This window comes from Galleria mellonella, unplaced genomic scaffold, assembly GCF_026898425.1.
Source record: "Galleria mellonella isolate WM207_F2 unplaced genomic scaffold, CSIRO_AGI_GalMel_v1 utg37, whole genome shotgun sequence".
Taxonomy (NCBI): Eukaryota; Metazoa; Arthropoda; class Insecta; order Lepidoptera; family Pyralidae; genus Galleria; species Galleria mellonella.
In genome coordinates, this window is record NW_026442087.1 from 2,567,778 (window position 1) to 2,639,866 (window position 72,089).

The 72,089-nt window shown below is 34.8% G+C and overlaps 2 protein-coding genes and 1 non-coding gene across 3 annotated transcripts in view; 1 reads left to right on the forward strand and 2 right to left on the reverse strand.

Moving 5' to 3' along the window:
- Positions 1 to 23,317: 23,317 nt before the first annotated feature.
- On the reverse strand, positions 23,318 to 24,463 carry LOC128201228 (uncharacterized). Its single transcript, XM_052897562.1, has one exon. The coding sequence runs from the start codon at positions 24,314 to 24,316 to the stop codon at positions 23,558 to 23,560; it is 759 nt and encodes a 252-aa protein (XP_052753522.1). The 5' UTR covers positions 24,317 to 24,463; the 3' UTR covers positions 23,318 to 23,557.
- A 21,503-nt stretch (positions 24,464 to 45,966) lies between these two features.
- Positions 45,967 to 46,038, reverse strand: Trnae-cuc (transfer RNA glutamic acid (anticodon CUC)). The gene has a single exon. It is a non-coding gene; the product is annotated as a tRNA-Glu (tRNA).
- A 24,505-nt stretch (positions 46,039 to 70,543) lies between these two features.
- Positions 70,544 to 72,089, forward strand: part of LOC113515554 (zinc finger protein Noc) — a 2,172-nt gene continuing 626 nt past the window's right edge. Inside the window, exons 1-2 of the mRNA XM_026899810.3 lie at positions 70,544 to 70,846; positions 71,146 to 72,089. The exon at positions 71,146 to 72,089 is cut by the window's right edge and continues 626 nt beyond it. Of these exons, the coding sequence (XP_026755611.1) occupies positions 70,760 to 70,846; positions 71,146 to 72,089 (1,031 nt within the window). The 5' untranslated portion in view covers positions 70,544 to 70,759. The remainder of the gene's footprint in view (positions 70,847 to 71,145) is intronic.

Sequence of the window (72,089 nt, forward strand, 5' to 3'; positions counted from 1 at the left end):
TTGTTCTCTTCTGTCAAACGCATTCCTCCCTCCATTACTCTTTTCTTGACACTTGGGTTAATCTTCTTTTGTGTCAGCATAAAAGGAATCCACACTGTATTGAATTTTTTGTTCACATTTAAAAAGCTTTATGTAATCACTGCTATGAATTGCATTTTTAGTGTTAAAGCAAGGTCGTCAAATACTTGGAAGCAAATTCACTTTGCTATTTAGCTTGAAATGGGATTATTGTGAAATTAAATCTTCGGTTCTCACTCATTGTTTGTTACACGTTAATGAAGTTATGAAATGTTTTGTATTTATAATGAAACGCAATTGATTACTGAACAATATTAAGTTACCTGTTAATTTTCATGATAATGTATAACCGTAATTTCCGAAGACGTTAAATCTTTCTAATTATCAGTGTTTATTGGGTGAATATGTTTAACTACGTATAAACTTTGTATAGAATTTTGTTTGGTTTGTTTATAAGTTTTTTTTATACAACTTAGAATGGCAAACAAGCTGACAGCCCACCTGATGGAAGGTGGTAACCGTCGCCTATAGACATGAGCAGTACCATGGACATAACAGAGTATACTGTTTCGCCCATGATACCCCCCATACGTTGCTATTCTTGAGGACTCAGGTGTTATTCCTCTGTACCCAGTAAATTCTGAAACACAACTGCTTCACGGCTAAAACACGAATGGGACAGAGGTACCCAAGCAATCGACTTTTGTACAAAGTCTCCCTCTGGTATATTTCTAACTATTAAAAATGTGTGTTTAGTCCATTCACCTTCACAAATCCGATGTCGTTAGTTCAATTAATACTCGTATCATGTAAAATAACTTCATCACTGTGAAAAATATAAGTAGATAATCGATTTAAGAAAACAAAAAAAAAACTTCATTAAAATCAGTAACAATTCTTACCGTCCATCTTATGTTTAATATTAGTGTTGACTGATTACCAACTTTAGTTCCTTGAACAAATACAACCGGCAATATTTCCTGATCACCTGACAGGAGATCCATCGCGTGGTATAAAAACGTCAGTCTATTGCCGCCGCTGACTATGATCAAGTGTGCTTCCATTCTCCTCTAGGGTTTCCACTTCAATATAAATATTATTATGGAGTTTTTCGTTTAAAAAAAAAATCTAATAATATTGGTTACAACTGCGAAATTTTTATAGTTAAAAATGTGACGTTATTTAAACTTAAGTATAGTAATATTTTATTATTAAACTGTTATACTGTTCGAACACTCAGGTTGTGAAATGAGCTCCCTGCCGAGGTTTTCCCAAGAGACTACAGCATGGGGTTCTTCAAAGGGGGATAAAGAGGTTTCTTCAGGGTCGGCAACGCACGCGTAATACCTCTGGTATTGCAGGCGTTCATAGGCTACGGCAACCGCTTACCATCAGGTGGGCCGTATGCTTGTTTGCCACCTCAGTGGTATAAAAAAAACTTTTATTTTTTATGAATTAAGAAAATAATTAATATAGGTTTTTTTTAATGGATGATATTGAAATGGTAGCGCCGTCTGCGCTAACGGTATACACCGGCAGGGCACCAGTGAGAGATGATAGATGAGAATGAAAGCAGGTCAGTTAGCACACCGTGAAGAATTCCACGAGAAGTAACCACGATGGTTTCCAGGGGGAACTGCGTAGTGTTCGACCTGATTAGTAACATTGCTAGCAATGGGGTAGACCCCATCGCTAACAGTCCGTTTCCCCTCGAAATAGTATAGATAGGGGGATGTATTGATATGACGAATTGATAATGACTTAGAATTCAACATACATATGAGAAAAAAGCGATAATCTATATTTAGAACTAACAAAATTTTTCATCGTGCCTCCCACCAAATTGTTTATAATTACTCCTCTCCATCCAAAGGTTGCCTGGAAGAGATCGCTCTTAGCGATAAGGTCGCCCATTGTTTTCTCATTGTGATTATTTTTTGTAATTGTTTGTATTTATAATAAGTTTACTATTGTAATCTTATGGAGGTAACAATAAAAAGTATCTATCTTCCCCATCGAATGCATGTACTAACGAGGAATCTTAATTCTTGAGATACGATTCCATACAGGCAAATGCAGTGCAGTGCGATCTTCTACTAGATGGAGCAATGACATCTTCTACTAGATGGAGGAAACAATAAAGAGTATCTATCTATCTATAATCTTCCTTATGGGGGAGGCTTATGTCCAGCAGTGGACAGCTGATGATTAATATGACGATGATGAGATAAATATCAAATTATATACTGAATGATCAACAAAGAAAATAAAGAAAAAATGTGCAGTGACACTCTACACCGAGTATGAGTTCTTCAAAAGGGGGGTAAAGAGGTTTCTTCAGGGTCGACGACGCGCGTGTAATAAACCTTTGGTATTGCAGGCGTTTATAGGCTACGGTAACCGCTTACCATCAGGTGGGCCGTATGCTTGTTTGCCACCTCAGTGATATAAAAAAAAGAGTAGTGCAAAATTGGAAATTCTTAAATATGTCAATAAAAATGTTATTACTGTACTGCGAACATTATAATAGATACGACTACATAATACATATCACCAGAGGGAGACTTTGTACAAAAGTCGATTGCTTGGGTACCTCTGTCCCATTCGTGTTTCAACCGTCAAGCAGCTGTGTTTGCAGGGCTGTGTTTCGGTTTGAAGGGTGGGATATGGCGTGAATTTACTGGGTACAGAGGAATAACACCTAAGTCCTCAGGAATGGCAACGCATGGGAGGTATCATGGACGAAACAGTATAGTCTGTTATGTCCATGGTACTGCTCATGTCTATAGGCGACGGTTACCACTTTCCATCAGGTGGGCCGTCAGCTTGTTTGCCATTCTAAGTTGTATAAAAAAAATACTTATAAAATATGAGTATAAATGTTTAAAACACTGATTATATATCTTCATATTTCTCACAATTATCGTGACAAAACTTAATTATCAACTCGGAATAAAACAAACGGCACCGTCATCAGCGGAGTACCTGTAAATAAATATCTTTAAAGGCGATTAACATTGTAAACGTGTAATTAATTAACAGTGTCGCTAACAAATTTTGTCTCCACTCGACAGTCACACAAAAACGGTATAATTTATGTGTGTGACAACCCTGCCTCTGCCCCCCCCCCCCCTCCACCCTCCCGCGCCTGCCCCGCCGCCGGCAGGTTGAAAGAGTCACGGTGCGTGATTGATGATGCCACCTTCCCGCCCACGCCTTAACAACCACCTAGAACTGACAAACTATTGCATTGTTGCCCGCAGGAAATCATAAGATGTTACTACTTGAAATTTATTACCTTGTTTTGTACTTGTTGGATAGTAAAGATTACCTTGACGATAATTGGTCTCGGATAACGATCACACGCATCTTGATATCACGATTAGAAGCGGAATCATAAAGATAAATAGAGAATGAAATTGAAAGTATCATTGATGTAATACAGAGATCAGTTGACGACTCTAAAGATTTACAAATCTATGACGACACCCTAATAGAAAACAGTGCCGTGACGCGCATGTTTTGTGTCAAATCATCGCATAATGAAAAATATGAATTTGTAGGGTCGCAGTCGCATTAATCTCGGCTTGTCCACATGATATACGTTTCTATACATTTAAATACAAAAGGTAGATAGAGTGATAAATTATGAATGAAATAACAATTTCAATTCAATAGCGACTCGTGTTTAGAGTTAACTAACAAAAAGCAGTTGTCTACAACAATAGACTTATAAATATGGGTTTCTGTAATATTCTTTTTAATGCCCATTGTGTTTTGTTCACCTTCCGCTTGATTCGCTTTTACGTCGCCCGCCTCATTTTATCTTCATTGTTATCAAGATGCTGTTCGAAATTATGCTTACAGCCAACTTTTATCATCGCATCGCTCGCTATCGACAGGGAATTCATACTCGCATGCTAGAACCAAAATAAGACGCATACAGAGCAGTTTCAGAGAAGTTTTCTCTCACGAACGATCAAGCTGTGAAATAAGATCCCTGTCGAGGTTTCCACTAGAGATTGTAATGTGGAGTTCTTCAAAAAAGGTTTCTTCAGGGTCAGCAACGCACGTGACACCCCAGTGCTGCTAGCATCCAAAGGCCAATGACCGTTCACCATCACACAGGATGTATGCATATTTGCCACCTTCCTGATATATAAAAAAGTATTGTAAACTGAGTACATAGTGAAAGAGCGATACTCAGTGAAATCACCCTGAGAAACATAATTTATGTGCTTGAAATCTATCCAATCGCGCCGTCTGTCAGCAATAGACTATTCAACCGTATCTTCAAATGTATCTGACAATACTAATCCATATGAAGTTATTATTGCCTTGGCTCATAACCAATATAATTGGTTTTACTAGTGTAAACTCGTGTGTTAACGATCAAGTGACTGAATAAATTTAGATTTTAAATACAGTTCACGCTCCGTGCACACAACGCAAATACGATTGCATTCTAGTTTGTTTTATTGCATCTGTATACGTTTAAACTATTTTTTGTTTTGCATCACTGCTCGTAAATATGAAAAGCGAAGGGCGCTCTCTTTTGGGTGCAATCTTGATAATATTGTTCACGACTATTGTATTCGTTGTGTTGAAATTTTAATTTGTCAGAAATTTGAAGCCAAGTTTAATCTTCTTACGCTGGGGTAGTCTGTCCGTAGTCCCGAATTAGCCCGACGAGGCGTGCAGGCCATAGATTAAGTGGGATCTCACTCTGAGACTGTTGCCAACGTCTCAATAAGCCGCTCCACATTTTTACGGCCCCTATATCCGTTTCGCTGCGTAAATACACTTAATGACCGACATTTCGTGAACGCTTTTATTGTGAAGTTTTTATTATCGAGAAAATCATTTGTTTAGTCTACGTACGGTTATTGCGAGGCGAGTCAGTGCGTTTCGGGGTTTATTAGGGGTATTTTATTACCCCTTTATACATCGTTTTTAATGTTGAAACACTGCCTTGAGCTTTTAAACGTATAAGCGACCGGATGGTGAATAATTAAATTTGATTGTAATCTGCAAATATGATTATATGTTCCGTTATAATGCTGTAACTCCGAAAGGTTTCGCAATTCGCTTTATATTACACATATAAAGGATATTAAATGGTAATCAGTAGTTATATTTTTATTATCGTTTAAATTATTTGACGTTATTATACTTTGAATTTAAACAGTAGGTTTAATGGTGTTGTCACTTAACAAAATAAATATACACATAATTGTCCATTCGTGCTGCAAAGCGATGTGTATTGGATTATCATTGGAATTTCCACACAAATATAAAATCAGATATTCAAGCTAGTAGTCAACACTGTAATCTTTTTCGGCAATAAAACAGTGTCAGACCACTATAATAATTTTGGAACAGTCTATTAAGTGAATCTTTATGATAATGGCGGAACAGAAGTCGCGGCCGCGAACGAGCTGGCTGTTATTTTGATACATTATCATATTTAAACAATTCAGATGATAATAGTCACGTCGGGCGAAACCCTTTGGTAATATAAATGGTTGTATTATTATTTATTTATGACTTTCCTTCCTCCGGGCCGAGGGCGATGTAGCATATTTCATTGAGCGAAAAAATGCTTTCGAAGTCGTGAGTTTATACCGAACGGGATCCGGTTGGTGTACCTGAAACGACTGCGCTATAAGCTTGTTGCGGCAATAATAAAGATTTATGCGACATTCAGCGGTAGCATGTTTTGTTCTCTGTTACGAGCCGATTCGCTTTCTGCAAGATCAATAGCGCTCTTTATTGTGCGCGGTGAGTTATCGTCATCGCTTGCTCTTTCAGCTCCGACTGTAAATCCTACCACTGCAGCGTTCAATTTCTTATTATCGCCTTTTACATCTTCACTCGTGTTGCGTCTGCTGTTTTAATTTTATGTTACCAGTTTGACGTCGTCGCTTTCCTCGGCAAGATCGTACACTGCGTTCACATTGTTAAAATGATAATTTTATGTCGTTTGTCAATCATTAGTTGTCGTAATTACAATTACAGTACGCAGTTGTCAACATTGTGTTTGTGTGTTGCGCGTCGCATTGTTCGTGTACACACATTAACTTGAAAATATAGTTGGTACGTAATTTTTTCAAGTAATCTCATTATTGCCGTACCACGGCACGGTGATTAAGTGCTTGATTTATGACATATGCAATTTGCATCGGAACGGCTGCCATAGCTTTTTGCGCCAACCGATGATTATCGTCCGTATCGTGTCGGTCTTAATGATAGTTATTTCATGACTCGCCGAGCTTGCTATCGGGGACGTTTCATTAAACTTCTTTACATACATTACTTCGACGAATGTGTCTGATTATGTTAATGCTACCCATACAAGGCGCTCGTTTACCATACCTTCTGCTTCGTTAATGGATTGTTTGCCAACTCGTATGGATTTTTATCTCTTCAATTTTATTCAACGTTAATCAGTCATGTTTATGCATAAGTCTTGGCTGTATTGTTATTGTCTTTTTTCTTGTGTGGGTTTAACTTTTTTTTTTTTTGACGTTCGACTTAGCACTATGGTAATATTAGTTGACACTTTGTGACACTGTAGAGTTATAAGTGTCAAAAGCCAGGGTTGGCGTGTGTTTGAGTCGACCGTGTGCGTGTTGGTAGATAACATCGTACATAAAACTAAACGGCGCGCCGGTGAATTTATGAATCGACCAGAGAGCTGCCTTCCACACAAAAGTTGTTTATTACAACCTCGCGTAGGGTTGCTAATGTATTATTGTTTTATTGCCGCAATAATAACATCATAATTCTCGTTCTTTATATTATTTAGAGCTAGAACATTAATATCACTATATCACATTAAAAAAGTCGCCCGCTGCGAGGATACTTAATTTATTTGCTATTAAATTTATATTGTATACTGCCATATCGAGATATTATCGGTGTTCTGTGGATATTTAAAATTGAAACATCGTTTCACGTCGACGCTTAATATATCGATACGGGCGGCGAGAGGAATGATTAATTAAATGAATTTCTTGTATGTCTAGTTCGTGTTACGTGAAAAAATTATAATCCATTCTATTGATCGTGACTGGGAATAATGATTATTAGGAATGATATATTAACATTTTGTCTAATAAAGAAGCGATCGATCATATGTAAATAGTATTAATGATACCGCTTTCCGTTCAGAGATACGAATCGTCGGTACATAGTGAGTCGTGTCTGTGTTCTTATATGGTATACCAATCAATAAGATCAACGATGCTTATTAATTATATGAATGATATTTAACTTTTGAAAGTTTCATGCATTACATGAGTAAGTACACACAAATATGTTATTAAATTCATGTAAAAGGAAAGAGGGTCCTTTTACATGAATGAAAGAGAATATCGACTGAGGAAAGAAATATTTTTATTATAGGAAATTTAAATTTAAGCATTTTTAAATAGTCATTTTAAGAAAATAAAAATGCTATTTAAAAATGCTTAAATTTAAATTTCCTATAATAAAAATATTTCTTTCTTCAATCGATATTCTGTCCTAATATTTAGAATATTAGGACAGAATTTCGATTGTCATTAAATATCATATAAATAAAAGATAAAATTAATACAAGACCAATACAGAAATAAACTTTAAGAATTTCAAAATCGTTTAAAATTGGCTCAAGATTGATCAAAATATCGCCTTACTTAAACATGACTACTGACCCGGAAAAAAAATTATCAAAATCGATTCAGTAATTTAGTTTCTAAATCAAAACAACTTGCCACAGTTAAAGTCGGTTTTTTTTGGAACATACTCTCATATGTTAGCTGTTCCTATTATGTGTATAATAAATATGGTATTGTATTGTAATATATTTGCATAAATTACCCACATATCTAAGTATATATCTGTCGTATCTTCAAGTTTTGTTATGAAACGATGAGTTTATATATTCATATGGTAATAAATTGAAGTTAATTACTTCCTTATTATAATTGTGAATGTTGATTGCTTTGAAACAGCGAACTAATCTTGTATTTATAATGATTTATGTTATTATTGTTTCATATAATGTATTCTCTGGGCAATGTTATTTATTGTAAAATATTTTTAGCGACTTCTAAAATGTATACATATATGTATATATATGTATATATATATATATGTATATATATGTATATATATATATATATATATATATATATATATATATATATATATATATATATATATATATATATATATATATATATATATATATATATATATATATATATATATATATATATATATATATATATATATATATATATATATATATATATATATATATATATAATGTTTGCTAAAATTTGTCGCTAATTTGACAATTAGCTGACATAAAGCTGACCCGTTTTTGAGGCTCGATGCTCTATCTATATCTCAAATGGAATAGAAATATACATTACATGCTAACATTTCGCCGAGTATGTTTGAATCCAACATGACAAGGGGCGAACCTATCAACAAGTCACTTGCCAGTTTGATTTGTTGTTGGTGTTTTACATCACCGTAGAGTTAATTGGATAATTAAATTGACACACACACACACACACACATACACGCACACACACATACGTACACATATTGGAAGTGACACACATGATGATGGTGGAATAAGGCAAGCGAAGCACGAACGCTATCTATGTGTCAGCGTGATTTCATATGAAAAATAAATATGAGCTAATTACCATTAGATTAGATATACAAATGTAAAAGAAGCACTAATAATATAAGCCTTAATACCTGACAAGCTGTTTTATAAATAAATAAATAAAAATATTAATCGACTCATTATATAGATACGTTAATTACAAAATATAAATTAAATTATAGTAATAAAATAAAACTGTCCACATACAAAACAATAATTAAGAATGTAAACGAACTTCATTCCAAATTCAAATTCAATTTAAATTAAGAAATTGATATAACGCGTCAACCCTACCGCTGCCGGCGGGGCATTAATACAACTTGAAATATAGCCCACTAAAGACTATATAACGTAAAATTTACAATTCATAAAACTGAATGATATATGCAGTGGTGGAGTGCTGCGAAGTCGCAACGGCTTATTGTGTATCGACAACTAAGTCTTGTATTTATTTTTAAACAGCATGTACAGGGTTAGAATACATTTATAATTTAACTAATGATCCGTATCTGGCCATAAATATTGTTCTTTTTTTCAACTTTTTAATTATTTTGAATTTGGAACACTTTTATTATTTTAAAAACTTCTTTCGATTTCACGCCATTTCACATATGTTTTCATGTTCATTATCAAATTACAATATGGGACGGGGTGTTAAAGAAAATAGAATTGCAGTGATCGCCTTGCACAAAGTGGGTATGGAGCCATCGGTCGTATTCCAGACATTTCAAAAGCTTGGTATCAGCCGTATGTTCGTATATCGTATTATCAACAGATACAACAACACTTCCTCTGTCAAAGACCAGAAAATATCGGGGCGGCTGCGTGCTTTTAGAACTACAAAAGCTATTAATGCTGTTAAAACCAGAACTCTATTTTCACGATTGAAGAACACTACAATAAGCAAAATGATAAAGTGTACGCTCACAGTTTTAAATAAGCTGCTCAAGTGGTCGGAAAGGTACGACGTGGTCATCACCCTGCGTCATCACTGATTGATTTGGTGGGGCGTGTCTTATCAAGGAGTCAAAAAACTGCATTTTTGTGAAAAAGGAGTGAAAACTTTAGCCAAAGTGTATCAAGATACAGTCTTGGATCGTGTTGTGAAACCTCTCAGCAATACACTTTTTAAAAATATACCGTGGACTTTTCAGCAGGACTCTGTACCTGGTCACAAGGCACGAACTACCGAAATTAACGTTTCGGACTTTATAAGAGTTTATGACTGGCCCTCATCTAGCCCAGACCTCAACCCTTTAGACTTCAAATTATGGTCAGTTTTAGAGGACATAGCCTGGTTTAAACGACACAGTATTATTGAGTCTCTTAAAAAATCTTTGCAAGCAAGCAGTGGCGAAATTTCCCTTGGAAACTGCGTAAATCCATAGATTCGTGGCCAGACAGATTAAAGGCCTGTATAAAAGCCAAAGGTGGCCATTTGGAATAGAATATTTTTTTTTTATTTTTTGCTGAAACTTTAATAAATATGTAAGTATAAATTTTAGTAATATTACATTACTTCATAAAAAAAAAAAATTTGTAACTAGAACTTATGGCTGGTGGTGACAAAAACCCGAGCTTTGCTACATTCTTGTTTCCTTTTCAAGTTTAATATATGACGCTCAAATTATAAGGTATGGAGTCATAAATCCACATTACTTAGAAGAAGTACTATCGCCTTTACAGTATATTTTTACAGTGTATATAGCTATATATATAGGTAATTATTGCTCTCCGTCAGGCCGTCACTTGTGCAATATTCAAAGTTGTATGAAAAAAAAAAGAAGAAAAATTCCAAGCCCAAAAATACGACAATGAGTTTGTTATGGTGCAATAAATCATAGCAGATTAAAAAAAAAACATTAGTATACCCCTTTCAAATCCTAAGCGCAGACTAAGGTCGCCGTATTGTAAAAAAATATTTTCGCGAAATGTTGGTTAAATGCCAATTTTTTTAAGGAAAGTGGGCTTGGAGGTATTTGAGTATTTTTTTTTTGAAGTTTTTGGTAATAGTTTTATTATTTGTAAACTCCGTACAGGTATATAGAAAGAAAGAAATAAAGAAATATTTATTTAATGCTTAATTTCGCAAATAATAATATAAACATTTAAGAATAACCAAAAAAATAATGAAAAAGAAAAGGCACTAAAATGGTCTCACTCAACTATATCCCATGTTCTATCGAACATGGCGCTGATTTCCAGTGGCACTAATTTATTATATATATATTAAACTGAGATAGTAATAACAAATCGTCATAGTCGTAGAATACTGATGGATCTTTATATGTAATCTTTGTCAGATCCGTCAGTATTGACGAAATAGTGCGTAAATAAAAACAAAAAGTACGTATGAATGTATGGCTAGATGTGAATGCAAGATATATTTATAAATAAATATCAATATAAATAAAATCCGATTAAATAAAATTATACCAAAAACAATATTATGAAATTAAATAAAAATTAACAAATTAAACGTGTGCATAAGCTTCAAGTTACTTAGTGGGCTATGGAGAGGGTTTTTTTTTTGATGGGTGAAAATAGTATGGTAGCCCCGCCCGCGCTAACGGTATACGCTGGCGGAGCACCAGTGAAGGGTGATAGATGAGAATGAAAACAGGCCAGTTAGCCCATCATGATGAATTCATCAGGAATTAACCATGATAGTTTCCAGGGAGAACCGCGAGGAGGTCGACCTGGTTGGGTATATTGCTAGCAATGGGATTCTCAGTCGCCATTACTAACAATCCCTTTCCCCCCTATCAGTTGTGTTTGCATGGTTAATTTCAGTTTGTAAACTAAGAAATGACATTACAACGTACATAGGCATAACACCTTAGTTCGGGGAAAAGGGAAGATTATCAATTGGGAGGTTAGTCCCCATTGATATCAATATAATCTATCGGGTCGACCTCCACGCGGTTCCCCCTGGAAACCACCGTGACTAATTTATCATTGAATTCATTACGACGAGCTAACTGACTTTTTTTTATCCTCACTGATGCCCCGCCAGTGTATACCGACAACGTAGGCGGGGTTATCATTCCATTATCATCCATTAAAAAACACCTTAGTCCTTAGGAATCGCAACGAATGAGGGGTATCATAGGCGACACAATATACTCTGTTATGTCTATGGTACTGTTCAAGTCCATAGACGACGGTTACCACTTTTCTTTAGAACGGCCTTCAGCCTGTTAGCCATTCTAAGTTGCATAAAAAAAAATATAGAGAGATTTATTGTTACTGACACTTCTATCTTGAGTTTCTTGCGAATCATTTTGTAAATAAAATTGCAACAAACACAATAATTGTTCATTCTTTTGTGTGCAAATAAAACGAGACATAGTCATCATGCCAGTACAATGCTTGTGGCATTGAATAGCAAAAAGATATGGCGAATGTTTTTAAATAATTTGAAGTAAGAGCGTCAGGCTCTACTGGGACCGATCCATCATCACGAACAGGACCGTTCTTGCGAACAAACCTGATATCGTGGTGATGGATCGGGCACTTTCGAGGGTGTTTTTGGTGGATGTCACCTTACCACATGACGAGAACCTCGTGAAAGCCGACACTGAGAAAAAGAGAAAATATCTCGACCTGGCTCACCAGATGAACGAAATGTGGGGGGCGTCCACCGAAATCATTCCAATCGTTTTGTCGGTGAACGGTGTTATCCCAACCAGTCTGGAACAACATCTCAGACGGTTGGGATTCCGAGGCGGCTCACTCCCAGGAAAGATGCAGAAAGCGGTGCTCTTAGATACTGCCCGCATTGTACGCCGGTTTCTCTCCCTGGGACCCTGAACCCCGGCCGACTGTGCTTCTGCCGGGGGCTAGTTGCCATCTCCTCTCCTTAAGAGGGGAGATGAGAATTTTTGTAAAATTTTAAGTAATTCCTAATTACTTATATAATAAAACGCAGTGTAGGACGACTCCCCCCCCTTGATGTAGTGACGACCTAAAATGCATTGCAGGGAGTCAGTGGATGCAGGTGGCTCGGGACCATTCTTTATGGCAGTCTACGGGGGAGGCTTGTGTCCAGCAGTGAACGGATAATGGCTAATGGATAATGGATAATGATAATGGTAAATATATCATCAGCGACATCCAATAATGGTTAAAGAATAAAAAAATCTAGACAAGTTCTAATTTTAATAGCTTTATGCTACGGTTGTATTGTAAGCTAGAATACAGGTGCGTCCATGGCTAGAGCGACGTACGCCACAAGGCACATACAAACAGGCACAAAATGTTAATGGGCATACGACACAGACTCTTAACACATTGTACTTACGTACACGTGTAGCGTCAGCAGTCATTTCTGGAATGATCTTTTTTATAAACCTTGAAATGGCGAACATTTTAACTAGACGTGGGTTTTTTTTTTGATGGGTGAAAATGGTATGGTAACCCTGCCTGCGCTAACGGGATACGCTGGCGGAGCACCAGTGAAGGGTGATAGATGAGAATGAAAACAGGCCAGTTAGCCCATCATGATGAATTCATCAGGAATTAACCATGATAGTTTCCTGGGGGAACCGCGAGGAGGTCGACCTAGTTGGGTATATTGCTAGCAATGGGATTCTCAGTCGCCATTACTAACAATCCCTTTCCCCCCACTAGACGTGGGTTATAACAGGACAAACATAACATATGTTATTACTGTTACTGTTACGCAATAATAACAGGTACCAATATCTGTTATTAAATAACAGGTGTTATTTTTTTTTAACCACGGCCCATTAGGAAGAAACTAATATACAAATATGAGTTTATGTATTATACTAGATGCATCTCGTTTTAGCAACAGTATTTTAAATGGGTGTAAGCGAGCTAGATTAATTAACGAAATAACAGATGACACGATATACGTCTTTTTTGAAGGAACCTGCCTGCAATTTCTACGAAAAAACTCGGTTTCTTCAAGATATATCCTAGCTATGTGATCACTAGACCCTTTTGTTAGCAATCCTCTCCCTTCTGAGGTGAATGAATTGTTAATTATGAGAAGGTTAGCCTTAACTGCCAGTAACAGATCCCTAGATTGCTAGCAGCGATCCTGTCAAGTTTATTTTCACGCGGTCTGTCTTGTTAACAGTTGTAGTGAATTCCTAGTTGCCTGACTTGATTTCATCCTCATTGCTTCATCCTTCATTGGTATCCCGCCATTGTTTATTATTAGCATAGCCGAGAGAACTTAAAATGGGAAACAAACTAACGGCACAGCTGATGGAAAGTGGTAACCGTCGCCTATAGACATGAGCAGTACCATGGACTTAACAGAGTATATTGTTACGTCCATGATACCCCCCATGCGTTGCCATTCCTGAGGACTAAGGTGTTATTCCTCTCTACCCTGTAAATTCACTGCTATATTCCACCCTTCTAACCGAAACATAGCCTTTCAAACACAACCGCTTTAAATGTGAATCAATTAGTGGCAGTAGAACATTTCTGTGGGAGTATTAGGGTTTACTGGGGGAAAGGGATTGTTAGTAATAAGGATTTACCAGCTACATTACTAGCACTATACCATTATAGTTAATTCTTGTTGAATTCATCACATCGAGCTAATTGACCTGTTTTTGTCTTCACCTGTCATCTCTCATTGGTGTCCCGCCAGCGTATACAAACTATGCAAGGGAGGGTAGTATTTCATTTTCACTCATTAGAAGAAGATCCTACCAACAATTCTCTCCTTCCGTCAATAACTTGTATAGTTTTTCAATGGACGATAATGAAATGGTAATCTCGCCTACATTACCGGTATACACTGGTGGGGCACCAGTAAGGGATTATTGATAAGAATAAAAAAGCAGTTAGCCCATCGTGACCAAATCAACGATAAATTAGTCACGACAGTATCTAGGGGTAATCGCGTGGAGGTCAACCTGATATTGATAGCAATGGGGACTAACCTCCTCATTACGAACAATCCCTTCCCCCTAACTGGTGTAGTAGTACATTTCCGTTCCAGATATCAAGTGATCGTGTCGTCGAGGGAGTTTTGCTGTCCGTACCGCGGGCCGGGGGAGGTGGGGGAAGCTCGGAAGTAATAAATCAGGTGCTAACGTCGACGCCGCACGCCATCACTCATACAGGCTGACAACCTGCGCTCATTCGCGTCACGCAACGGTACCCGCGCCAGGGCTGGGAAACGAGTGCGCCGCTGGAAATAGTATCACGTTCTCAGGGCTGCTGAACATTTGGAAACTGTCGATGTAGTTTGTTTCAATGGAACTTAGTAAAAATGTAAACAAATGAATATTTTTTTATGGGTGATAATGGAATGGTAACCCCACCTGCGCTCTCGGTATACATCGTTGGGGCACCAGTGAAGGATGATAGGTGAGGATGAAGCAGATCAGTTAGCCCATCGTGACAAATTCAATAACAATTGTTCACGATGGTTTCCAGGGAGAACCACGTGGAAGTCGACCTAATAGGGCATATTGCTAGCAATCGGGCTGTCAAACTCCATTGCTAACAATCCCTTTCCCCTCCAAATGAATAATTGACACGACCATGAATGAGACAGTGTGCTTATGCACAATAGTGGTATAAAAAAAAATTGTTTAATTTTTATAACACGGGGTAAACAAGCATGCGGCTCACCTGATGGTATGTGACTACCGCCGCCCATGGTCACCCTCAACACCAACGGCATTGCAGACGTGCTGCCGACCTTTTAAAAAGGAATATGCTCTTTTCTTGGAGGTTACGTATTAGTTTAAAAACATTTGTTGTCCCATAGTATTATTTATGAATACCATAACTATAGGGATTTCTATTTTAGTCTTTATGTATTCCACGTACACACGAAAATTATGTATTCAAATTTCACCACAAGTATGTACCGGTACCACCAACTTTCAATATTAATAACATAAAACTATGCCACGATAAAAGCGAGACATTATTTTTTTATAAAACTATTGTGTCAATAAAAACTAAAACTAACATAATAGATTTTGTTCCAGAAAATAAAAAAAAAGCATCGACATCAATTGTGGTAAAACTGCTATACCGATTTTGATGAAATTTCTATGGGACCAAGTATATTATTTTCAATAAAGAATGAATTTTACAATTCGGTTTATGGATAACAGAGATGCAAAGTAACAAACATAAAAAAAATACTAGCAAATTAGGAACTCATTCTGTTTGCATAGATAAGATATGGTAATGAATTTACAGGGTACAGAGGAATAACATCTGAGTCCTCAGGAATGGCAACGCATGGGGGGTATCATGGGCGAAACAGTATACTCTGTTATGTCCATGGTACTGCTCATGTCTATAGGCGACGGTTACCACTTTTCATCAGGTGGGCCGTTAACTTTTTGGCCATTCTAAGTTGCATGAAAAAGAAGTTGAGGTTTCTATTTTTTTTTTAAATAATATATAGCCTATGTATTTTTGTAGAGGCGAAAGAATTTTTAATATCTGCCAAGTATTTTTTGAATTTCATCATTATAAACATAAAATCAAATATTTTCTCTTCATTAATTCGTCAGATTGTTTGCCTTTCTAAGTTGCATAAAAAAAAAACAATAACTCAATGACGTGCAAAAGTGTAATTGGCGAGACAAACAAAGTATATATCGTGGTAAATTGTAACTAATTACTTACCTTTGGCGATATTAATATTATTCGTACTAATTTACACGGCGCTATAAAATTCTCGTGTCCGCTTTACATTAACCACGGGTAAAATATGTCGGCTAATTATAGTCCGTACATGCTTACATGGTGCCACGCTATTTTTTAATTTACAACTGGCAGACATAGTGCCGTTTACTATGTTGTATGTCGTTACTTTGTATTTTTTAGCGTCGATCTAGAGGAGGAAATCCATACCTCCGTACTTTCAACGGATTTCGAAAAAGGAACCTTTTTATGCCACTAAAGTGGCAAACTAGCATACAGCTCAACTGATGGTAAGCAGTTACCGTAGCATATGAACGCCCGACACTTAAGAAACCTTCATACTCCTTTTTAAAAAACCCCATGCTATAGTCTCTTCAGAAAAAAAATCAACTGGGAACTCATTTCATAACCTGAGTGTTCGTGGGAGGAAACATCTCTGAAGTTGCGCTGTACGCGACCATCTAGGCTCTAAGGTAAGAGAGTGAACTCCTTGTCGATAGCGAGTTCTATGATGGTTGAAAATAGAGGTGGGCATCATACTGAATAATTTCTCTGAGTACAGTCTTTGTACAAGCGATAGAACACGTAGAATGAGACAGAATCTCTCCTAAGACTTAAGATACTGTAGGTAGAAGACTTAAGACGAGTAAGTACCACTTATAAGCCTGAGATCATCAGGGTTTTCAATTCGGATGTATTTTTTATGTTTCTTACCTTATTGCTCCGTCATTTATAGTCCAATTTGGAAAATTCTTTTACTATCTAGAAGGTTGTATATTCAGATTAGTCTCTTATAAGTTATTAAATCAAAATAAATAGTTTTTCCATCCATCCATCATTCCATTCCATTCAGAAGGCTCATCTGATGGTAAGTGACTACCGCCGCACATGATCACCCACAACACCAAAGGCATTGCAGGTGTGCTGCCGGCCTTTTAAAAAGGAATATACTCTTTTCTTGAAGGTTTCGATGTCGTATCGGTTCGGAAATACTGCTACAATTCTGAAACAATTTTGATATGTTTTTCCTAATCGATTTATTAGCGTATTGGTCTCACATTAATATTATCACTATAAAAACCGCTATTCTCGCGAAGTGAAAGAAACTGTTACAAAACAGAATCTATGTAATTTGTATACCATCACTTCGCAATAGAACTTTAAAAGATGTGCATACTTATTTACTGTATGATAGACTCCGGAATAAAGGTATTCACAGATTAACTAAAATTACTAAGTGACTGGCAAAAGATAAACAACTAGAAAATGCGACTATTACTACTAATCATCATCATCATCATCATCATCATATTATCCGTTAATTGTCCACTGCTGAACACAGGCCTCCACCATACACTGCCATAAGGAACAGTCCCGAGTCACCTGCAGTCAGTGACTCCCTGCAATGAATTTGAGATTGTCATTTAGTGGGAGATCATCTTACATTGAGTTTTCCTGTACGAGGTCGCCACTCAAGAACCTTTGTCAAGGTTGCCTGGAAGAGATCGCTCTTAGTGATAAGGCCGCCCATTGTTTTCTCAGTGTAATGTTTTCTTATAATTGTTTGTATTTATAATAAGTTTACTATTGTAATCTTTTGGAGGTAACAATAAAAAATATCTATCTTCCCCATCGAATGTATGTATTAACGAGGAATCTTAATCCTTGAGATACGATTCCGTACAGGCAAATGCAGTGCAGTGCGATCTTCTACTAGATGGAGCAATGACCTCTAATGAGTTGCAGAGAGTCAGTGGATGCAGCTACTCAGAGCCATTGTTTATGGCAATCTATAAGGGTAGCCTATACACATGCAAACTGTAATCACTAATCACGCCTCTTTTCATTGTTATTGACGAGTTAATAAACCGAATGTATGCGAACGCCCTATCATGACGTGTTCCACTGACAGCTGCTGTCACATCCCGTTACGCGTCACGCACGTATTATGTCATTTTGACATATGCGTTGAGCCCACGAGGGACACCGGGCAATTGGCTTTTAAAAAGATAAATGTATGCAGAATAGATTATGGTATAGCCACTGTTCTTTTTGATCCTTTACTTCTAGATGGAGAGTTAAGTGTCATAATGTTCTAAAAAGATTGCTTCGTTTTTGTATTCAAGCAGATCTGCTCGCTGTGATATTGATTTGGCTGTATTTGGTTTAAAAACTAGGATATGGGAGTGAAATTACATTACACGTTGGTCATCAAGATCACTATACCACGGGAATTACAGTAATCTGCAATACTTGTAGTGCTTACAATAATAAAATTTTGTATCTACTAAAAACAGAAAATTTAGAAAAATAGGATGTTGTTTATAAATTGCTAGGGAGACACTCTATCTAGACGTATATGATCTTTAATATACAATTTATAGCATCTATAATTCTTATGATTAGTATAATATGTTATAAATGTAAAAGTAAGTTTGTTTGTTACTTTATAGCGCCTTAACAGCTTAAATAATCACTATGAAGTTTAGTATACACGTGTTATATGAGATGAAGAAGGATATAGGCTAATTTTTATCTCAGTCAGTAAATACATTCCGATCACGTGGATGAAGTCACAGGTAAAAGCTATAAAATATAAATCTAAATTACATAATATACATAGTAATAAAAGATCATCTTATGTAACTGAAAAAAAATAAACTGTTCTCTTGCAAGACTTAAAAATAAATTAATATTTGAGCTCCCACCAAATATTGTAACAGCATTATAAACGATTTCAATTAAAATTGATTGCATACGAAATGCAAATTCCATTACCTCTCACTTATGCACTTACAAAAGAGCGCGTAACTACAGCGGCTGTCAACTTGACAGTGACAATCGCGTGACAGTCACTTGACAGATTGCGGCCGCGTACGGCTTATGTCATATTATATCGTTTATTTATTTATTTATTTATTTATTTAACACTTTATTGCACCAACATAACATGATTTGTTAAAACAATTTTCAATACGTATAGTGTAGTACAAAAGGCGGTCTTATTGCTAAGCAATCTCTTCCAGACAACCTTTGGGTAGAAAGGATTAAAGCATAAGTAGGTAGGTGGCGCGTTAAAAAAGATAGACTTGTAAAAAATAATATTTATGACAGCATAGTCATATACATACATAAATAAACACATACAACCAAACATATACATATATATACAAACACATACACATATAAATATATATACATACACATACACATATAAATATATATACATACATATACATATATACGCATAAATACATACAAATATACCATATTAATACACATATATATAACACACACAAAACTGGAAATACGTAGGACTAAGTGATTATAAGGATAGGTAGTGGGCTTTAACTAAGTTTTTAAAAATGGGCAACGATTGAGCGCACCGTATAGAGGTAGGGAGTGAGTTCCACAAACGAACTGCTTGCACGGAAAAGGATTTGGAGTAAAAACAGGAAGAATGGGTAGGAATTATGAGTTGGAGGTTGTCAGTACTACGTAAAGAATAAGAATTAGAATTGCTCTCTCCAAGAAACATAAAACGTTCTTTTAAATAATGAGGTGTAACTGGATTAAAGAGAATTGAGTAAAGAAGGGAAAGGATGTGCCAGTTACGACGAAGACGGATAGAGAGCCACTTGAGCCGTGTACGATATTGGGATACATGGTCATATTTGCGAAGTCCAAATATGAACCGTATACATAAATTTTGAAGACGCTCAAGTTTATTTAACTGCTCTTCAGTGACATTTGAATAACAAGAATCGGCGTAGTCAAGGATGGGGAGGAGCAATGTATGAGCAAGCGCAATTTTGGTATCCATAGGAAGAACCTTACGCAACCTGTAAAGGGATCCAGTTGCCGCAAACATCCTCCTGCTAATCTCAGCAATCTGAGGTGACCAGGATAAAGTACTATCAAAACAAATGCCGAGATTTTTAACGCGGTCGCTGTAGTTTAACTTCATTCCATTAAAAACTACAGAAGGAAGGTCATTCAAAGCCATTCTGGAAATGTAACTAGGGCTACCTATGATTATAACCTGGGTCTTGGTCGGATTTACAGCAAGACCATAGGATTTGCTCCAGACAGATATACGTTCAAGGTCTTCGTTTATTGTATTTACTGCAACAGAAATATTAATAAGAGGAGCCCGGCAGTAAATTTGAAGGTCGTCTGCATAAAGATGGTAGGAAGACCGAAGCTGAGACGTGATATTGTTGATAAATAAGGCAAATAAAAGAGGAGATAAGACGCCACCCTGGGGCACGCCCGCAGATGTACTGCACCAAGATGACAAAGAGTCGTTGATACGAATACGCTGCCGACGTCCAACCAGGTAACTACGAAACCATTCAATTGCCGTTGGAGATATGTTGAGAGAAGTCATCAGTTGCAACAAAATGTCGAAATCGACGGTATTAAAAGCATTACTGAAATCTAATAATGTTAAAACTGTCAGCTCTGAGCTATCCATTCCGAAACGGATATCATCAGAGATCTTTACAAGAGCAGTAGTCGTGCTGTGACCTGCGCGGAAACCAGATTGCAGAGGATTAAGAAGGTTATTTTTGGACAGAAACAAGTTGAGTTGCTGATGTACTAACTTTTCCAGAGCTTTGGAAAGGAAGGGAAGAATGGATATAGGTCGATAATCGGAAAAAACTGTGGGGATATTTTTTTTAGGTAGGGGGATAATAAAGGCTTCTTTCCAGATATGAGGAAAAATACCTGAGGATAATGAATTATTAAAGAGAAAAGTAATAGTTGGCAACAGGATATCAAGGATAGGCATGATCATAGCACGACTGATGTTGTCAGTACCCAGAGCATTAGAAGATATTGACAGTAAGCTTCTCTCAACATCACAATCGGACAATTGTCCGAAAACAAAAGGAGTGTAATCAGGAGTTGGAAGCGAAGAAAGATAATACAGTGTTTTTAATTTGTCATTAGGAACAACAATAGAAGAGGAACAAAAATGTCTATTAAGGTTCTCAATATCAATACTAGTGGAACTCTCATTGTGTTTTTTTCCAACTCCTAAAGATTTAAGAAATTTCCAGACTTTTGCTGGATCTCCATTCTCAACAGATTTATGGATGTGGCGACGTTGGGCCTCCCTACACATCTTATTGCAGAGATTTCTGATGCGCACGTAGTTGTCACGATATCTGTCTGGGTCTTTTTTAAATTTAGTTTTAGCATTATTTTTCTTGTTTATGATAGCTCTAATATCCTCAGTGAGCCAGGGCGCAGGCAGATGTCTGACTCTGACGGGACGGATTGGGGCATGCCGATCATAAAGGTCAAGAACGAGTTGATTAAATTCTTGTATCTGTAAGTTTACACAACCTATATTTGCAATAGATGACCAGTCACACTCCGATGCATCTTTTCGCAAACGGTCCATGTCAATGGCCCCAAAATTGCGCTGCATGAGGATTCTACGCTTTAATTTAGGAGGACGGATTTTATAGGAAAGGTATAAGAGATTATGAAAGGAAAAAGCATCAGCGGTGTGCTGACCAAACTTGGAAACATGTTCGGGAGAAGATACAAGGATTAGGTCAAGTAAGGAAGGATTGCAATTCGGAAAAAAATGGGTTGCTTGGAGAGGCAAAATATTTAAATTACAAGCACTGGCAACAGACTTAAGACGGTAAGCTCGGCTATCATTTTTCAACAGACAGGTGTTAAAATCACCCATGATGATCGTGTGATTGAAAGATGGGGTAAGGTTTTCGAGAAGATATTCAAAAGAGGAAAAGTAATCTACAGAAGAGGAAGGGCTATAGAAAACACCTAGAAGGACTTTGAAGTGGGATAAGGTGATTTCAAGAAAAAGGAATTCCGCTTCATTAGAGGAGTTAGAGGAACTAACGATATTAAATGGTATATGAGTACGAAGATATATGGCAACACCACCACCACCTCTACCGGTGCGATCACAGCGAATAAGATGGAAACCAGGAAGGGAGTAAGCGATAGAAGGAAGACAAGGTTTCAGCCAAGACTCCGACACAAATATAGCATGAATGTTGTTATCAGTAAATGAGTCTAACATGTCAGAAAAATGGGCAGGAATACTTTGAGCATTAATATGTACTGCATTGAAATTTTTTACTACATCCGAAAATGTAGTATGCAAAGTTTCGTCAAGAGGAATGTTAATGCTATGAAAACTGTCATCACTAGAAGAGGAAGAGGAGGAAACTGATATAGAAATATCATTTATATCATTGTCCATAAAATGTGTGTGATATATAATTAATAAACAAATATATTATTTATATAATAATAAATATCGTATAAAATACGAGTATATAACGTTAAAACATCTACCCGCCAGTGGTTTGTCAAAATTGGTATACAATAAACAACAAATATTCATAAATAAAGCAAATATTGAAAACACATTATCACAACAGAAAGAAGAAAAAAAGGAAAGAAAAAAAAATACATAATTGTTCAGTTAAAATGGAGTACACAGGAATAAATTAAATACAAGTGGGCCCGGATACGTACACCCCGCATGCAGTCATTTGTAGTAATATTAATAGTATATTAAATATCATTCTATATTTTGGCTGTTAAACCTATTCTATAAACTTCTATAAATTAGATAAAAACTAATTATTGCATGTAACGGAATACATAAAAAAAAATAACTACACAAAATTAATCAGTACTGGCAATAATACACACTCAAAATCTACCTGCTAATTTCTAATAATTCGGTCTGTTATTCTATCTATACCCAGTTTCATTAAATATTCATTACATCTGACAGTTGAAATTACGGAGCTAAATAAATACAAGTAAACTTCTAGCGGCATTTGATGCAACAAATTTGTAAAATATTACAAGTGTTTTGTTGTGTATAATACAAAAATGTGAATGAAAAGGATTTAATATAAGTATAAAGATACAATGAGAATGAGCCAGATTAGTAGTTAGTGAAAATTGACAGATTTGATGTTACATTGCTTAGCACTTAGTAAATAATAAAAAAAAACAACAAGATTATCACTATTAAGCACAGAATAATGTAAAATATGGATATATGAAATTATAGTATAAATAAATAGGGCCAGCCATAAATAAAGTCATGAAATAAATAACCATCTACCAGCAGAGCGAAAATAACCAAACACCCACTTACAAAAAAAAAAAAAAACTAAATTAATTAAAATATTAACTTATACAATTCTAAATTCTTTTGGTAACACGCTTAGTGCGACTCAATCCAGCCTGATCCCGCCTATCCATTGTCTTCGAAGCGGCCGAAACACTTGCTGGCAATTTGACCTCATCAGTACCTGTACCCGGCAATGAATCGGTTAGACGATTCAACTCAGTAATTGAATTTAAACGTTGTCTCTTACCGTCTGGTCCATCGACAATCACGGATCCATCACGAGTCCAGCACTTGGATATACCAAAATGCTTCCGAGCCGCCATAAAAGCGACGTGTCTGCCCTTGGTAAGAAATTCAGAGAAAGTGATGCCACTATTCTTGAGCCCAGTTTTTGAGAACCAAACTTTGTCCTTAATTTCAAGATTGCGGAACTTCACCAAAATTGGCCTGGGCTTCTCACCAGACTTACGTCCCATCCTGTGGCTGCGACTGATGGAATCTTCAGTGATGGGTAGATTGAGTCGCTCAGTAATAATTTTTATCACCTCTGAAGATGTGTCTTTGCCGCTGTCCTGAACACCATGCACAAGAAGGATTTTGCGACGGCTGCGCATTTCAAGCTGGTCTTGCTGCTTGGCGATAACCTCAACCTGTTGTTGTAGAATCTTCAATGTAGCTAAGATGGAGGACTTGAAATCGCTGAAGTCCGTTGCTAATGAAGCAAGGGTAATCGGTGCAGTACTAGCCTTGTGAAGATCCTCCTGAAATGCCGCCATCTTACTTGAGAAATGTTCCTTCATTTGTTCTAGAGATTCTTGAATTGACTCCATTTCTTTATTAAGGAAAACTAGAGAGGAGATAACGTAACCACTGGCAGATAACAGCAGTAATTAAAGTTGGTACATAAATTTAGATTAAAATAAATAATAAAAACAATTAAAATGTATTTATAAAGTAGACAACTTATTTATACGTCTGTCTTGTACAACTACCCGCGGGGAAAAAAAAGCTGACACAAATCACAAATGAGATAATAAAAGTGGCTAATAACTTCTGTATAGCTGACAAGAGCGTTATATCATATGGTACAGTAATTAATGAGTGGAATAATAATAATATGAATATTATTATTGTATTATAATATTGTTGAAAATGAATAATAATCAATCTAAAAATAAACATAAATGTGTAATAAAAAATGTAATAGATAGACATTGCCAGTCTAGCAATTTATTTATGAAGATGCAATTTATGAAGAGCAAAAAATAGAAAAATATAATTGGTGGGCTTAGATCATGAATACTGACACTAAAGGCACAATTTGATAAATTAATTTCCTACAAGAAAAAAAAAATCTATTAAAGCGTGACCGTTACAATTAAATATTATTCGTTTTGTAGCTATGAGCCGGCCACGGCCATTCACTGTACAACCAAAAAAAAACCTACAATCACATTATGTCATTGCTAATAACATCTTTGATTGTAACACGTCTGTAACATCATTAATTTCACAAAGTTATAATGGAACAAAAACTGTTAAGTAATCACGCAAAAACCCAACAAATCATCGACAACAAAAAGCGCCGCGGACAATGACAGCGAACGAGATTGATATTGACTTTAAAAGTACCAACAATTACCCTGTTAATATTCGCACGTACGCAATCGTGACAAGTGAAAATCACGAATGAAAATATTAAGTCGGAACACGTAATTACACAATGGCGTTCAGAAAAGGTCAGGTTGAGTCACATAAAAAGCTTTGGTAAAAATCCGTGATAATAATCTCCAGTTTCCAGTTTCACGGATTACAGTGTTCGAGTAAAAAAAAAAAAGAGGGAAAAAGTTATAAAGCTGCCGCTCGGTGCGCCGGTGGGCGCAGCCATGCGTCATAATTCTGACAGCCCGCTTGACAACTCGACTGACAAGTCGCCTGACAGGACAGCGGCGCTGACGCCCGCTCGGATTATATGCCTTGATGGATTAATTTGTGAGACTATCAGATAGAATTCACATCAGTACACCGTATAGATTATAATCAAAATAGTTTTATAATGAGCTAACGTTTCGTGTGAGGTATTTGTATGGGATTAGGGTCGATTGAGGGAATTGATGACAATAAAATAATGTTTCGAATGATATTCTGTATGTATTAGTGCGAATAAGAAATTTTATGTTGACGTCAATTCATTCAAATTGTCGTTTTCTCATTTGATTACTTTAGTTTTTCGATATTTTTGTAATTATTTATATATTGTATTGTATAATCTTTATTATACATTGGACAAATTAAAAAGGTTTGACATACAATAAACAAACTTATAAAGAGATTTCTTACAATCAACCTTCAAGAAACTAAAAGAAAACCATAGCATGATCGAACGTTAAAAATTGTTCAGTTATAGAATGCTATGTATTTAGTAAGCTCTATATTATTTGTTTCTAGTATAATTAAAATAGAATTGCTTTAACTACACTTGAACCATCCATCATAGTTATTTTTACAGAATAATGTTTCACACTTTTTTACACGATCTACTCTCAAGCAGTGTAGATATTCAAATTAATAATTTAACTTTATTAAAATAAATATATAATCTTTATTTAAATAAATTAGTTTAAAGCACTTTTAAATCGCTTTTTTTTATGAAACTATTGCAAAATTCGGAAAGTTATTAACTACTGAGAAAAACCCGTAAGAAACAGTTACTCTTTTAAATCTCTGTTAACATTATGTGTATTTATTAAAATATACTACATTTAAAATTATATAAATTTACTTCTTATTAAAACATTCTAACAACTCTATATTACATACGTGAATGCAATATAATAATAAATAAATTATATGGTTTTTAAAAAGACCATGCATGGTCGACTGACACCATGTAAAAGTTTATAAGTTTATTATAAATATTTGTACCGCAAAGTAAATTATCTATATTTATGGATGCAGGTCTATGGCCTGATGGAATTTCGTTTCGTCGGTTTGTTACTTTTAAAAAGACATCTGGTAATGATGACAAGTTTTTAAATACAAAATAACAATGCATAATAGAACACTAACTTTGATATCCTTCAATTGTAAATCAATGAAAAGATCAGTAAAATGTATAAAATCTTTATGTGAACGGGCGGATATAGTCGCATTGCAGGAAACTTGGCTTCTACCTCATGATATACATATTTTAGGTAGCATTCATGATGATTTTGGATATTCTGGAAAGTCTGCTGTGGACACATCAGTAGGCATTCTTCACGGTAGACCGTTTGGTGGTGTCGCAATATTGTGGCGGAAAAGTGTTTTCAGGTCAGTGTCGGTGATTAAATGTGAAAGTTCGCGAATAATAGCAATTAATGCAGAGACTAGTGATAAACAAATGGTTATTATGAGTGTTTACATGCCCACAGACGATAGTGAAAATTTAACAGAATTCACTCACTGCTTAGGCGAGATCTGTGCAATTGTTGAGAATAATGACTCGCAGACTGTATTTATTCTTGGTGATTACAATGCGCACCCAGATGGACAATTCGGTAAGGAGCTTTTACATTTCTGTACAGAACAACAGCTGATTTGTGCGGATATAGAGAAATTAGGTTTGAATTCGGATAGTTATACTTTTATTAGCGATGCACATGGGACAAAAAGTTGGTTAGATCATATTTTAGTAACACAAGCTTCTTGGAAGTCTATTACAGAGATAAATATACTTTATGATATATATTGGTCTGATCATTTCCCTATTCAAATAAAATGTAACATAAATATATTGCAATCAAAAATAGCAATAAATGGAAGACATTGTAATAAAATATTGTGGGGAATTAGAGACTATGAACAGATACAATTATATAATAATTATTGTAATAAAAAGTTAAGTGAAATTGAGTTCCCATCTGAGCTTGCTAATTGTTGTGATAGAGAGTGCAGTGATCCTATTCATAAGACCATAATAAACCAATTATACAGTAATATAGTAAATACATTAGCAGAAGCTGCAGCTCGAAGTCACGACAGGCCTGTTGGGCGGCGAAGATGTGTAACTGGTTGGAATAAATATGTAAGGGAGGCACATAATGAGGCTAGAATAAAGTTTTCGATATGGGAATTATATGGTAAACCAACTGAGGGTATTATGTATAAAGAAATGTATGAGAGTCGTAAGAGATTTAAAAGTAAACTAAAATGGTGTCAAAATAACCAAGACCAAATAAAAATGGATATAATTGCTCTTTGCCGCTCCAGAAGTGACTTTAGTGGGTTTTGGAGAGCGACAAATAGTCTTAACGGTAAAACTAATTTTCCTGTAAATATTAATGGTATTAATTGTCCTAAACAAATAGCTAATATGTTTAAAAATTATTTTAGAGTAACATCTCCTTTAGGTCAACAAAACTTACAGTCGACTACAAATGCTTGTAGTAAAAAGATAGTAGGTCAAATGCATAATTTTACATGTAAAGATATTGAATTTATTATAAAGAACATGAAAAGAGGAAAGTCCCCTGGGCATGATGGCCTTAGTATAGAGCATTTTCAGGCAGCTGGGGACCATTTGCCCAGGGTGCTCTCAATGTTATACACGTTTTGTATTGGGCATACATACCTACCAGAGGATATGTTGAAAACGATTGTTGTACCAATACTTAAGAACAGGACGGGAGATGTATCGGACAGCGGTAATTACAGACCTATATCACTGGCTACAATAACAGCCAAGGTGTTTGACGGTTTACTTGATACGCAACTTAGACGACATCTAAACTTGCATGACCTTCAATTTGGCTTCAGGCAGGGGTGTCGACTGAATCGGCCATTCTGTGTCTCAAGCATACGGTCAGATATTACACAGACAGATCCACTCCAGTCTATGCATGTTTCTTGGATTTAAGTAAAGCCTTTGATATGGTATCTTATGATCTTTTATGGAGTAAACTTGATAAGACTACGCTTCCTACAGAGTTAGTTAGAGTTCTTGAGTATTGGTATAATAATCAAAGTAATCAGGTGAGGTGGAATGATACTCTATCAGACTCATACCGATTAAAATGCGGAGTAAGGCAGGGTGGGCTGACTTCACCCAACTTGTTTAATATGTATGTAAATGGCCTAATTGAGGAGCTCAGCGAAATGCATGCTGGGTGTTATATTGATGGAGTAAGCGTCAATAACATAAGCTATGCCGACGACATGGTACTGCTGAGCCCCTCAATTGGAGCTTTAAGAAAAATGCTAGCTGTGTGTGAAGCATACGCGAAAAACCATGGTCTGGTATATAATTCTAGCAAAAGTGTAATTATAACATTTGTATCTAGACATAAAAAACCGAAGTATGTGCCTCCTATATCACTTAATGGAAATGTACTTGACGTGGTAACTGATTTTAAATATCTCGGTCACATTATTGCAAATACTTTAAAAGATGACCTGGATATAGAACGAGAAAGAAGAGCATTGGCAGTTAGAAGTAACATGTTGGCCCGCAGGTTTACTAGATGTACAAAACAAGTAAAAATAACCCTGTTTAAAGCTTTTTGTCAGGTGTTCTACACAAGTAGCTTGTGGGTCAACTATAGTCAAAAAACTTACAATGCTCTTCGAGTCCAATACAATAATGCCTTCAGGGCACTGTTGGGGCTACCTAGTCACTGTAGTGCGTCACACATGTTTGCACGGGAGCGTACAGATGATTTTTACGCAATACGACGCAAACGAATTGTTTCGCTGTTGGGTAGGGTGCGTGTTAGCTCAAACAGTGTCCTGAAGACAATTGCTGATAAAATGGACTGTCCCATCCTAAAATATTGGGTGGGACAGGTTATCAATGTAAGAGCGTTATGACCGCTCATTTACTAACATAGGTTAAGTCAATTTGTAACTAACAAAATGGGCCTTATGTTGTCTAATTAAATAAATATTATTATTTATTATTATTATTTATTACTCGATTACGCTTAAAAATCCAAACGGATTTTAATGAAATTTGGTATAAGCGTAGATTATTCCCGAATTACGGGATACCAGAGGGAGACTTTGTACAAAAGTCGTTTGCTTGGGTACCTCTGTCCCATTCGTGTTTCAACCATAAAGCAGCTATGTTTGCATGGTCGTGTTTCGGTTTAAAGAGTGGGATATAGAGTGAATTTACAGGGTACAAAGGAATAACACCTGAATCCTCAGTAATGGCAACGCATGGCGGGTATCATGGGCGAAACAGTATACTCTGTTATGTCCATAGTACTGCTCATGTTTATAGGCGACGATTACCACTTTCTATCAGGTGGGCCGTCAGTTTGTTTGCCATTCTAAGTTGTATAAAAAGAATACTGATGACGTGAACAAAACCGTGGGTAGGTAATAGCTAGTAGCAACAAACGAAAGAATGACCCATCCTTATGATTAATAGACACGCGCGCGTTATGAAGTTGGCTAATTAACGTTTACAAATGAAGTTAATAACAATTCACCATGATTACAATTGATTTATGGCCGACATTAAGTAATGATGAAATATCCTTTTCTATTTCAATGGCTCGCTTATTTCGTTGTCTAGTTAAGTAACGTAATACGTGACATTGTTAGATTGATAAACTTTAGATAGAGTAGAGAGATCTAGACCTGTCGGTGACAATAACGGAATAACTTTTTTTATTTGAATTTAACAGAATAATGATTTTACTTTATCTTTGTACAGAACAATACGCGCACAATAGACTTTTTTTTAAACCATACGACATTTTGTTTTTTTTTGTATACCACATACACACACAAATAACACACACTTTTACATTAATTATTGCTGAACTTCCAGTGAGGTTTCAAATAAGTATCTCTATAGATATTTTTCTATTTAATTTAATCTCCCTCCAAAAATAAGCGTAATATTGTCAGGTATATAAATTGGGAATCTGTAATCATCTAACGTACGGTGTAAATATAATATTTTTATTTATTCTAGATATAAGCTGTTGATTCTAGATGTAATATTAAAATGAAATAAGTAATAAAATAAATATGGCGCCTTTTAAGGTACCGTAGAAAAAAGAAACTTTATGGTAAGACTTTGTCCGTCCGTCCTTACGTCTGTCACAGTGCTATATGTTAGCAACTGCTAATACAAAATTTGGAATAGTTTTACATATTGTTTATCCTTATATTACAGTAGAAAAAAATAAAAAAATATTTTTATTTTCTTTGTCAGGAGGTTTCAAAAGAGACTAAAGAGTCCAAGTTGGTATGTCTGGTATGTAAAATATATTAAAGGGTTTAATTTGTAAATTTTAAAACTGATTTTCAGTTCACTGAATTTTTATAATTTATTTCTTTTTACTGTATATGTCTGTTGTTATTTGTGCGCTGTAAATAATGCAAATAATACATGTATCTGCTTAATTATTTTTTTATACCACTGAGGTGGCAAACAAGCATACGGCCCACCTGATGGTAAGTGATTACCGTAGCCTATGAACACCTGCAATACCAGAGGTATTACGCGTGCATTGCCGACCCTGAAGAAACGTCTTTACCCCCCTTTTGAAGAACCCCATGCTGTAGCGTCTTGGGAAAACCTCGGCAGGGAGCTCATTCCACAACCTGAGTTTTCGTGGGAGGAAACATTTCTGAAACCGCGCAGTACGCGACCATTGAGGCTGTAGGACATGAGGATGAACTCCCTGTCGCTGGCGAGCCGTACGATGGTAGAAAGTGGCTGTGGGCGTCATATTGAACGATTCCTCTGAGCACAATCCATTGTACAGGCGGTAGAACAAGCAGAGTGAGACAAAATCTGTCCTAAGACTTAAGGGTTAGATACTGCTTGTGAGCCTGGGATATATAAATATACAACAGTATTGTTTTCACAATGTCATTCAAGCATTAATAGATAAATTGTATTGATGATTGATGACACACCAATCTTATCTGTCAGACTACAAATGAATGGTTTCCATTAATATTTGTACAAGTAACAATACCATGTATGTATATGGGGGGAAAGGAATTGTTAGTAATGGGGTCTAATTTGCTCATTACTAGCAATACATCTTATCAGGTCGACCTCCATGCGGTTCCCTCTGGAAACTATCATGGTTAATTCTAGTGGTATTCGTCACGATGGGCTAACGGATCTGCTTTCATCCTCTCCTATCATTCGTCATTGGTGCCCCGCCAGTGTATACCGTTACCGCAGGCGGAGCTGCTATTCCATTTTTTTTTATGTGTGAAAATGGTATGGTAACCCCGCCTGCGCTAACGGGATACGCTGGCGGAGCACCAGTGAAGGGTGATAGATGAGAATGAAAACAGGCTACTTAGCCCATCATGATGAATTCATTAGGAATTAACCATGATAGTTTCCAGGGGGAACCGCGAGGTCGACCTGGTTTGGTATATTGCTAGTAATGGGATTCTCAGATTCCATCACTAACAATCTCTTTCCCCCCTGCTATTCCATTATCATCCATTAAAAAAAAGTGACTGGTAGTTCGCATTACTAACAATCCCTCCCCCCCTACACTGGTAGGTTATATGCCCTATCTTAATACATAGGACTCTTTACATAACAACTGACACGCAGCAAAGCCGCGAGAAAGGGCTAGTAATTCATAACATCGATAGCAATTCAGCTAATCTGTCGACTTAGCCCAATTCAATTGTTTTCACAACTACCAACAACAAATTGGACAATCGGCGGCCGCGTCATTGATGTCTAACTAGTGTAAATCGATTCTACTGTCGATACCGCATCGAATCGTAACAAGAAAGCGGTATCGATGAATAATGGATATTGTGACCCGATTGAATCCGGTCTGTGGTTTTTAGACGATACTTAATCGGGCATCAAATGGGAATGTTTTATAGAATTTCGAATTATTTATACTTTGCCTTTTTTTTATTAATTTATAGAAGTCATGTTAGAATACATCATAATCTAGTTCAGGAGTTAAAAACATGAAACTGACATATTTGTGTTTTTTTTTTTTGTAACATTACGAATTGTTTTAATAATTTATAATGAATTAACATTTATACTTTTTAAGTTTTAAATTTTGCATGCCTTATTATTGGTAAAATATTCATTTATTAATTCAGTCACACAAAGAGTTTAATTTTTTTAATTCACTCATTTTGGGACTTGAAAATGATGAAAAACTTTTAAGCTTAAAATTCGAAAAAGGTAGAGTTCTATTTAGAACAAAATTTTTTTTGTGTATTATTTTCATATACATGTTACGCTTATATTTGCACCAATTTTGAAGTGACTTTGACATTAATTTTGTAGCCAATACAGTTCATATTAATGTCGTTCATTTGAATATATATTAAGTGACATCTTGTCTAATTTACATGATTTTTTAATAATTCTTTATATTTTTATTTGGAAATATTTATTCACGTATTGGTTTTAGAATAAATTTATTGAAATTAAAGTCTGTTTTATCGTGGAACCAAGTCGTGAATTAAATATTAATATATAATAAAATGTAAATAAATTTTCTTTACTCGGAAACATTTTGTTTCTAGAAAATAAAGTCAAGGTAAAAATTTATCATGTAACAACGTTTAAAGTACTTCATTGTATGTTAATTCGTCATACATTGTTTTTTTTTTAATATATACTTGAAAAATTATACAATTATTGCATAGAAACTAATCGTTTTAGGTTATTTTATGCTTATATTATTTTTATAGTTATCTTATCTATAATAATATATATATATATATATATATATATATATATATATATATATATATATATATATATATATATATATATATATCTTCAACAATATATTATATAGATATTTATTACATATTCCATGTCCCTGTATTATATTTTATGTTGTTTCTACTTATTGGCTAAATGATATGTAAATTATTTATATATCAGTAGTCAAAAGATCGATAATAATCTAAATTAACTTGACCCCAGTAACTCGAAAACCTTTCCGCTTAACTGACCCATGGTTAATGGCAGTACTAAAATAATATTACCTATTCATGTTCCACTATAAATCATTACGTACCATGACGAATATATATAAATGGACGCGTTAAACGCATCAGAGCCACTGGTTCCGCCTCGAGACTGTATTTATTACATCTAAGAAAATGAATGGAATATAAATCTTATCATCATAAACGCACCATATAATATATAGTTGACTCTATTTTAAATACGAGAATTTTATTTCTCAATTCCCTCTTTCTGTTTCGCCGTCGTAAATTTTACGATTTTCGACGTTAAACATGTACGAACATAAATTCAGCGTCGATCCCGAAGTGGAAAATTAAAAGGCTCTCCGCGGAAGACAAGAGATGTGTGAATCGATGTTAAATGCGCGTGAAATGACAGGCGAACATAAAAATTTCTACTTGTAAAAGTGTGGCTTTGACGGTCTGTTCGCGCCTTGAACGAGTTCAGATTGAGCGACTTCGCCCGATTAAAGTGTGGCGAATCGAGTTGTTAAACTACCGACGGGACGTGATGATGACATGGACTTATATGACCTTCTTGATAAATCTTATAAACAGCTTTATTACACCACAGTTAAAGTTGAAATTGGTGAAACGGATCGCACTGTGGACAGCCCTTTCCGTTTTTCGGCGGTCGCGCCGCTTAGGTGAGCATTTTGTACGTTGATTGGCATTTCGCCGAGCGAAAAGCAACACCTTTTGCGGCCATGACACGTCCTCTGATTGATTGTATAATTAATTTTATTTTAAATTCAAAACACCTGACATACATGTCAGATGTATGAGCTGTCAATTAATTGGACAGCTCATGATGAGGGTAACACATAACGAGCTGTTGTGGTGAGGTTTTTGTGTTAAATCATTAAAACTAGTTATGTTTCTTGTCGTGTTTGGAATAAGTTGACAGCTGATGTGTGCGAATGTTAGTTTTAGTTTGTATTGAAAAAAAAAAATATCTGTCTTTAGACATTAATTAATTGAATAGGAAATGTTGTATTCAAGGCAGCAATTCCACAATATCAGTCTCTCTGGTCGTTTCTTTGTCTGTCATCAATTATTTTTACGGTTTAACTTCAGTTCTTATTATTTTATAGAAAAAATGATACAATGGTATTGCTATTGGACATAAAATGTATAAACATTTATTTTTTTATAGACTCTCGTAATCAAAATATTTAGATATAAAACTATAATGTATAGAGGTAGTTTCATACTTATTTTTATATTGCTTTTTGTGTGGGTACATATTTTCATTGTAGTTTCCTGTTTGTAAATAAACGGCGTTGAGTACACACCTATTTTATTCCGCTCACTAGTAGACATCCCTTCAGTATTCTTCAGTAGCGACGAGAATAATAAACATATAATGTAGACACATACAATATATAATAGAATATAAAACATAGACTATGCACGAATTCAGATAAAATAATATTTTTAATTTTATTAATAAGTGACTTTATATACGAACCCTATATACTTTCTCTTTTCGAATTCTTAAGGTTGACTACAAGAAATCTCTTTTAGGGATAAGTCCGCCTGTGTATCTATGTTTTTTTATAACCTAATATCTATGTTATAAGTGATTGTACAAAAACATATAAAAAAAAATATACGTTCCCGGTCTATCTAACATTGATAACATAGTAATAGATTGACTTAAAATAAAACAAAAAATTGCACTAGCCATGGATCTATATTTATTTTACACATTAAAAAAACAACGAAGCATAACGGCGTGTTAACACGAGAGTGGTAACCAAACAGAGCTAGTTCAAAAAGTGATACCACACTCAAATATTCAAACATTATAAGCACAATCGCTAAAGATGGTAAAGAATATGTGGCAATATATAAATCGAACAGCATACGTAGAACTAGACAAGCTCCTCATTGTTACAAGATCCCACTCAGTTAACGAAACAAAAGCGATGTGATGAATGGCACTCGGCGGCGATACATCATCCAAGCACTGCGATCACCGCTAATGATGAATAATTACTATCGTTTGTTCCAGCTATCCTCTTTTGTTCCACCATAATACTTCGCCTCTTCTGTAAGCGATGTCGAATTATTCTATTTGTAGTACCCACAGAAAACGTAAACTCGTTTTTTCTCTATTCATAACCAAATTGTGTGCTTGCTCTGAATAAGCTAACGTTTATTTTGATGGCAGTGTTGATATGAATAAATGGTAAGTTGCAATGGACACTGTATTGTTTTTAAATGTCCTCATTTATAATTTTAAAGGATGCATATATGTCGTCTTTGAAATGGGTATTACCAATTAAAATATAACCGAAAAATTATTTTTAACAACCACTCTTTGGAATCAACTTCCAGCAGCAGTATTTCCGAACCGATACGACAACATAACCTTCAAGAAAAGAGTATATTCCCTTTTAAAAGGCCGGCAGCACACCTGCAATGCCGTTGGTGTTGTGGGTGACCATGGGCGGCGGTAGTCACTTACCGTCAGGTGAGCCGCATGCTCGTTTGCCCCGTGTTGTAAAAAAGAAACTCTATAGAATGTTTGGAAATTGATTTATCCATAGTAGTTGATTGATTTATTTTATTATAATCAATTTCTATTTTTCTAGTGATTTTTAATAGGAGACAGTTGTCAATTTGTCTATTTTTTTTCTATGGTTATGTTGAGCATTTGCTTCGCCTAATTTGAACTGACTTTGTAAATCTGACAATGATGTACATATGTTCATGTTATATAAATTTTATGATGTATCAAATGATAGTTTTACTTTGATAGGTAAAAATAAAAAAGCTTTATACGAAATATAATTTCAAATTGTACATAGATATCTGTTATGCCTGTCTCCCATTAGGGTAGACAGAAACAATGGAACGCCAAATGCTTCGATTCAAACAAACCTCTTTCGCTTCCTCCACATTCATCAATCTTTTCATACACGCTCGCCTTTAATTTGGCCCTTCTTCAGCACGTCGCCTGTTTGGTCGACATACGTCCGTCTAGGGCGGCCCCTACCGACATCTCCATTCATACTTACTCGATAAATCTCTTTCGTAATTCTACATTCATCCATCCTTTCTAAATTTAAATTGCGTTTTACAAAAAAAAAAAAAAAACAACTTTAATATTGACCAAATAAGTTTTTTTTATCACCCTTCTAACCGAAATAGCCATGCAAACATAACTGCTTCACGGTAAAAACACGAATAGGACAGAGGTGCCCAAGCAAACGATTTTTGTACAAAGTCTCCCTCTGGTAACTACTTAAATTACTATTATATATAAGGGTAAGAAAGGAGATTGTTAGTTTATATATTTTGTTTTTTTTTATTTGTGCTTTTTTGTTTTCATTCTTTTATCTCTTTTACTGTGTATTATGTGTATTTTTTTTATTATTGTAATTTGTGTGCTGTAAGTTATATAAATAAATTATTCATCTATCTATCTATTAAATTACTTATACACTTATTTATTCTTATACTGTATAATTTTATTGATGTTTTTGTTGTAATCGTACAATAATAATGTAGAAGTCACGCTGTCAACATGCCAATACAAATTATACAGGTATATCCATTACCTTGGTATAAGATTTCAGTGCATTCACCTTTAAAAACAATAAGAATTATTACATTAACCTTTAAATTATGAATAAAGTTATCACTTTATTTATAAACATCTGTGATTATTAAGTTTAAATAGCAATATAACAGATTACTTACCCAATACAAGTTGGTTATAACATTTATAATTTTATATACCTATTTATATTTTAAGAGGTTTGTTTGAATCGGAGCATTTGGCGTTCCATTGTTTCTGCCTACCCTAATGGGAGACAGACGTGACAGATATGTATGTATGTATATTTATATTTAAAAAAAGAATCAGTCTCAAGTTTATATTGGTTTATATTGTTTAAAATATAAATGTTATATTTCAAGAAGTCATCCAAAATCAGTCGCTGCCAGGATTCACTAGTATAAAATATATAAGTTCCTTATTTTCCAAAAAAGACTCTACAAAAAATAAATTGTAGTTTATAGTTATTATTTATTATTGTAGTTGGTTAGTTGCTAGATACAAACAATTGTCTTCGTTGATGTAACAACTACTATACGTTTTAATTGGTCTGTTTTGGAATCCTGCAATGAGGAGGAGGGCGTTGATATTCGCGACACAGTTTTATACCTCTGCGGATATCATCGTTTTTCAATAATATTGTAACCAATGTTTATGTTCCAAATAAATTATTATTATTATATTTCCATGCGTTAATTTACTTTTTTTTTTATACAACCCAGAATAGCAAACAAGCTGATGGATTACCCGATGGAAAGTGGTAACCGTCGCCTATAGACATGAGCAGTACCATGGACATAACAGAGTATACTGTTTCGCGCATGATACCCCCCATGCGTTGCCATTCCTGAGGACTCAGGTGTTATTCCTCTGTACCCAGTAAATTCAGACCATATCCCACCCTTCAAACCGAAACACAGCCACGCAAACACAACTGCTTCACGGTTGAAACACGAATGGGACAGAGCAAACGCAATATTTGATCTAGTCTCAGAATAAATGAATAATTCATACCTCCTTCTTTTGAAATTCATTTAGAAATAATAATAATAAAAACGAAGGCTGTAGAATGAGCTCCCTGCCAGGGTTTTTCCTAGATACTATAATATGGGGTTTTTCAAAAGGGTGTATTAAGGTTTCTTCAGGGTTGACAACGCGCACGTGACACTCCTAGTGTTGCAGGCATTAATCTACACTGACCATTTGCCATCAGACGGGCTGTATGTTATTGCCTGCATACAGAAAATCTTTTAATGAGATAAAAATGTGTAAAATAGTAGTAAATCTGTTAATATTCACATAAAATCGTTAGAATTTTCATCAAAATCATATATACGTGATTAAATATTTATAAATTAAAATATTATATCACAATATGTGCATCTGACGTTCCTTGGACGCCATAATGAATCTTGCTTGTTTTAAATTCATCGTGGCCGGTACAATTAATATTCGAGTTTATTTTATTAATAAATGTCTGGGCACAATCAATTCGCTTCAATGGCGAGCGGCGCTCACCTCAGCAGTGCATAAAAGTCTATTTATTACCATCCATCAAGTATGAGGGATCGGTCTCTGAATGGTGTTCGAGTACCACTCACAAGATATAGATGGAAGCGTTTTCATTTTTTTTTTTATGTTTTCATTTGTACATATTATTTTTATTCCTTTACTTAATTAATTACTTAATTAATACAAACGTATATCAGCAATTAAATAGAAAATGTTTAAAATTTATAATCATCGTCAACATCATCATATCAGCCTTTAACAGCCCACTGCTGGGGGGAAAGGGATTGTTAGTAATGAGGTCTAGTAGCCCCGTTGCTAGCAATTAACCCTCTTAGGTTGACCTCCACGCGGTTCCCCCTGAAAACCATCATGGTTAATTATTGTCGAATTCATCATGATAGGCCAATTGATCTGCATTCATTCTCACCTATCACCTTTCACTGGTGCGGCGTCGGTGTATACCGATAGCGCGGGCGGGGTTACCATTCCATTTTCATTTATTAGAAAAAACTATCCACTGCTGAATATAAGCCTCCCCCTTTAGGAGATTTTGCTAGTAGTTGCCATGCTTGGCAGGCGGATTGGAAACCGCAGTCCGGCTTTGGAGATGTTTTAAGAGGGATGCTGCTGCCTGATCTCTCGCCCTCCTCTAGTCGTCTCTTATGATAGCCATTGCTAGCAATATATCCTATCAGGTTGACCTCCATGTAAATACCCCGGAAAACCTTATATATTACTTTGTCAGTTTTTACTTTCCCATGGATGTCGTAAGAGGCCATTAAGGGAACTTAATGATCGATGGAAGAGCAGTAGCGTTCTTCTTAAAACATCTACTGGCATAGCATAGAAACTACTAGAAAAACCCCTTTTGGATAAGACCTATGTTCACCAGTGGACACTTAATGGATAATGTAATAATAAATTATTATATAGTAATTACTCTAAATGTTTTTACAACTAAATATTAGAATAGTGATAGTTACAAAAAAACAACAATATTACATGGATAATTAGTAAAATATTTTATCACAACTTTAACTATTGTATTGTCTTCAAATGTGTTAATATTTACTCTATTGGTCTGCCTTTAACAATCAAAGGTCAGCAATGCAGCAACTCCTCTCGAAGGTATTCACCGACGATAGTCACTTTCCATCAGGTGGACCGCCTGCTCACTTGCCTCCCTAACAATAAAATAAATAAAACGCGATAAGTTTACACCTTTTGCATTTTTACATTCATACCTCGACTTGCCTCAATCTAGCAAGCTTGTTTATCTACACAATAACTCGGACGATTTGTCTTCGCCACTCTTAAATATTCCTCATTGTCTTTGAGTAATTTTGTTAATAAATTCCAGCAGTCAAAACCTTGAGGCCTGGCTTGAGCAATTTTCTTTTGTTTATCAAATATTCTCAACGGGAGTGATTTATGTGCAGATTGTGTTAGCGTTTGTTAAGTTTTTGAAACGGCCGATGTTTCGGTGGGATATCTTACTATTTATAAATTCTTGTGTTGTTAATTTATTATACATATCTGTCACGCTTGTCTCCCATTAGGATAGGCAGAAACAATGGAACGCCAAATGTTTTTTTTTCAAAGATTCAAACAAACCTCTTTCGCTTCTTCCACATTCATCAATCTTTTCATACACGCTCGCCGGTTACGGGTACTTTTAATTTGGCCCTTTTTCAGCACGTCGCCTGTTTGTGACGTGCTGAAAAAGGGCCAAATTGACATACAACATACGTCTGTCAACATACGTCCGTCTAGGGCGGCCCCTACCAACATCTCCATTCATTCTTGCTCCATAAATCTCTTTCGTAATTCTTCTTTCATCCATCCTCTCCAAATGACCAAACATAATTTATTATTGTACCACAATAGGTTTTATGATATACAAATTTATAGTAATTTATTTATAAGTAATAAATAATAATACCAAATGGCATTATTTATTTTCTTTGCGTGTCGTAAGAGGCGACAAAGGCTACTTAATCGAGGGATGGGCAACAGCGTCTATCTTGAAACATCTCCAAAACCTAACTGCGGTTGCCAACTCACCTATCAAGCCTATTGGTTAAATACTTAAATGGGAAGAGCCTTTGTTCAGCAATAGATACTTAACGGCTGATATATTAATAATCGATATAAATATTTAAACTAAATTTTAAATTAATATCTAAGGACAAAAGGTTGTAAGTTTTAATCTTTATATTTACTTCTATCATTTTCAGTATCATCTAGACTTATAGATTTTTTAATGTTTCTTACTCATGTGCAAAAAGACAGTTATCCTTGGCTTAACGTAACTTAAAGCTTCCTTTTATAATTTGATTAAAAAAAGGTTGACAAAATGCTGAAACTAGTTCAAATCATATATTTTGATTTACATAAAGTCCCATTTTAAATATATCAATAACAAAAACAGTCAATTAAACTACATTTTTATTTCAATACAATCTAAAAAAGAAGTGATTACATTTGTTTCTGTTAAACAAAGGTATAAAATTCATAACAAGTTTAAAGCTATATAATTACATAATTATAAAGTATGCCACGTAATAGACACACAAGTGTTTTAATAATTTCGAAATTATCTAAAATACCATAAATTACACGCCATAGTACTTTATAACGTCAATTTAACAGGATGCCTTCAAGATAAGTACGTCGAATGACCAGTAATCCCCTCGATGGCTCCAGAAATTGTCTAACACCACCTTTATAGACCTACCGTTTATGATTAAAATTGAATAGAAGCCAGTAATGAATAAGTGGATGATGTTCGAGATCAAGCCGTGTCGACCGGCGCCGCGATGAATGCTTCACTACAAATTACAATAAACTTTTGAACGAAAGTAAAATTAACTTTATTGCAAAGGAATAAGATTGTGGTAAGTACATCCGAGAAGCTTGTAAGTCTGTAAGCGAAGCCGACAGACGTCAATCACAAGCTAAAAACCGGTAGCTACCGACTCAGACGTTAAAGAATACGAAAGTAATGGAGTGGTTTTATAGTGGTGTATTTAGTGATTTCGAGATCGTATTGCGATAATTTGTTCCCCATTTCAAAGCTAATGAGGTTCATTAAACTTTTGACGATTGAAATGGAATGTAAGATTTCATTCCATAACTGAATTCATGACAGTACAAAAATTTTTTACCATCTTTTAATTGGGATATGAAAATTTTTTATAATGCTCGAAATTTAGATATAAAAATATTAATTTATGTTGTGGGTTATAAAATATCAGATTTTTTTATTATCATGCCGATGCTATAGTTAATTTACCTGAAACCATTTTCAGGTACTGACGTAATAAGTATATATGTGTTTGCAATCAAAACACCGCATATCGATGGCAGGACAAGAAACAATGGCGACCCTATTGTCGGATCCATAAGTTGGGCTCCGATAATGGCGAGATGTTTAAATTATAAAAAACAATAACACGCAGTGTTCCTTCTACGTATTTGTTACCATTCGTTTGTTTATAATAATTACGTCTCGTGTGAAAGTTAATTAATTAAATATCTAATTCAGTGTTTTAATCATGTAGAATTGTTATTTAATTAATAAATTAGTTCTTTAAAGACTCTTGTCTCTTGTATCTAATATATGTAATATTATTTTATAGTGTGTTTTGTAAAAATTCAAAGAAAATGTAATAATAATTTACTATAATTATTTGTTGTTGTTATATCTCAATGACAAATATTAATATTTTATTAATAGAAATTACATTTTCATTACTCAATAGCTTTTTTTTTATCTTGTTAAAGTAATCACACGACTTCAATAGCCACTCATTTTAATCTTCGTTCCGACTCGACAGTAACAGATTATACAGAAGAAAAAGAGCCCAAATAAATTACAGTGGAGAACAAACAAAAACGCCTGCCACACCTCAAAGAGAGAATAACAATAACACCGAATCCGAGCTTGAGGAACATAATGAAAATAATACGAAAGGAGACGACAAAGAAACCGCCGCTGATGAAATTTGATAAGTCGGTAAACATGGCCGAGATAGGACGCCAGGAGGCGGTGTGTTACGACAATTCAGTTTTTTCGGTTTTTTTCTGAAACTCCAAAATAGTGTATGTTTATATAATTTAATAGAATGATCCTGTAGAAGTTGATTCAAAGGGCATAATAATTAATGACGTAGTTGATTTTGTACTAATTTAACAATGATTATTGGCAGTTTATAATTATTAGCGTATTATTATGCTTTCAATTCATTATTAGAAACTTGGAATCCATATTAAAAATGGTTATACTTTTATTCAACCACAAATTATGTTCCATATTACTTCAATATTAAAAAAAAAACTCTTTGCTAATTTTAGAGGCAATTTGGGGTTTATGTTTAAGAAATAATCGTATGAGCCTGTGAAAAATTAAACATTTGCACGTAAATATATTGCGTGACACATTTACGTGAAACGATAACAAAAAAAATCTTCACACATTTTCAGAGAAACAAGAAATAACAGACGTAGCAGCGTCGATTCCACAAGTATTTATATAAGAACTGGCGATAAATATTTAACTAATATACTTTGATCGTCAGATCTTTGATCTAAGTGAACGATCTTTTCAATTTAAATAAGAATCATCGAGATCGAACAGTCAGTGTTATGTATTTTTTTTATACCACTGTGGTGGCAAACAAGCATACCATCAGGTGGGCCGTCAGCTTGTTTGCCATTCTAAGTCGTATAAAAAAAAAAAATCACAATGAAATTTGGTATACAAGTATTATATGAGATGGAAAAATTATATAGGTTAATTTTTATCCCTCCCATTTTTACCCCTCCCATTTTTATCCCGATCACGCGAATGAAGTCGCAAGTAAAATCTGGCGGTTAGATAAAACGAAAAAAAAAATCTATAAACGTTTGAAATAATAGATATGTTAAAACGAGAGTCGTACTTACTTAGCTTAAATCATTACAATTCCACTACCTCTTCTATCAACACAGTATTTTAAGAAATTAAGATCAAATTTATGGTTTAAAGAGATCTTCTAATTGCGATCCTACGTCGTGAACAATGAATGTGGAAAAACAGAGTTATCAAATTACAGCAATAAAAACTTTTATTACAATATCTAACAATTTTATAAAAAAAAAAATAAAGGAATAAACATTTCATTATCATCATCTCGAATCATTCAGTCATCATTTTTATTTATACAACTTAGAATGGCAAACAAGCTGACGGCCCACCTGATGGAGAGTGGTAACCGTCGCCTATAGACTATAGAGTGTACTGTTTCGCCCATGATACCCCCCATTCGTTACCATTCCTGAGAACTCAGGTGTTATTCCTCTGTACCCAGTAAATTCACGCCATATCCCACCCTTCAAACCGAAACACAGCCATGCAAACACAACTGCTTCACGGTAGAAACACGAATAGGACAGAGGTACCCAAGCAATCGACTTTTGTACAAAGTCTCCCTCTGGATATTCATCATGGATGTTCTTACAGACAGATTGGAGTTTAGTTTATTGTTTGTTTGTTTGTAACACTTCATTGTTAAAGTCTTAAGTTCAGAGTTCTTAAGGAAAGAATGAGTACAATGGCGAACTTATACTACAAAAGGAATTTCTTCAATCTTTGAATATCTGATAAAAACTGTCAATTGGTGGAGACAAAAAACAAATAGCTTATTAAAAAAACATAATAAGTGTTACAATACGAGAACAACAGTGGACTCTATCATGTATGTAGATGCTACAGCTCATGTCTATAGGCGACAGTTACCACTTTCCATCAGGTGGGCCGTCAGCTTGTTTGCCATTCTAAGTTGTATAAAAAAAATTAGGATATACCCTACCCATGTACTAGGGGGGAAAGGGATTGTCAATAATGAGTTCTAATAGCCTTATTGCTAGCAATATACCCTATCAGGTCGATACCTACGCGATTGCCCTTGTAAACCATCGTGGTTAGTTCTTGTTAAATTCATCACGATGGACCAACTGATCTGCCTTCAACCTCACGTCATTTATCACTGGTGCCCCGTCAGCGTATACCAATAGAGCGGGCGGGGTTCCATTCCATTTCACTCATTAACTAATTAACTAACCCGTGTACTAAATTTTATTTAATTCCATCCAATAGTTTTTGCGTAAAATAGTAACAAACGTCCATCTTCACAAATTTTCACTATTGTATTATTAACAGGATGCAATATCTAAATAACTGATTTCCATATTAAAATCCTTTGAGTGTTTTAAGAGAATAAGTAAAGAAATATACAGCTGCGGTCAGCAACATTGTTTCCTACTATTTACAGATCTAACAACTGCACTTACAAAGTAAAATTCACGTTATATTTACAAATTACCAGAGGGAGACCACCAGAGAGAGACTTTGTACAAAAGTCAATTGCTTGGGTACCTCTGTCCTATTCGTGTTTCTACCGTGAAGCAATTGTGTTTACATGGCTGTGTTTCGGTTTGAAGGGTGGAATATGGCGTGAATTTACTGGGTACAGAGGAATAACACCTGAGTCCTCAGGAATGGCAACGCATGGGGGGTATCATGGGCGAAACAGTATACACTGTAATGTCCATGTTACTGCTCATGTCTGTAGGCGACGGTTACCACTTTCCATCAGGTGGGCCGTCAGTTTGTTTGCCATTCTAAGTTGTATAAAAAAAAAAAAAAAAAACATGATGGAAGCAAAATGTAAATAGCAATACTTTACTGTTTACGTAAAATGTTATAAAGTTTTATAGTATATTTCAGTCAAAATAATACCATAAAAAGTTTTGTCCCTTGCACAAAATATATACAAACATAATTACGATAGGTTTTTGTACAAATGCAATACCAAGTACCAATTGGTATGCAGTTGTATAATAAGCAACACATTATACTGTCTCGTTTCCACAGAATCAGACATCAAAGTCGTGAATATCAAATTTTGCATATCAAACGCCATTTGAATTCTGTGCAGCTTGAACCTGATATATTATTGATATCTGTCAATCGGATGCAACTGGATGTGTGCAGAAAAATGAACTTTAAATCGTGTGTTTAGAAGTCAAAATTCAAAAGCAATGGTGCATGTTAAATTCAGATATGGTAAATAGGGCTAAAGATTTATAACTGAGGTATAATTGACTGTCCGTCTGATTTGAAAAGCCAATTTCTATGACCGTTTCGGAGTTTAGTAGCTAACGGAGGGCTTATATAGGTTATCTATTTTTATATTTACAAGCTTAGTTTAGAAACAGTATGTCTTAGAATTCGAAATTATGCAAATTCAGCACATTTTACAAGATTTACATCACAAAAATTATGTTGTGTATAGTAATAATTATATTTCAAAAATAAATTAATATTTTTTCTATGCAACTTCTAATATGTCATGAATACAATCAACAAAAATACTATTCCGGTACCGGGAATTGAACCCGGGCCTCCTGGGTGAGAGCCAGGTATCCTAACCACTAGACAATACCGGATTTGGGAATATGGTTAAAATAGGTGACCACTTTCTATTACTTCTTTAATTATTTTGTTATTTTTATACAAAATTTAATAAGTAGTGGAGTTTAAGTTTCTTTGACAAATTTAGTAAATACCTATTATTATCTTTTATTTTTATTATTATTTTATTTTTTACATATTTTTTATCGAAATAAATAAAGAACTTCTTAATATATTTTTTATATCTTTTAATAAAAGTTTTTTTTTATTTATTGATCATACTTAGTACTTACATTGTTTTATACGTTTTATATTATTTTTATCGTTCGCTTGATATTTAAATAATTCATTATAATCTCATTTCAGTGTTGCTTCATACTTATTAATTTGTTAAAATTAAACAAATTTTTTACAGTAACACAGGATTTTGTTCCAAACCGTAAATGACATATATTTTAATATACCGCTTAAAATGATTAATAAAATATACCGTCGAAACGAACAATTAATCTATTCTAAATTTGAAATTAATATTTTTTTTTATACAACTTAGAATGGCAAACAAGCTGACGGTCCACCTGATTTAATGTGGTAACCGTCGCCTATAGACATGAGCAGTACCATGCACATAACAAAGTATACTGTTTCGCCCATGATACCCCCCATGCGTAGCCATTCCTGAGGACTCAGGTGTTATTCCTCTGTCAGGGTACAGATAGTAAATACACGCCATATCCCACCCTTCAAACCGAAACATAGCCGTGCAAACACAATTGCTTCACGGTTGAAACACGAATGGGAGAGAGATACTCAAGCAATCGACTTTTGTACTCTCTGGTAATATTTTGTACAAGGAACGACAAATTATATAATAATGAAATAATCTATTGGACAAGTGAAATAACGTCGCTGCGACTCGTCCAATGAATCCAAAACTAACCAAAACATATTAGTCTCAGCTGCACCAGTCTATCATCGTCAATTAGCCATCAAAAACTGTACCCACATTCGATGTAAATACGTCGTTCTTCCATTCTGTTAATACCCGACTTATTATATGGTAAACAGTATCATTACCATGTCTGGATACGCCGACATTCCTGTCGCTGTCGGCTGTCGATCAATGTCACTCACTATGCCGACACGCCGACATTTGACGGCGAAATCCTGATGTTTATCCCATTCGGACCTTTGTCTCTCCGTAAATGGCTTCAGGAATGAATACCCTTTGTTGGTGAGGTTTTTTTTTGCCGATCGAAAATGTAAAAGGCATCAATTATCATAAACTCAGTTGAGCGATGCTTGCGGTTAGCGGTAGTTGTGTATTGACAGGGTACTTCTATTTGGAAAATAAAACCTTTTTCGTATACTTATGTTAGCCTCTATTTTGTGGTAGTGTAAAAATCAGCTTCTGATTATACTGTCAGGAATTATAACCTTAAATATTCCAAATTCGAATGTGCACAACTAATTTGATATCGTTAGAAGCAAACAACTAAAGGAACTTTCAGATCAGTGCTTAAACACGAATTCACGAACATACGAATTCACATAGACTATATGTGATAAAAGAAATATAAAAAAAATCATATCTTGTACCAATATATATTTTCTTCTAAATAACATGGAGAATTAAAAAGAAGAAGATGATTGCGTAGGTATCATTCACCTTTTCTATCCCAAAAACATGAAGAAAACCATAGACTTTTTTTTTTATAATATGAAAGGTAAATGAGCATGCGACTTATGTAATGGTGAATGATTACTGCACCCATAGGCCAACAAAAACGCCATTAGCTGTTAAGTCCCCAATATGTACACCTAAATAAATATAAATACATAAATAGGCACTCGCAATATTAGAGAATCTGAGAAGGCATGTGTTATTTTTCTTGAAGGCATACAGATATTATGACGCTAATAATTCTCATAGACCTATTTAAGGGGGGGGGGGGGGGGGGGGGGGGGGGGGGGGGCTCGGGTGAACTACCTCCATTCCAAGATTAATAACGGTAACTTTCAGCTATGAGCAATAACTTGTCTAAAAATACATGCGTATATGCCTTTTTTTAAGAAGCCAGCGTTCCTGGAAAGTGATCCTATTATTATAAAAATCGTCGTGTTGTCCCGGCTTAGAATGGGCGCCCCCTTCTTTTCCAATGGGTTTTGTAACTAAGGGAACTAAGAGGCGACTAAGGAAACTTAATAAATACTAAGGGATGGGCAGCAAAGGTGCTTTTAAAACGTCATCAAAGACTAAGAGTGCGATTGCCAATCTGCCAAGTGTGGCAACTAATTACAAAACTCCTCTTATGGGAAGGCTTATGTTTAGCAATGGACGGTTAATGGCTAAAATAATAATAATGTATAATAATTTATTAAAAATACGAATTTTTTTTATACACTTAGAATGCCAAACAAGTAGACGGCCCACCTGATGGAAAGTGGTAACCGTCGCCTACAGACATAACAGAGTAAACTGTTTCCCCCATGATACCCCCCATGCGTTGCCATTGCTAAGGACTCAGGTGTTATTCCTCTGTACCCAGTAAATTCACGCCATGTCCCACCCTTCAAACCGAAACACAGCCATGCAAACATAACTGCTTCACGGTTGAAACACGAATGGGACAGAGGTACCCAAGCAATCGACTTTTGTACAAAGTCTCCCTCTGGTCGTGTATAGTCGGATGGACGAATGAATGGATGGATGGACGTTTGTTTTACTTTTTTACGCAAAAACCGCTTAAACGATTTGAATGAATTTTGGTACACGAACAGGTTCTATCTTAAATTATTATATAGGATGACTGTATATGCTGATTAACTCGAATGAAGACACATCATAAAACTAGTATTAAATTCACCAATAATGATACTGCCGCGTATCTATTTCCAAGAACTAATGTATTATGCTTTCAAATCCAAATAATTTTAAACTGAAACAGTCATGCCAGTATAGCTGCATCACTTTGTTTCTGATGAAAAACGGATGAGGCAGAAATAAATTGCACACAACTTTGAACAAAGTCTATTTTCAAAATATACATAGGTACTTCCTAATTTTCTCTAAAACATATACATAAAGAAAATATAGTTACAATAAAAAGCTTACAGATAAAATTTTAAAGAGACTATATTTACAGGATGCAAAATTTTTGGTTTGTTTAAACCAAAAATGTAACCAGTCAAGATGAATTTTTATTCAGGAAGTACAGTCTACACTCTTACAATACTCGTACAGTAAATACTCTTTTCTGAATCAGATGAAATATAGATCACACTTGAGTCAATATTAAATTTTATTTTTTCTAAATTATCGTGACCAGAAACGTCATTTACGTAAAGCAATGTAGCTATTGCGCCACGGATCAAGATCCGTATTGTCACAGAAAACCAAATCAGTCAGCCGAGTGAGGAATGAATAAATGTTAGGTTTTCCAAAATGTAACACGCAAAGACTGCGTCTGGCACATTCATCAGAGTAATTTAGCGTGTATAGCTCGTAGTGGGAGAATGTCGAATTGTTATGCGGGTGGCGTCGTTGCAGCCGTGCGCACGCGAATTTATATTCTGCCCTTTTGTTTCTACGAAAGGATTGCCTTTCGTTGTGTGCGCTGCTTGGGTGGCTAGTTGATGTGGATTGATTCGTTATCGACAGCTCCCAACGTATTTAAAGACAAAATTATTATAGCTTTATCAATTGTTTTGCTTATCATCCACAGTTTGGCTCATTTCATTCGTCTCTCTTCTCATCCGTCTTGGTGTATTGCATTCAAATCTAGTTAGCCGTTTAAGGTTTTTGAGTCAAAAAATGTACAAAAATAATTACGAATTTCCACATTTTTTTATATTTTTCACTTAGTTTTAAAGTAGTTTTAAAGTTTTTTGATAGCAAATTAGAATTGATAGTTAATCTTTAAAAATGTGATACAAAGTTGCTTCGCTTTTGTTTGTAATAAATAAACGCACTAATATTATAAGCATGGGTTTTGTAAAGATATATTATATTTAGATATTTATTGATACACGAATTGATTACGTATAATTTAATTAACATGAACAAAACCGTGAATTATTACAAGTTTCATTGTATAAAAGTTCAGATTAAAAGGGAACGGAAATTATGTAGTACGTATTTACATTTCTGTGAAAAAATATCTCTCTGAGATAAGCCTTCGTTATTTTTTTGTACACTTATCTCAGATTATTCGTTTATTTGTAAAAACAATAAGATCTGAAAACAAGTCATTTGTAATGGAGTTTAATAACTTTCTATCTTCATTCCTATTTCCTTTAACTGGTTGTAAAGTTTCATCAATATGATATAATGATGAAGGTTGTGAGGTAACAGTCTTTGTACTATAGTGACCTACTAACCTTCCTACTTTGCGCTAGAAAGCCCTGACCTTATCACCTACACCGAGAGACATATTAACAGTCTATGTAACAACCTGTGTCAAGGGTAACACTATAGGATTATATATTTTTATCAACATATCGGAGTATTTTTTCATATAAGTTACTTAATATATACTGTACTGCTCAGTTTGCTCCCACTTATCAGGCTACTTCTCTGCTCAATTCTCTGATTGCTCAGCAGCCAGATATTGATATATTTAATGACAAAATAGATATATTTTTAATATGTTGTTTAAATTTTTTAACTTTGTAAAATAAACCTATGGTACACTACATGTTTTGAGATACTGTAAGTGTAGTAAGTAATTTAAAAATAAATAGGTTACTTATTAAACTTAATGGAAAACAGGTTAGTAAACCATAATATAGCAATATGGAAATTACAAAGTATACTGGTATATCTCGTGTATTACCATTCCTGAGACAGTAGTACCTTTATAGACGACTTTACAATGTCTTCTTGTGGTAAGGTTTAGAAATTTGTACATACAATAATGTTTTATCTCGTATTTTAATTGTATACGAATTGAATGAATGAGTAAACTTTATTTTGCATTATACAATATAGGGAATAAATAAGACAATAAATGTAACGATACAGTTGTATAAGTACAGTAAGTATATATTAAAAAAAAGGCAGAAATTTAATTATTACAGTTATATTTATTTTTCTTTTACAAAAATTTAAGTTTCTATTCCAAAAGATTGTGTTTCGCAAAATAACTGTCTTTAACTATGGCAAAAACAGTTTAATTTAAAAACTAAACTACATTGAAATGATTTTGATAAAATTTCTATGGAACCAATCTAAAAGTGTATTCTTTTTTAGATATTTTTTTTCCCAAAATTGTTTATAACTGATGAAATTATGAGGAAACCAACATAAGAAAAAAATACGACTCAAATGAATATTTTCTTGAATGAATGAGTATACTTTATTTGCATTACAGAATATAGGAAATAAGCAAGACAATTTACAAACACAACGATACAATTGTATAAGTACAGTGAGGCGGTCTTATTGCTGAGAGCAATCTTTTCAAGACAACCTTAAGGTAAAGGACTAAGACAATTGACTTTTATTTGTAGTCAATTGAAAATGGACTTCAATTGGAAGTTAATTATAGAAATGTCATAGGAATATATGGAAGTATATTAATGACCAAATAAAATAATAATAATACTCTTTTCTTGAAGCGATATAAGCTTCAAGAAAAGAGCACATCCAATTTTTAAAGGCCGACAGTACATTTGCAATGTCCCCGGTATTGGTGCTCATGAGTAACAGTAGTCACTTACCATCAGGTAAGCTACATACTTGTTTGCCCTCTGTGTTATAAAATACATAAATAAATAAATAACATAGAATTGGCGAACATATCGCGTAACATATAGCCCAAAAATTTTCTACGACCGTAACCCAGTTGGGGTAGATAGAACCATCTGTCAACTGTTGCTGTCAAACAACACTCGACGTGCCCATATTTCGCCAAAAACCTTTGAAACCAACATGCAGGGGAGGCGAGCCTACACTATCTCTGAGATTAATTGGGTTTGATAACAGTAACATTGAGGAATAGTTGTAATGTTTGTTAAATACTCCACTTTACGTACCTTAAAGATCATGAGTTTTAAGACCAAAAACTGTATATCAATTTAAGTTGTACCACCGTACAACCCGGCATAAATTAAAGTTTCATGCCAACCATCTGGACGAGTGGCGGTCTTCCACCGCGCCTTTTTTAAGGGACTTTCTTCCACGCACAACCACTCTTTGCAATCAACTTCCAGCAGCAGTATTTCCGAGACGATACGACATCATAACCTTCAAGAAACGACCATATTTCTTTTTAAAAGGCTGGCAGCACACTTGCAATGCCGTTGATGTTGTGGGTGACCATGGGCGGCGGTAGTTACTTACCATCAGGTGAGCCGCATGCTCGTTTGCCCCCTGTGTTGTAAAAAAAAGTTACCAACATTAAAAATGTTAATATAATTTCCTATTACCAAATTTACTATCACTCAAAATCTAATTTATGTAGTATAATAAATTGATCACGTTATAGCGGCGAAGAGTATAACCGTTGATTAATTACAATAAATTAAATATAATATATATTAGTCCATTTAAAAGAATTGCAGATAATTTTACGGACCCAACATGGCAACACCTGACTCGGTTTGATATAAAATTGTCAAGCATGATTAATAAAGACATGATGTATATTAATGACTATAATAAACGCGAATAAGAATTAATGGCGCTGGAATGACATGTATAAATTAATGTAACAGCCACTAAATTGAGGCACATGGATTTAGTTTTAGATAATACAATTTATTGCACTTCACATTAATGTATTAGATCAGAGGAAACTTCATTCAAAGTGGTTAAACAGGAAACCTTTATCTCGGTGCGGCTCTTCAGCTAGCCGCGTGTATTTACGGCGAAGATATAATCGTACCATTATTAATACTAGAATTCGCATAACAACTTACAGCTAGGATATTCTCAGAATGTAACTATGCATTCACAAAATCTGCACTTATTATCAGAGAACCAGTTGCAAACGGCGGTACGTCCTTAATCTTCAAGCGTCAACAGGACAATCCGGAATTAAGTTTCCATAGAATCAAACAATACCCTTCCCCATCATGTCTACCAGTCGTATTCTATTACTCGTTATTATAAACCTATAGATCCCCAAACCACTTCAGCTAATCTCCGTACGGCTACAATACAACGATTTATATTAAATCCCATTGTCGTAGTCAACAAAGATCTTGTCAATTATAATCTGAACGAAATCTTTCACTGCGCGGCCGTCAAACGGTAGCACACAGTGGGCCAACTGCCACGGCGCTGCATAAAAACTTTTTAATAAATTATTTGCGAAACTTGTTTGGAACCCTTCTCAAAGGGCGGCGAGGAACCGAAACCGATTACTCGTGACGTGATGGCTTTTGTGACGGTCGAGTATTATGTTGTCAAAATACACGGGGATTTTGTTATTATTTTTGTGTTTGCGAGCACACTTAGCACCCCTTTGTCCGCAGACCTTCTCGGAAGAGGGGATGTGTGAGCCATAAAATATAAGAGTCGTAACTTCAATCTTTCCATGAAAAGGAACATGTGAATAGAATAGTAAATGACCGCTATCGTCAACATAAGTAGTGGAAAAAGAAAGCGACAGCGAATCTCCTTTTTATTCAGCATAATCCCTGGGGATTTTTGTAAAGATTAATCAGCTTATAAAGAGAGAGAGAGACGTCTCGCAAATCGCATTTCTTCCGTACTGCGAGGCGAGTCTTAAAAACTTAATAACATTTGCGCGTATGTAGAGATGTCGGCTGAAATTACGCGATCCCTGCCAACTGTAACTGCCAAATTACACCATCACAACACATAAACACGCGTGGCTGAGCTCTCTTTTTGTCACGTCACCCGTATGGGACTCTCTTGATATTTATTCAAATTATTATTCCTCGCCGCCCTCTTGTTATGTTTCGAATGAATTTTTCATGCACACGTCGCCCTAAGCCTCGGTAATTTCACTTTGAGTTTGGTGTACGCAAACGAAAATGAGTTTATTTATGTTGATATTTTTTTTCCAACACGTCTACGGTTTGATGGAATTCTGTACATTGCCACAAGATTGTATTGGCTGAGTAAATATTTGAATACGATAATTTGTTGGCGGAGGTAAAGAATTTTTACGATCTTCAATTTGCTTAATACAAAGTTTTACTTGAGTGATGTACTGTTGTTTCCGAATATATGTTATCACTTTTTTTTTATTATTATACGATTCGTGAAATCATAGTTTTTATTCATAGATATACAAAAGAATCTAGATACACGATAGGAGAAAAAAGATATAAAGAAAGAACGCATTGCACTGAATTACGTACTCATTTCTAACTATCCAAATACATTTGTAAACAAACTTAATGAGATATTTTTGCAAATTTTGTAAAAATATGAAAGCTATGGAATTGATTATTTTCCATGTAACTCCTATAACATAAAACATAATCGACTCGACTTATGTCTTGTCCTACAACAAGTATTTATTTCTTTAATTTTAACTCTTTTTGGTATACATTGCATGTCTTTGTGAATCTAGGGTTTTCTTATATCTATGCTCTCTGATAGCGGGAATATACCAAATACTATAATTATAATAATAAACGCCTTCATAAATTATCAAGTCACAAATCTTGGCAATAAAAACATAATCAGACTATATACTTGTTCGAGCTTTATTTCGACTGCTTTACGACTGTTTGCGGGGCCTTGATGTAACGTTGATCCATCATTCATCATTGTTAATCATAGTACAAAAACAACTTTCTCATAATTCCATCACGTACAGTTCGGCCCTGCGTTCGACTGTTAATTAAAAACTCCTTCGTTGATGACTATTTCAATTGATTCATTATCCATTTCTTAGTTTGTTTCATTATATTTATCGCATTTGTCGTTACCAGCGTCAATGGTACATGATCTTTCAAATGTAACAAAGTCTCCAGCCTTATCGCCTGCTAATGGATTCACACTACAATAAATTTTAACGTGTTGACACTAATTTATATAATATTATAATATTTGTCGATATTACTCCGTGCAAACATGACAAACGTGTCACTGCATGTGTTTAATGTATTTTGTTTAGATAACGTTGTTTAATTACTGGGTGATTAACTTATTTGCCAAAAACTAAAGCTATAAAGCTGTTTGGGTTATCAAATAATGCAGTGATAGCGATGTTTTTAACCGACTTCAAAAGTAGAAAGTTCTGAATTCAACTTTAATTAATGTGCGCAATTTACGCAATACTTTTACTAATTCTGTTTGAAGTATCAAATCAGTAGATTTGGATGATTCTTTTTTTGCATTTATGCATAGCATATCATGAGTATTTTAATTGATGTTAAAGTCTCTAATTATTACTTCATTGCCAGCATTGGCCCGCAGCGTCATCCGCGTCACAGGGATATATTGGTTGACTGGGATAAATATTTGCCTCTGTCCTTCTCCATTTCAAATTTCATGTATACTAAATTTCATAACGATGGTTGAGTCATTAAAATGCTATAAATAAATAAATAAACTCACTTTCACATTTATAAAATTCATAATCATCATACCAGCCTCTAACTGTTCACTGCTGAACATAAGCCTCCCCCTTGGGGGCCACACTTAGCAGGCGGATTGGTAACCGCAGTCAGGCTTTACAGATGTTTTAAGAGGGACGCTGTTGCCTATCCAACGCCTTCCCTTAATCGCCTCTTACGAAACCCACGGAAAAGGAAGAGGTGGCCTATTCTATGCCGGGACCACACGGGACATTTATTTATTAAAAACATTAGTAAACCTATTTCCAATTGTACTTTTTTTTATGGATGATAATATGTATGGATGTATACACTGGCGGGGCATCAGTGAGGGATGATTGATGAGGATGAAAAGGCAGGTCAGTTAGCCCATCGTGATGAATTCAATGATAAATAAGTCACGATGGTTTCCAGGGGGAACCGCGTGGAGGTCGACCTGATAGGGTATATTGACAGCGATGGGGACTAACCTCCCCATTACTAACAATCCCTTCCCCCTTCCAATAGTACTTCATACATCATATTGATATTAAAATGTGAATATTGATATACATACATACATATCTGTCACGCCTGTCTCCCATTAGAATAGGCAGAAACAATGGAACGCCAAATGCTTCGATTCAAACAGACCTCTTTCGCTTCCTCTACATTCATCAATCAGTATTGTTCAGTAAATTAATCAAGCAAATATCGTCATAGTCGTAGAATACTGACGGATCTTTATATGTAATGTTTGTCAGATCCGTCGGTATTCTACGACTATGACGATATATCAATATTGACATATTTGCTTTTTTATTCTTATTGTATTTTTATGTTAATGCAATAAACATATAAATATCAATATATACGATACTGTACATGCTACATTATGTAGTATATTTAATATAGGCCACTACGTGTCTATTACAGGCTGCAATTATTTTTTACGACCTATACAAATTTCTTCCGCAATTCTTAATAAGTTCTTAATGCAATCGTGACACTGTATACAGGAAATCATATTTATTCATTTTATTTATTTCAATTAATACATTACCTTTGTATTATATATTTAATGTTGTTTGTGAAGTATATATATATATATATATATATATATATATATATGTTTGTGAAGTATATACACCAGAGGTTGACTTTGTACGAAAGTCGATTGCTTGGGTACCTCTGTCCCTGTTTATACAACTTAGAATGGCAAACTAGCTGACGGCCCACCTGATGGAAAGTGGTAACCGTCGCCTATAGACATGAGCAGTACCATGGACGTAACAGAGTATACTGTTGCGCCCATGATACCCCCCATGCGTTGCCATTCCTGAGGACTCAGGTGTTATTCCTCTGTACCCAGTAAATTCATGCCATATCCCACCCTTTAAACTGAAACACAGCCATGCAAACACAGCTGCTTCACGGTTGAAACACGAATGGGACAGAGGTACCCAAGCAATCAACTTTTGTACAAAGTCTCCTTCTGGTGTCTAGATTGTGTCCTACAAATAAAAAATAGACTTCAATATTGACAGAACTAATTAGTTTGATAAAAAAAGTTTATGAGACTGTAAGTACCTATATCGTTTCAGATAAAAAAAATCTCTTCTGAACTGACTGAGATATGAAGTAACAATCATAAATAATCCAACTGAAATGGGAATCTCGTTCTTTTTGAAGTCGTTCGAAAAGGAATATGCTCTTGTCTTGTAGGCAATAACGTCTTATTGGTTTGGAAATACCTATTCTGTGAATTATATTTATGTTATATGATACCTACAAAATTACAATAAACCAAATTTTTATTGTAAATACTAGGTTTTTTCGCGAGAATCAGGATAAAAATACTCTTGTCGTGTAAAGTATGAAGCGGAGTTGTTGGTAATGTGAACTACTAGTGCCATTGCTAGCAATATACCCCGTCAAGTTTCCACGTGGAGGTCCCACGTGGAAACTATCGTGCTTAATTCCAGATGTATTTATCACGATGGGCTAACTAACCTGCCTTTTCATTTTCACTTATCACCCCTCACTGGTGCCCCGCCAGTATATACCAATAGCGCAGGTGGGTTAATTTTCCACTGCTGAATAACTCTCCCCCTATTGTAGGGAGAGGAGGAGTTTGCCAGTAACAGCCATGCTTAGCAAGTGGTTAAACAAACACAGTTAGGTTTTAGTGATGTTGTAAGCAGAACGCTGCTTTTCATCTCTCGAATATTTAATTCCCTTAGTCGCCACTTACGACACCTATGAGAAAGGACGAGCTATAAAATACTATTCTATTCTAAATTCTTGCAGTTTTTTTTTTTTATTTTTTAGCTTAATTTAATAACGATATTAATTGGATATTTAACATTCGAATATACTCGTCATAATCAAAATTCATATGACACATTTGCTCGTTGTATATGAAGAAAAGTTGACATAAATAATACTAGGACACGATGTCTTTTTTGTACCTTTATATTCTGTGTCCGTATCGAACAAAACATACAAAATTGACGATCAATATTTCATCCGCCATACAAATAGATAAACTTCGTATTTTTTATTGGGAACAATATCTGATTGTCGTCACGAGAACGCTGTCATTTCCTAAAGCCCATTCGTTATTATTAAGCACGACCATGTCTATTTTTTTAGTACTTATAGTGCGGCCTCCCATAAACCACCATTAATGTAAATATCGCCCTTTTATCTGCCTTTAACAATTTCGTAAACTCGCACTATACCGTCACCGGAATATAAATTACATAAATTTACAACATTATTTTTACTAATTCTGAATAACATCTGCAAAGTATTATATATCTTATTGCTAATAAAATAAGCATTACAGTAATCAAGTTTTAATAGACAGCAATAGTGGAGTCGTATGGTAATTTGAGGGGAATAACATACGTCGTCTCAAATTGCCCCTTGCCAATAAAAAATGGTATGGGGTTGAGCTTTGTTTATCACTGTCTTTACGGTTACCATCTATTTGTGTTACAGTAACATAATACGTAGCGTGAATTAAGGGTGGGCACTTTTGTACAGAACTAAACTGGTTCTGATGAAACTTATAGGAGCGTTAATAATTATTAATGTAAAGATGTTACTGTTTCCCATAACTAAGAGTTCTCAGACAAAAAAAAGCACAATGTTAATAATGGTTTTTAAATTTGTATTTATTCTTTTTTTTTTGTATAATGGGAGATTTGCATAATATATATATATATATATATATATATATATATATATATATATATATATATATATATATATATAAATATAATATATTGTTACATGTTGTTTTATATATATATATATATATATATATATATATATATATATATATATATATATATATATATATATATTCTAAATGCATATTTTCTTTTAATGTATAATTAAAATTCTTTACTTCTTTTTACTTTACTTTACGAAAGATTAAATATATATATAGAAAAAATCTTTACGTTTACTTATAAGTATTAACTAAGAATAAGTCAAATGACTAGGAAAATAATTTCTGGTATAAAAATAAATATTAAAAAAAAACACCAATTTATAATTGACATTATTTTAAAAGAATTAAAAATAGTTATTACGGAATATTCTTTCCATTTTTTACCTCTTTCTATAGAATACTTGTTGAAAATTTATATATAATACATACATATTTATACCTACTTACGAGTATAATAAATCTGTAGAGAGGTCAATTCTGTACATGAAATATATTTACAAAATGACTATCAGGCGGTGATCAGTGATCGATACTGATGCAAAAAATGCAATCAGTAAAATTTTTGTCTGTCTATCTATATGTATGTTCGTTGTAAAAACAAAAACTACTAGACGGATTTTAACGAAACTTGGTAGTATTATTCTTCATACTCCTGGGCAGGTTATAGTATACTTTTCATCACGCTACGATCAATAGAAGCAGAGCAGTGAAGGGAAATGTTAAAGATGTCCACCCGTGAGACGCCGGGACGGGACGCTAGTTTATAATAATGTTCTATAACATAATATCACGTCAATTTCGCTAAGAAAATATTTAAATATAATAAAAGGGGGCTAAAAAAGTATAATTTATTGTGTATGTTAAATAGAATTTATTGTAATAAACTAAAAATATAAAGATTAAAAAAAATTTTACATATAGGTCTTAACTTATCTCCCTAATATTCATTACTAGCTTTAACCCGTGACTTCGTCCACATAGCGACATATTTACTGATAGGAATAAAAAATAGCCTATAAACTTCTCCATGTCGTATAGTACGTGTATATTAAATTTCATAATGATTTGTTAAGCCATTAAGACGCTAAAAGGTGACAGACAAACTCACATTCACATTTATAATATTAGTGAGGGTTAACAAATGTCAAACATTCTGTATACCCTTTAACCCTACCACCGTTAACAAATAAACAACCCTTTAATGGTCACAAGAATTAAGATAGAATTACCTTTTTTGTCGCAAGAATTTTGAACATGTGTCCATTGGGGGTCTCCAACATTAAAACCCCATGAAATATATTAGCTAGGGAAGTACTGTTGAACGAATATTATCTCAAACATTTAGGTAATAGGAGTTATTATCGCGTTTTAAGTGACAATATATTATTAGTTAATTTTCTTAGAAAACATTCTAAACTTGCCTGTTTATGTGTTCATGTTTATACATCCAATATTTTGTTATGCATTAGAGCTACTGTTTTGTTGGCTGCACGCATAGAAACCACTGTTTTAATATTTTTTTCTAAATCATTACAACTTTTGTCTCTTTCGCTCGTACCTATTTGAATTTTCTATCGAATTTAAAAAGAAAGAGATTCTCAAGTAGTTTGTATTTTTTTTTTTATACAACTTAGAATGGCAAACAAGCTGACGGCCCACCTGATGGAAAGTGGTAACCGTCGCCTATAGACATGAGCAGTACCATGGACATAACAGAGTATACTGTTTCGCCCATGATACCCTCCATGCGTTACCATTCCTGAGGACTTAGATATTATTCCTCTGTACCCTGTGAATTCACGCCATATCCCAACTTTAAACCGAAACACAGCTATGCAAACACAACTGCTTTATGGTTGAAACACAAATGGGACAGAGGTACCCCACCCGCGCTATCAGTATACACAGGCGGGGCACTAGTAAAGAATGATAGGCGAGGACGAAGCAGATCAGTTAGCCCATCGTAACGAATTCAACAAGAATTGTTCACGATGGTTTCCAGGAGAAAACACGTAGAGATCGACCTAATAGGGCATATTGCTAGCAATGGGGCTGTCAAACTCCATTGTTAATAATCGCTTTCCCCCCGGACACTGCTAGTCATCCCTCGACCAAATCCTTTCAATAGTATACTAATATATATATATATATATATATATATATATATATATATATATATATATATATATATATATATATATATATATATATATATATATATATATATATATATATATATATATATATATTGTACACATACTTTGTAATATATATACCTACCCAATAAAAATAGTTTAACTCATTTTAAAAGACAACTAAATACAAAAGACATTTTTAACTTTTCACAATAACTCACCTATATCCTTCAAATACAAAATTCAACAATAAACTTAGCAATGTTTTGTCTTAAGATGTTCTTGCTCAACATCATTATAGCGGCACAGATCAAAGTTAAATTTGCAATGTTTAGTGTCATAAATCATTCTTTACTCGACCGAAATTAAGATGGCGCCGCTTCAACTAAAGGCAGCGGCAAACAGAGAAACAGTCAAATTCTACAATACGTGTCATTATGACCGTCCTTAAGCATTGTCTTGTCACTTCTTTCAGTTTGCCGGCATTAGTTATGGGGCCAGTAAACTAGCTGCGCTTTAAGTTAGCGTAAAAATTTAAAAATTCAAGCTCCAATTTGTGTATAGGTCCTATACAGAAATTGGACCCTAATCCTACCTGTGTTTATATTTGTATTTAAAAAAAAATATCCATCTACTGTTTTAATTAATATAATTATTTAAGTGAATATCTTTTTTACCTAACCTAAGATTATCACGACGTTATTTTACTCAAATTAACGTAAAATGAAAATTTAGATTTTCGCATTGTAAAATTAATGGTTTATAACAGATGAGAATTAAAACGAGTAGCTAAATGACGAGGTAAAATTAAGTAAATTATTATATTCCTGTCTCTTATAAATAATCTTTGTTAAATTTAAAATCAATCTCAAAAATTACTCTTTTTTAGAATTTGCTAAAAACCTACGAACAAGGAATTACATAGGAGTGATAAAATTGTCAATTCATAGTAGGCTAGTGTATAGACAATGTTATACGGCCATATAACCCTACCAAATTCAGATACAACCTGCTCGCATACTTTCTACATAAACTGTGTCGAATATATAATCTTGTAATGTACAATTCGCCATTGACTAATAATTGACATATCAAACATTTTCTATTCACTAACCTGCTATGAATTGAGAAAAATTATAAATGATAGTGGATCTTTCGTCCTCTTTTTACTAACTATATTTGCATAAGAAGAAAGGAGATAACCATATGATTTGCAGTTTTTATTTTATCATTTCTTCTATGTAATTCCTTGTTCTTAGCTAAAAACAAGCACACCAGCGCCATCCACGAACCGCTAATTTAGTGGCCGACCCTGCAAATGTTACAACTGTTATAAAGCACTGTTCGCAGTGAAATTATTTGAATGAGTGCGGCGTTTCACAAAGCCCGCCATGTTTATTGGGCTCATAAATACTAATACAACACGGGAGTAAATTTATTTGTACACTTTATATTTATGGTGTTACTGCCCTGTCAAATGTTCCTGTTGTTAGAACTGTCAATATTTAAATACGATGACAGATGGGAGAGTGACGTGGGTATAGGATTTTTATCTTCGTTTTGTTCTAATTATTGCTGTATTCCGCGGCCGTACCCACGTGAAATGGTATGTAGATAACGTGACCATACGTCCCGCTTTGGGCCGGACAGTCACTTCAAGGCAGTCTGTCCCGATGTCTGCAGCGAGACCGACATAGTACCTCTTTTGCAATCAGACCAAATTAGGGCTGCCCTCCGTCCGGAATTCTCGGAAACTAGGATTTGTCCTAGTTCAAACTACGGCGTCCGGAGACCGTCCGGCGGGGATTTTTGAAAAGTCACTTTTGTTGTCAGGGGACATTCAATGTCTTTGTCAATGTAATTTTTTAAGTGTTCGGGGAAAAGAACTATATTTTGCTCAAATGTCCGGAATTTTTGGCATGTTTATCCGGTTTCGACAATTGAGGTAATGACAGGCCTAGACCAAATGATAATTTAAAATGTTTATTTATTAATTTTTCCTTTTCGAAATACGTGGTACAGCGCCTGTTGACTGAAGCTATTTTGATTACGAATATAAATATAAATCAATCATGTACTGAATTCCACACAAAAATACATACATACAAAAAAACCGACTTACAAGTCACGGCCCAAGGGTTACGAAGTTTATTAATGAACATTAATATTTAAATAATTGCCAAAATATTTATTAATAGGCATATTAGTATTTTTTATGCAACTGAGAATGGCAAACAAGCTGACGGCCCACCTGATGGAAAGTGGTAACCGTCGCCTATAGACATGAGCAGTACCATGGACATAACAGAGTATACTGTCTCGCCCACGATACCACCCATGCGTTGCCATTCCTGAGGACTCAGATGTTATTCGTCTGTACCCAGTAAATTCACGCCACATCCCACCCATCAAACCGAAACACAGCCATGCAAACACAACTGCTTCACGGTTGAAACACGAATGGGACAGAGGTGCCCAAGCAATCGACATTAATAAACATTTAAATCGTCAAAATCAAACAATAATCATTGAATGGACACCATTTATCATTATTTCGATGACAACCCAACAAACAAATGACGGTAACTCATTTTTACAACTGTCATTGAAAACATTTTTTGTTATTCTAACAATATTTTTTCTTGCTATTTTGAACTATTTGTTGACTAAATTTTACACCGCTATAAACTTGACAATTAGGGGTGAACAAAGAATTGTTTAATGCTACCTGGCGCTCGCACCCCTGGCGGTGCTCGGTAACAATATTCTGTCTAGAATCGTAAATAGTAGTTATGTTCCTTGTAAATAAACATATTCAAATAAAACATAATAGTTTCCTCCACGAATTGTTCGTAAAAGTCGCTGCGTTTGAGAAATATCCGTAATATTAGATTGTTTTTTTTTTTTATTTTTTTTTTTATTCAACTTAGAATGGCAAACAAGCTTATAGTCCACCTGATGGAAAGTGGTAACCGTCGCCTATAAACATGAGCAGTACCATGGACATAACAGAGTATACTGTTTCGCCCATGATACCCCCCATGCGTTGCCGTTCCTGAGGACTCAAATGTTATTCCTCTGTACCCTGTAAATTCATGCTTAATGCTTAATAATAATGAAATGGTAACCCCGCCTGCGTTATCAGTATACCACAGTGTATCAGTATACCTCGGCAGGGAGCTCATTCCATAACCTGAGTGTTCGTGGGAGAAAACATCTCTGAAACCGCGTTGTACGCGACCATTGAGGCTGTAGGGTATGAGGGTGTTACGTATATTATTTGTATATGTATATTTGTATATTTTTTATTATTTGTATATACGAATAATGCTGTTTGGCATTAATAAAGCTATTTAAATATTTCGTTACAAGGTTACAGGGTAAACATTTGTGAAACTAACCAAACTAATATGGGAGAGAGGGATTGTTAGTAATGGAGACTGAGAATCCCATTGCTAGCAATATACCCAACCAGGTCGACCTCCTCGCGTTTCCCCCTGGAAATTATCATGGTTAATTCCTGATGAATTCATCATGATGAGCTAACTGGCCTGTTTTCGTTCTCATCTATCACCCTTCACTGGTGCTCCGCCAGCGTATCCCGTTAGCGCAGGCGGGGTTACCATGCCATTTTCATCCATCAAAAAAAAACTTTATCCTCCTCAGTCATCCTAGGTATCCTACCAGTGTGTACTGATAGCGCAGGCGAGAATTTTCTTACAAATTCGGTCAAATCATTATTTATACATTTTCATCGACTAATGAAAAACCTATATAATATGTAGAATCAGCCAAACTTCACACTACAACTCGAAATAAACTGTTCCCATTCAAAACAGCTTGTTCATTAACACCAGCATTACTAAATAACTTCCATACATCAAAGTCTCGCCGCCACCCAAAACACTCGGGCCCTGTCAAGTTTTTATAACAACAGTAAACAAAATCTTACGCTTGTTTGATGGTCGCCGCATCCGTTCAACACAATGGGCCATAGATTCGATTCCCGACTGGGGATTTTTTGCTTTAAATAATTGTGGTTGTTTACGCGTGGATAAATACCTTTATTGGTAGCTAATTGGTTTCAGTAAACCATTATGGATAATGTTTTTTTTTGTAAATATACAACATCCTATTTTAACTAGGAAAGATCAAAGAAAATATTGGTATTGAGGGCATTAAACTATACTAGTGGTCGTCCAGTGGTCGAAATTCGACCATAACATATATTGTAATAAATTAATTAATTACGGTTACGTTTAACATTCAGTAGGACTATAGACAAATAATATTAAAGGCAAATAATATAAATCTATTCTCAATTTGACCGCAGACTTTAACAATAAACAAAAGAGTATATATGCGTGTGTGTGTGTCAAATACATTGTAGTGTGTGTAATGTTTTTTTTTATCAATTTAATGTAATTTTTGTGCATAATTAAAAAAATATTAATATTCCGAACTTCTTCTCTTTATAAACTACTAGCGGCTCGGTACGTGTTTCGCTACGTATAAAGTGAAATATTAAAAAAATAATTTTAACATCAAATTCATTCATTCATTCAAAAAAAGTTTCAATTAGACAACATAAGATGGAGATCTTAAAAAAAGGTTGAATTTGACACAAAAATCTCAATTAACAAAATGATCCGCCATTTATTGAATTCATTTGTTAAAAAAAAATGTGACAAATGAAGAACCGCTCGACCGATTTTGTGCAAACTTCACATAAACCATCTACTAAATAGTCCGAACAAAGCCTAAACATTTGGTTTGGATAAGTGAGCCTTTTCTTGAGTTATAAAATTACAACGAAAAAAGGCATTAATTTTTATATATATATAGATAAATGTGCCAAATTCCATTCACGCAATCCTAATCCTCTAATCCTCCGTTCACGCAATTTTTGTAAAAAGGCATGCAAAGTTTTTGTTTCACGTATTTATTATATTTAAGGTATTTAACTGTATAATGCAATAAATATGAATCCTAAATGTAGGGAATGTATTAAATATACAGTGAGTGTAGAAAGTATTCGTACACCTAGGGTTGTAATAAAAAAAATACGAATTTGATAGACTTTCTTTTATTTATCTAATTTAAATCAATACTATTAAATATTTTAACATTCCCGCACTTTGTTTATGATAATTTTTTATTTTTAATAAAAAAAATTATACAACATAAAAATATTTTTACGTTAACTAAGCAAATAATGACAAACAAAAAGTATTCGTACACTTATAAAATTTGTAAGTAAATGAATATTAAAAAAATATTAATACTTTGTTGGACCACCGTTAGCATTGATGATAGATTGGAGTCTCTGCGGCATCGAATCAACTAGTTTGAAAATATAAGAAGACGGTATCAATGCCCATTCTTCGCGAAGCGCAATTTTTAGTGTTTCTTTACTCGAAATTGGTCGATTTCGAATTTTATTATCGAGATAATCCCACACATGCTCTATAATATTAATATCAGGTGATTGAGGAGGAATCTCTAGGTATTTTGGAGCGTTAAACAGGATCCATGCTTTAGTATTCCATGCTTTATGTTTAGGGTCATTATCTTGTAAAAATATCCAATTATTGTTAAAACCCATTTGAGCTGCACTAGAGAGACGATTCTCTTTTAAAATATTAATATACGCTTTGTGATCCCTAATTCCATCAATAAATGCAAGTTTTCCCACCCCAAAAACACTCATGCAACCCCATACAAATACTGACCCACCATGTTTTATAGGTTTTCTCCATACCATATGATGTCCATCCGATTTGAAAATATTATATTTCGATTCATCTGAGTAAATAACAGTTTGCCAAAAATGATTTTTTTCATTAATATATTTTTTTGCGAATTCTAATCTTTTTTTCTATTAATATCATTTACCCAATACTTTTTACGCGCAGTTCTTCCATGATAATCGTTACTACGTAATACGTTCCGAACGGTACTGACAGAAATATGGCAATCATTGATATTATTAATTTCTTGTTCGAGGGGCACTAATTTTAGGATTTTTTTTTACACAATTTAAAATTTTCCGATCCAATCGAGGCGTGATTTTTGATGGACGCCCCACCTCTGGGTTTGTTTTTTAGTGTTTTAGTAATAGAAAACCGATCAATTACAGTCTGTACGGTTGAACGTGGTCTATTGACAAATTTTGCAATTTCACATAATGATTTGCATTGATTATGCAAATTAATAATTATTTTTCTCTCCTCTTCACTCGTTTCTTTTGCTTTACGGCCCATTTTTGTAACTAAACACGTCTATACTTGTCACGAGTACTACGTCTAATATCTATACCTACGTATTAAAAATATATTGTAGGCATATGAAAAATTCGATTGAATAAATGATTTATACAGAATTTCATTTAAAAAAGAATGAATGTACGAATACTTTTTGTTTGTCATTATTTGCTTAGTTAACATAAAAATATTTTTATGTTGTATAATTTTTTTTTTAAAAACAAAAATTATCATAAACAAAGTGCGGGAATGTTAAACTATTTAACAGTATTGATTTAAATTAAATAAATAGAGGACAGTCTATCAAATTCGTATTTTTTTTATTATAACCCTAGGTGTACGAATACTTTTTACACTCACTGTATATATATATATATATATATATATATATATATATATATATATATATATACATTCATATAATGTTTGCATGCATCTTATTTTTTGCACATAAAATATTCTTAATATGTATTTAAATCTAAGAATTTAATATACACACATTTGTAAATAAGCTCTTTAAATAACAGCCGTCATAAATGCCATAAAATTAAAATTCCTTACACATTAAATGCTAACGGTGTATTATTAAATTAATTAATTAATTATAAAAACTAGTATAACGTTGCTACTAATAATAAACATATTTTAATAAAATTAACAAGTAAATTACGTTCTTTAAAAACAGCTACTTGGATAGCGACTATATTAATTAATTATTTTTGTCACCATCCATATGGCTGTTTTAAATTAATTATTTATAATTAATTATTAAATGAGAGAAAACGAGAGTAAACGTTATTGATTGCGATATTTTTATGCAACTTAGAATGGCAAACAAGCTGACGGCCCACCTGATGGAAAGTGGTAACCGTCGCCTATAGACGTGAGCAGTACCATGGACATAACAGAGTATACTGTTTCGCCCGTAATACCCCCCATGCGTTGCCATTCCTGAAGGACTCAGGTGTTATTCCTCTGTACCCTGTAAATTCACTGTCATATCCCAACCTTCAAAACGAAACACAGCCATACAAGCACAACTGCTTCACGGTAAAAACACGAATGGGACAGAGGTGTCCAAGCAAACGACTTTTGTACAAAGTCTCCCTCTGGTGGAATAAAATATATTTGGAACTTGATTTCTGAATTGTGAAGATTTTGCGTAATCTAGAAACAAACAAAAATATTGACAACCTGAATTACTTTCTCTTTGAAAGTTAATATTATTTTGTAAAAAAAAAAAAATTGTTATTGTATTTCCTTTTACATACATTTATTATTTATAAAATTTATTAATTCTTATAATTAGTGACTATTATCATACAGACCAACAATTTATTTATAAATATATATTTATTAAAATATCAAAAGTGTTACGCTTTCAGATTTTCGTATAAAACAAAAAAATTACGTGTAAGCCATATTAAATTTACTGACACTTGGACTACTTATGATTACATCCGACAGGGAGTTCATCCTTCGACAGGGAGTTCATCCTCGTGTTCTACAACCTCAATGGTCGCGTACTGCGCGGTTTCAGAGATGTTTCCTCCCACGAACACTCAGGTTATGGAATGAGCTCCCTACCGAGGTTTTCCCAAGAGACTACAGCATGGGGTTCTTCAAAAGGGGGGTAAAGAGGTTTCTTCAGGATCAGCAACGCGCGCGTAATACCTCTGGTATTGCAGGTGTTCATAGGCTACGGTAATCACTTACCATCAGGTGGGCCGTATGCTTGTTTGCCACCACAGTGGTATTAAAAAAAAAAGATTAAAATGTAATGGCAGAGTCAGAAAGTCTTCGAAAGGTTTACATATATTATCTTTCGTCTTACTGTTACTTATCATCAGTTAAGTTTAAGCACGAATCCACGGCTAGTTAAAAAAATATTTTTTATAAACTATAAATTAACTGTACCTACAGTACGTACAAACAATATTTGTTTTACATTTATACAACGAGCCTTGGAAATGTATTTATTAACAAAGTTTATCACCAGGATAATAAAACTTTTTACTCAATTTACTGAAGATTTATTTCATTAAATACACTCAAGATAATAGTGTTGTTTTACAGTACTGTTTATATAGACGTTATAACTGATTGTCATTAAATTAAAAAAGTTTTATAATTTGCAGTTAATTGTTAATATTTTATCAAAATTGGTTCAATAGTTTAGTATTCAGATCAAAATAACTACTCATTAATTTTTTACTTTTATTTTTTAGGGAAAACATTTAGTTTCACTAATAAGATACTCCCTTTAAAGGAAATAAGTGATTTCCATGTCTCTCTTTAATTTAAACACTTTTTATATCAAAATGTCATGCAGTATTAACATATGTCATACAACAATGTGCCCACAGCAGCGATGTTTCAATCAGACTCGCACTCAATACAGATCACGTACTAGTCGCAAACTAGTCACGCAAGATAAACATCTAGGCGCCTAAACAAATACTAAAACGGCGTCCCTAATTTATAGGGACCCGTGAATGGCGGCGCGCCGAGCGGCGGCAGAGACCCGATCTCGCAATACGTATAAACACGTTTTTTGTTTCGCATGTCCGCGCACTGTCAAATATATTACGACCCGTGGCGTTATTTACGACCTCTGTCGTCCGCCCATACGTTATACTTAGTATCTTTGTTTGGACACAATAAGCAATATTTCTAAAGGGCCCGCCGTCGCTCGCAGCTGTTGATATGGGTTCCCAAATTGACATATTTAATTTGATCGCCACGGAGGGTCCGTTTGAACGAGGTCGTGTTTGACAGGTTTTAGTGTCGGATTAACATTAACGCTATGGACTTAACGTTGTCAATAAACGTGAAATATCGCCTTTTGTGACGCATGTTTACGGCACGGATAGCTTTACGAGTTTCCTAGTAAAGCGATCGCGTACTAAAAGCACGGTGCGTTGACACATCAAACGGTTTCACAGAATGTGGAACAGATCAATTTTCCCCTTTGAACTCGACCCGGTGCATTCGTGAACAAAGCGCTCGTAAAAGAGTAAGCAGTTTCGTATGTGTCAGATGTAAAGTGCGCGATGACGCCAGCAAAAGAAAGAAGCTGCCGGTGTCCGGGGCGTAATAAGTGTGGTGTGGAACAAAAAGCGTTGGAGTAGTGCGGGCGGTATAAGCAGGTAGACACAGAGTCACGCTCGCGGCAGCGGCGGCAGTTCAAAGCGCTGCCCGTCATGGGTGGCGAGCGACCAACACCATAGCACGTCTCAATCCGCACCCGGCTGCCGGCCATACCGCCTTTCCTTTTTCCCCTACCGCAATGCAGCTATGTGTCGTTTCCGCTTTATTTTTTTATACCCGAGCGCTGCAGCGGAGAGATATAGCGAGCCTGTTTTAACAAAGTCTCAAGATATCGCCGTCTCTATCGCACGGCTAGAGGGGCGCGGAGTGAGAGGCACGTCGGGCCGCGGTGGGGTCCCGTCTCTCAGAGTCGTCTCGGTCGCAGCCACGAACACACCCGTTCGTATTCAGTTCTACGGATCCGTGACATAGAGTAGTTGTGTTGCTAGAGGCGTTTCGTGACAGCACTGTGAAGTTTATAAGTGATCGTAAAAGTTCTCTCCAAATGGTGGTGCTTGAAGACGGAGGAATGATGACTTCTAATCCTAATCAATATTTACAACCTGATTATTTGAATCCTCTTCCATCCTCTGTAAGTTTAAAATAATATTTTTAATTAATTTTTTTTTCAATATTTTTATTTTCTAAAATATTAAATTAAACATCCAAAATTTTTGTTTATCTGTCTGACATTCTTTTACAGATCAGCATTAGAAAACTATTTTTTTTTTTATTTATTTTTGTGTATAGAGACAATGAATTTATTAACAACTTTACAGTTTAACTTTATGTATGAAATATTTTAACTTTGAAATTAAGATTATAACTTAGTGTATAAGATAAATAACGTAGATAAAACATAATCCTAATTTATTTTTATTTTTGTTACAGTTGGATTCGAAGAAAAGCCCGCTTGCGCTTTTAGCGCAAACATGCAGCCAAATCGGCGCGGATACTCTGCCGACAAAGCCGCTGCTGCCTCCACTGGATAAAAAGAAAGTGAACAGTGTTAATAGTGAATCAGTTAGTCGTTCTTCACCAAATAATAATGTAAACAAAGATAAACCCCGTTCAACTCCAGATAACAAACACTTAGCGTTCAAACCTTATGAAACAAATGTTGTTTCAAAGAAACCCGAGGAAACACGACCTTCTTCAAAAGCAAGTACAGATAGCTCGGATGAAAAGAAATCTGGCAAAAGCACACCTGGAAGGAAATCTACACCGCCAACTACGGAAAACGGGAAAAATAGCCCGTCAAATGAAACAAAGTCGTCACCGACTGCATCTTCTGGGACCAGTCCTATTATTCGCTCAGGATTAGAAGTTTTAGGACACGGAAAGGACCATCTTGGTGCATTTAAAAATTTACCCGGGCTGCCTGGTTTTAATCCTCTTACCGGACTTTGCTGTCCTCCTGGAATGGAACAGCATGGAAATCCTGCGTTTAGACCTCCATACGCGGGTGCTTCATTCAGTGCTCACCATGCAGCGATGCTGGCTGCGGCTGCCGCATTTCCTGGATCCTCTCCTAACCCTTATCTAGGTTATGCTAGAGTTAAAACACCTGCCGGAGGAGAAACACTAGTCCCAGTATGCAAAGATCCTTATTGTACGGGATGCCAGTTCTCCGTCAACAACCATCACCTGTTAATGAACAATGGATCGTGCCCCGCTGGTTGCACTCAGTGTGAACATCAAAAGTACAATTTGGCAATGGCCATGGCCCTTTCACAGCAAGGGGCCGCTGCCGGCGGTCTGCCATATCCACAACTTAGTCGCCCTTACGTTTGTAATTGGATTGTCGGCGAATCGTATTGTGGTAAAAGGTTTGG

Bases quoted from the DNA above. Each gene is read 5' to 3' on its own strand.
- LOC128201228 (XM_052897562.1), bottom strand. From the start codon at position 24,316: ATGGAGTCAATTCAAGAATCTCTAGAACAAATGAAGGAACATTTCTCA.